This window comes from Salvia hispanica, chromosome 3, assembly GCF_023119035.1.
Source record: "Salvia hispanica cultivar TCC Black 2014 chromosome 3, UniMelb_Shisp_WGS_1.0, whole genome shotgun sequence".
NCBI classification, from domain to species: Eukaryota; Viridiplantae; Streptophyta; class Magnoliopsida; order Lamiales; family Lamiaceae; genus Salvia; species Salvia hispanica.
In genome coordinates, this window is record NC_062967.1 from 47846121 (window position 1) to 47914270 (window position 68150).

Sequence of the window (68150 nt, forward strand, 5' to 3'; positions counted from 1 at the left end):
ATTTTTATTTTATTACAACCAAAGTCAATGGTTACTCTCGGGATTTTTTTTTATTACGGATAAATCTAGTATAATCGAATATAAATTCTTTATATTATACAAACTCCAAACTATGATTTGGATTGTTAGAAAATGTCAACAGATATAAAATTACAGCAATAAAAAATATCAACCCAATGTCAACAATTGATGTTGTGTCGACATTGTGTTACATTTTTTTAAATATAATTATTATTGTGGGATGAAAAGAGTACAGGTATATCTCCCGAGTACACACTTGTAGTACTATTACTTTCTTTTTTGTCCCTATGAACTTGACACATCAAACGTTGTTTTAAGCGAAAATATCTAAAACGAGAGAAGCTGTTAATTTAGTATACATGGAATTGTTGTGACACTATTATGGTACTCCACATTATAAATTAATGTCCAACCGGTAAAATCAGTGGAAAATTAAGACATCGAATCAAATAATTGTAACTTTGTGTACATTATAAAAAAAGTATGAAAATTAGGCGCATTTTATGTGGAGTCACATGGCGTCATTTAATTTGACTATGATTTCGTCCATTGATCCCCACACTAATAAAAGTAAGTTATACTCTATTGCATTGCATTCACTAGTGTAGTGCCATTGTCAATTAATTTAGCTTCGATCATAAGCTAAGGAACTTCATAGATGGGACCTCGTTTTACTTTTCTTGATTACGCCTCTTTTTGTTCTTAAAAGGGAGAGAGAGAAAAAAAACAGTTCATATTCTCGGATATCACACATTGTAGGAGAATATATTTTAAAGTGAAAATTTTGTATACACTCAAACATAGGGTGCAAGAGTTATAATTGTACTCAAAACTAGAATATTATTGTAGATGTATTGTCAATGGTATTTGTGCTGCATTAGCATCACTTATAATACTCCTATATATCTCATATTGAAGAAAATCCGGTATAAAAATATTGGATGAAAAAAGTAAGTAAAATTTGAAGAATACAAAGACAAGAAATATGTGAATCAGCCAAACCTACTTTCAGTAATTTAGAGCACGCCAAATAAAAGCTCATTTCGTTGAAAGATGTTCGGTAAAGTAAATAAAAATGAAGTTGACTTTACAAAGCTTTTAATCCATCTTCATTTAGCTAATACTAATTCGGTATTTAATCTTTAATTTTATGTGTGTGTTCTGATATTTTTGTGATAGATGCTAGTATACGAAAATAGGGATAGCAAAGGAGTACTAGTACTATATCAAAATTCTTGTGAAAAATACTCCATCAAGATCTCAAAGGAGTAAAAAAACTAAAAATAGAAGCTAAGTAAATAAATGAGCTTGAATCAATAATGAATATATAATCTTATTTAGTTGGGCCTCGCCTCCACTAATTAACTACGAGTAATTTTACATATTGGGGTAGACTTGCAACTTTATAATGATTTACATCTAATTTACATTTAATTTATTATGAATTCACCAGAACTTTAGAAAAGATTATAAATTATATACTCAATCCGTCCCCTAAAAATATTTGCACTTTTCATTTTCGTCTGTCCCACAAAAATATGTGCATTCAATTTTCAGAAAGTTATATCAATTTAACAATGTAAGTCTAAGTACCCACTAACAATACTTTAACTACTAATTTCCTCTTTTCTCTTATTTTACCATACCATTCTTACTACTTTATCAATTTTGTCTTAATTCTCTTGCCATGTAATTTTTATGGGACGGTGGAGTAGTGTATTAGTATGTGGTGAATTAAATTTAAGCTAACCGATGGTTAATTATGAATGACCGAATTCCAGGTATGAAAAATTCAGAGAATAAATCCCAATAACAATTGTGAACCACCAAAACACAAAAACAAAAGCAGAGCATCTCTCTCTCTCTCTCTCTCTCTCTAAAACATGCAGAGGCAGTCACTGGGTTCTCCCTCGTCAAAGCTCGTGAAGGATGAATCCCAATCTTCATCATCATCTCTTGGAGAGGAATGCCAGCAACAACAAGAAGAAGAGGAGCAGCTGAAAAAGCTCAAGCCCAAAACCCCCATGCCTCAAGCCTACATTCACCTCATTCCTCTTCTCACCCTCCTCTGTTTCCTCATTCTCTACCTCTCTTCCCACAACCCCTCTCTAAATGGTACACTTCTCCCTTCCTCATTCAATCACCATCCTATTTTCCCTCATTTTCTAATTTTTTCTTTTTATTTGCTTCAGATTTGGCTGACTTCAATAGCTTCAATGCCATTTCTGACCCTACTGGTACGCATTATATCTGATTTCTTCTTCCATTCTCGATTGATTTTTCTAAAGCGCTGAAGAAATTGTTGATTTGTTTAAACAGAAAGCATTTCGGAATTGGAAGGAATGATGGAGATTGAAAAAGGAGATATCTTGGCCATACGGAGCTTGAAGAACTTGAAGCAGGAGGAGGCCAAGCACCGCCGCCTCCACCGCAAAATCCCCCATTTTTAGCCCCTTTTTTCTCCTCCTAACAAATTTACAACATTTGGTTTTCCTTCTTCTGTCGGTGGCATCTTTCAATTCTGGCCTCTTCCTCTCTCTTTTTCATTTTTCATTTTTTTTTTACTCCATTTCTAATGTGAATTTGATGGCCATTTTTAACTATTTGCACACGTGTATTTATTTATGTGCATATCTAATTCATGAATCGTGATTCTTCTATACAGGTGTATATAGTTTGAGTGCAATATTATATGAAATGAAAAAGAGAATTGTAGACGTAGGTGTTTAATAATATTCATATGTTTACATATTGGTTGGTGATTAATAATGTGATGTGTCATAGGAGTATTCATTAGGCATAAGTGTCTTTTACTCCTTTTTATTAGCTTTCTTGGGCCAAAAAGATAGCTTTTTTTTTTATTATGATTTTTCGTTTTAATATGAGGAAGCCATCTCTAATCGTGATGGCGAAGATTGGGGAATAATTTTAATGGAAAGCGTAGGCTATGATTTTGATGTTTATATGTAGGAGAGAAAATAGAGAGGGAGGCGAGGATATAATGATAAAGTAGGTTTGAAAATGGAAAACAGCTGGAATAGGACCGTTACTCAGTAGGAGAGCCTCGTAGTGCGGTTAAACTTTGCGGAATATAAACACGCACCAATATTTAGGCTAATTAACTGTTTGCACACCCTAAAACTTTTGGCCTTAATTTCTGTTTGAGCTGAATTAAACAGGAAAAAAGATAAGGTACTTAAGGACTGTAACTAATACAACATGATTGAGATTACAATGAGTTTGGATTTGACACGAATTTTAATACAAAATTAATAAAGTAAGAGAGATATAGAGAACAAAAGCAATTAAAGTATCATTAGTGAAGAATGAGACTTTACGTGCATATACTTATAGAACAGACTAAAAATGAAAGAGTGTATGTTCTTGTGGGCAGGAGGAATAATAATTATCTTTTGGGGTTCGAGATTAGTACAAGTGTGAGTTTATAGTTTATAGATGGGTAGGGCGATTGAACAGCCTCAGCATTTTGATTGATTGCTGCGTGAACCACTACAATCAAAGATATTAAATGGTTGAAGCTTCACAACTATACAATTATTTTTATAATTTCACCTATAAATGTACAAAATAAACCATCGAAAATTGACAGGTTATACACTAATTTCACATTCAACTATATTTTCCTTCACACAGTTGATGCTTCTCACAGTTAAGTCGGGTTTGTGGTAAATAAAACACATCCTCCTTTTAAGCTTGTGGAAAGTGGAAACACATATTTCTAATATCATGAACTTTAATGGAATTTTCAATTTTCAATCAAATTTAAAGTTGATAGAAAAATCTAAAATTCAAAAAAAATATTACTCCACATTCTACTAAAATGTCTCAATATGCTATTTTGGGACGTCCACAATTTAAAAGTCCACTTACTTTTTTTCATTTTAGATAATGGGTTCCATATTCTTCTAAATGCATATACCAACATTCTATTATATAAAATTAATAATTTATGGAGTATAAAAGTGACACCTATATTCCACTAATATTTTTCACCTCTTTACTTCATATTTTTTAAAACATGTGTCGAGTCATAACGAGATTATAAATCATGGATGGAAGGAGTATGTTTTTATATTATTCCCAATAAAATATACATTCGTGTTGGTTTATTCAGTAAATTGAATACTACTACTAGAATTACAAAACAAAAAAAAGCGACTGTGCCAAGATTTGGACCATTCTATAGGATAGATGAATGTACGAGCAAAGAAAATTGACACGTGATGACTCATGTACATGCTATTTCCATTGTTAAATCTCATTTCATTACCCGCTTATATCATGTAAGATGTAACTACCATCCTAATTAAGTAGATATGATCACTCGTGAATCGTGAGTCGTGGATGAAACGAAATTATATGTATTTCTCATTCAAAAATATTGTGAAGTGCTAGAACTAGAAGTCACTATTTTAGTTATCCAACACGCATTAATTTGATATTTTAATTCTAAATTATTAGGGCTCCTTTGATAACATAGTAAGGTCAAGAAATAGATATGTATCTTTATATTTCCATCCGTTTAATAGTCTATTTAGCCTACCACATCAGCCCTTGTTTTTAGGTATGGCCCATCTCGGCCCGCTGAAATAGACTAGAAATAAAATGATATGTAACTTATAATTTTGTAGAGATACAAATCTGCCTGATTTTGTGTACCCAGAAATAAAATATTACTCTTCTTCCATCTCCAACTCTTCTCCAAGCAACTCACATTTGCCAACTGTGAAAGTGAAAGGGAAATTTTCACTGCATTGCCACTGTACACTCGCATCTTTTTATTTTATTCACTGCACCTATTCCAAATTTTTCACTCTTGGATCCAAAAATGTGTACCTCCCTTTATTTCCTCATTTGTAAAGTTCGTTCCTCTGGCGAAGAAGAGGAAAGCCGGTATGATGATATTATATGTTGAAAATTTTGAAATGGAGGTATGGTCAAATGAGTTGGGTTTCTTTTGGGGGGAGATCTATAGCTCGCATCATATGAGGGTTTTCGAGCAAGTGACTTTCTGCGAAGTTTTTTGTGATTTTATTGATCTCAATGGTAATTTGTTTCACATTAGTCAAGCTAATAGCAGCGGTGTTTTAGCTATGGCTGATTTTGATCAAATTGTCCCCTTTTAGGTTTATGAAGGTGGTGAATTTATAAGGAGCCGATGGAGATATACAATTTAGAAGGACAAATTTGTAAATATATACTCCCTCCGTCCCAATAAATATGAAACATTTGGTTTCCGTTGAATTTGTTGCTGAATATCTTAATAGATTCGAGAATCGTGGTATTGAAGTTGTGTTCGGTTGGATTTTTGTTCGGATGCTTGGATCCGACCAGCGACCCGAGACTTCAGTCTTGTGAGTCTCTGAACCTTGTGATCTAGTTGATTTGCTTGGATCTAGGAAGTGTGTAATTAGAAATTGAAAGGATATCGACAAGCGAAAATCAGCTCTTCAAATGGCGCCGTTGCGGGGATGGATGGCGTGGTTTGGGTACATGTGTTTAGAGATTTGGTGTAAATAGTTTTAATCTTTTGAATTTCGCTTTTATGAGTTTATGAGCAAGGGCTGGTGAGAATCACAGGAGCAACCCATCTTGGTCAAGGAACGTGCAGTTGAAGTGGCAAGTTAAGGAATCCAACATCCAACCATAACTACCAGATCGGGGTTGTCGGCTATGAATCCATTTGCGTTTGAATCGGGAGTGAAGAAGAGTGGAATTCATCGGGAAGAGGATTCACGGTCGTCGTGGAAAGCTGAGCATTCGGAAAGGGAGGAAGAGGAGTGTAATGGCAAACTTAGTGGACCTAGACCCAGTTGGTTATTGCTTGCACATCTCAATGAGGAAATGACTCATGCCATAGTGTCAATCAACGTCGGTCTACATTGAGATCAAGGCGAATGTCTTTGGGCGGGCACCCACCTACGTTACGGAGCGGAGGAATGAGTGTCACATGAGTTTGAACGAGTTTAGTAAGCTATTATGTAGCATCCAGAAAAGGCCTAACGAAACTACAGAGGAGGACTATCGCCTGTGGCGATTCCATTACACGTGAAAGGAGAGGCATAAACACTTGGTTCTTGAGGCTTCCACATGACTCGATCACCACATGGAGGGATTTCAAATTGGAGTTTACTGGTATTGCTCAGTCGATAAGGCAAACGCTTTGAAAAAGAAATTCAAAGAGTGTAAACGAGGACTACGATGAATCTTTAAGCCTGATATTGGTCTCGGTTTAAGGCTGCTTGACGCTTGCCCGAATCACGGGATGACGGAGAGGCACAGGCTGTTTTATCTATTCTCACGAAGAGGCGAATCCTGAGTCGAGGACTTAATGAATTCACCGAGCGGGGGAATTTCCCATAAGGAAAATAAGGCAAGCGAGACGCGAGATTACAGGAGAGATTAATCGGCCCGCGAAAGAAGGGCGTATGACTACCGCGTCTTATCGTGAGAGGAGAAGCTCCGCGAACACGGTTAAGGAACGAGAAGGAGAAGAGGTTAGAGACGAGAATAGATCTATTTGGAGAAGGCTATTTGCTAAATGCCGTTGAAAAGAAAAGTACCCACAGATTGGCCGATAAGGAAAAAAACCAGTCGAAGGGTGACTTCAATTTTACAATAATCCTCACTCGATGGAGATTTCCAAGCTGAGTGAATACGATGGGGAATTGGAATCAGTAATCAAAATGCAATGGGAGCAGTGGAAGATTAAGGAGGCACCATGGAGGGACGATCACTTGTTTCGGATGGTGAAGGGAACCAACAACCACGGGATCACAACACCCAGTCGAGCGGAGACAGACGGACATGACGGCCCGAATCGGGAAGGACCACGGCATAATTCGCTGGGCGGAAGCGACGAGGGGCTGAACAGCGATTTCCGGCAACGGGGATCGGCATCGCTGGAACAACGGGAACCCGAGCAACGAATTCTTATGTGCCACCGCATCGAGGAGGACAATTCGGGAAGCCAATCAAAATTTCCAACGAGTCGCCCGAGTCCGGCAACCCGGTACAACAACCCAATAATCAAAGGAGGTCGGGGAAATTTTCGCGGAGACAGGGTGGTTGGGGCAAATCAAAATCGAGGATTTAATCCCGGTTCAATTCCAAGTTTAGACTTGTGGAATCTTAGGTCAGGACAAGCACAGTAAATTTCCAACAACATGCGGAATAACATGCGGGGCTAGCGTGACGTGGTGCACAAAATTCAAGATGCCAGCGGGAAGCGAAGTGCGCCATGGACATGTTGGCAAAGCGAATGTCCAGTTGGCCACGTCGCTGAGCGAAATGCGGAAATGAAGGGAAATTGCACATGCTTGTCAAACCACCCGGACCGAGCAAATATTAGTCAAAGTACCTTGAGATGAGGAAAGTGAAGGGTGACGAGTGATAAACGAGGAGACACACCAGCGGATGAGACGGAGAAAAGGGAATCGAAGTCTCGAGGAGATGATCTTTGGACTCGAGAAATTCCTATACGGGATGACCTCCGGGAGAGATTTAAGGATGTATGCCTCGACTAAGTGACCCGTTTTTCCTTGATCAGGAACTGAGTTGGAACTTAAAGAGGACGGGGAGAGGCAGTGCGGCCTGGCGGGGGTTCCACGAATGCGATAAAAAGCGACCAAAGAACCATTCCCGTATCGAGGAAGCCAAGAAAAAGAAAGATGATCTTGAGGACCTTGTGGAAATATTTAGTAAAGCTTGGAATTAACCTACCCTTTTCGCGGATTCCCGAAAATACCAGCGCTGACAAGTTAAATCGAAATTCCTTAAGCGGAAAAAACCAAACGATGGGAAGATTGTTATAGGAGAAAATATGGCCGTGATACAAGAGGAGGATGCCGTCAAAGTGCAGGATCGAGGGTATGTTCACTCTTCCTATTTCTATAGGTGATATTAAAATTGAGCATGCCGTGTGTGATGCAGGTGGCTTCGATAAATGTCACCTGCCCATTGTCGATATATAAAAATTGGTGGGAGTCGGTTTGGTCGATACTAAAGTAGTGATTCGGTTGACGATAGAACATGCACATCGCTGTGAGGGTATTGAGAAAATGTCATGAGTCGAGAGTGCATGATTTCTACACTTTGACTGATTTTCATGTGATAAAAATGAGGGGTAATGAATCTGTGATGCAGTGGGGTGCGGGAGACCGCTGCTGCTGCTGCGAACGTGTGATGTCTTTGATGGATATATGCCTGGACTATCATGGGAGAAATACACCTTCAACATTGAAAGCTATGAAAAAACCGCTTGATGTTGAAAACTTGCTGTGTTATAGATGTAATTAACCCCACAGTCAGAATATCTTGAGCTGAACTTAATGCGGAGCAGTTTGACAATTCGAACTGAGCGGTAGAAAGGAGGTAGCGAGGATGTAGTGTGAAACTTTTCCACAGGACAGCAGTGATCAGATCAATGAAGCGATCATGGCGTGCCACCGGCCATTATCATTCCAATCGGCCGGATGCATTCGGAGAAGAGCTAGGCAGGGAAGCAATCTGAGAGGAAATGGCGCCAAGAAGTAGGCGGAGAACCCTTTACCTCGAGGAAGCCATCACCAGAAGAAGAGTTAAAACTTTACTGAAAATTTAAAATATCTCCCATCCACACAGGAAGGAGAAACATCCGAGTGATAATTAACGGCCGCTTGTCGAAGACGAGAGAGTCTTGTGGCAGAGTAATAGGAGGAACAAGAAGGCCATAGGGTGGACACTCGACCTAGTTGGAATTAGCACGATCTTTGCATGCACCACATCGGTAGAGGAAAGGCCAGGCTCGGCGTGATCCACAAAGGAAGCTGAATCCAAACATGAGGGAGGAAGTGCCGAGGAAGTTACGAAACTCACGTCCTTGGAATCTGCATATGCTCTATTCAGTTAAGCGAGTGGGTCGGTCCGGTTCGCATGATGCCGAGGAAGAAATGCAGGTCTGGTGGTGAAGAATGACAGAGCGAGTTAGTCATCTTCCAGTGTGGATGGAGGATGTGCATCGACTATAGGAAACTAAATGAAGCCGCCAAAAGGATCATTTCCTTTTTGCTTACCATTCATTGACCAGATGCTAGAGAGGCTGGCATGAAACAGTATTTGTTTCCTCGACGGATATAGCGGTTATTTCAGTTACCGTGAACAGGGACGAGGAAAAGACCACATTTACATGCCCTTTTGGAACTTATGCCTACGAAGGATGCCATTTGGTCTATGTAATGCACCGAGAGGACATTCAGACGTTGTATGATGAGTATTTTTGGATCTACTAAGTGTGCATCGAGATATTCATGGATGATTTCAGCGCATATGGAGGCTCATTTGATACTTGTTTAGCCAGCCTTGACCTAGTGCTGCAAAGATGTCAGAGAAACATCTAGTTCTGAATTTTGAAAAATGTCACTTACCGTAGTGGCGAGGGGATTGTTTTAGATGCGTAGTGATTACGAAGAGGAATACAAGTGGACAAGGCAGGTGGAAGTGATTGCAAAGCTACGCACCTACTGAATCAAAAGGAAGTTAGAGGATTCCTCGGTCGAGGGGTTTTATCGAAGGTTTATCAAGGACTTTGCAAAAATTGCGCAACCTTTCACTCGTTCTTTGCCACCCGGCCCGATGTGGAGTTGAGTTTGATGAGGGATCTGAAAGGGCATTTCAATTGCTCAAAGGATAGACTAGTGTCAGCACCAATTATCGGGGCACCCGAATTTGGAATCACCCTTTTGAGATAATGTGCGTATGGCGATTTATTTGTGGGAGCCAAATCTGGCCGAAGATAGATGCACGTAATTTTCTATCGATAGTGCTTAAATCAAGCTCGGAAAATTACGTACTACGGAGAAGAAGGAAATGTTGGGCACAGTAGATGCACTCGTTCGAAAAATTCCGCCCTTATCTTCTTGGAGTCGAGGTTATTGTTTTTCAGCGATCATGCATGATAAAGTCTTTCTTAGTAGAAAGAATGGCAATTTGTTCTCGATGGAGTCTACTTCTGAAGTTTTGATTGGGAAGTAAGGGACAAAAGAGGAGCAGAGAATCGAGTGGCGACCACTTGAGTAGAATTCATCAAGGAGATACGGACGAGCTGATGTTTTTCCCGAAGAGCATTTATCTTATATGGACGGCAGAGACACCTAGGCCAGAATGGGCAGAATCTGTCTTAGTTTTAACCGGTCCCGGGAGAATGCGATCGAGAAGCGCGTGCGTAAGCATGACGCGCGAGAACCATGAATGCGCGGACTGGCAAGTGCTGGTCGGGAGGTGCCGAGTTCGGAGAAGCCTCACGGGGCCCAGAGGAAGATGGCAAGGCACAAAAGCGAAGCCAAATAGCCACTGCAGGATGATCGCAGCAGCTCTTTGGAGAGTGCTGTGCGGATCGGATAGTGCTCGACGTTGCATTCTGCGAATGGAACAAAGAGATGAATAACTCCACGTCATTGTCAGCTACGCTTGGCGTGTGGAGGGCGATTTCGGACGAGGAGAGCCGCGAGAAAGTTCTAGACGATTGGATTCTCTTGGCCTGCATTGAACAAGGATGCCTTTGAATGCGTAAATCTTGCGAAAGGTAATCGACGAGACGGGGGAATCTCGAGGCAGATGAGATGCCCCAGTGCCCATGGAAATCTGCGAAATTTTTCGATGTTTGGGGGATGGATTTATGGGCCCATTTCCCGTCGTCGTCACGGAAATGCTTACATATTGGTATTTGTAGACTGCGTTTCCCAGTGGATAGAGGCGAAGGCTCGCCCATGATGCAGAGGTGGCCCAGTTACGGAAGTCGAACATTTTCGGCGGATATGGAGTTCTGGCGATTATCTCGAGATCAAGGAACACACTGCAACCGCACTTATAGAAGCGCTCATGAGAAATACGGCGTGCATCATGGGTCTCTACACCATATCGCTGATCGAATGGGCTGGATTTGAAGTCTCTAATAGGGAGATAAAGAGTGGAAAAATCGGTCTTTCCTGAAGGATTGGAGTAAAAACGCCTTGACGATGCTTTGTGGGCGTATAGAAGCTTCTTTACCACAAGACACCAGATCGGGATGTCACCTTATGGGATTGGTGTTTGGGAAAATGTGTCACTTACGTGGAAGTGGAGCAAGCAAGCATCTTGGGCGAATTAAATGAATATGAAGTCTGTGGCATGTGAAGAAGAAGGAAAGGCTGGTGTTCTGAGGGCATTTGGAGGAACTTCTGGCTAGAGCGTTAGTGTGATGGTACGAAGAGGAAGAGCGAAGCTGCGGCGCAAGCGAGAACCTCCCGGTCGGAACTTCAGGTGGGCGAAAGTACCCGGCTCGGTCAGGACCGAGCTAATGCCGGGGAAGTTGAAGTCCAGTGGGTAGGTCCATATACCATCGTTGGCCTCACGTAGCACACGGGCAATCAGGGGAGATGCTCTTGCTTCGGTCCCTTTTCTTGTTAATGGCCATCGATTGAAAGTCATAGGGATAATTCGAGCTATGCGTAGTGGAGGAAATACCCTTTACGTGCGCTCTGGTTATCCTTAGCAGATGAGAATATTCTCGATGAACTCACCGGTCGAGGAAATGTTATGTTTTTACACAGCGATCCGGGGATTCGAGAATATTAGTGGTGTATAAATAGTTTAATTGCTTTAGAAGACAAAGAAAATCAAACAAAATAAAAATTCAAAATTTCAAAATATTCAGACCCAGAGCTTCGAGGATTTATGTCTCGTACTTTAACCTTGACCCGGGGAGTCGGGTCTTCATATTTTTAGGTCGCGGTCAAGGAATCAATTAGAGGAAGAGTGCATGAAGGAGCAGTTGAGGAGGGAAGTTATAACATTTGAAATTCAAAATAACGACAATTATGGAGAATACGTGTGATGTGCATTACCTTGAGAAACATTGGTGAAGATGTGGAAAGCTTGCTCAGAGGTCGTGATGTGCGACCGCCCGAGGTTTTCAGCGTAGACTACTTCTTCAACAAGGGCTTGTACACCAAACTCAAGGCAACAGAGCTTACCTTACTACAATTATTTGGGAGATAAAGCGGGGCGGAGGCCGGAGGAAGGCGAGGAGGCCGTACCCAGTGAAAGTGGAAGAGCCGGAAGGAGGTGCGGGACATGAAAAGGAAATGCAGAAAGCTGATGAAAAGGAGATGATGAAGGAACTCGGGGAATACGGAAGGAACTCAATGGGAGTCGGGAAGAAGTAAAAGTTACGAAGCGACGGCAGTAGCGAGATTTGGCCACGAAATGTGCAGAACAAAGTGAAAAGAGTGGCGGAATGTTTGTGGAGATATCTGCGCGGATGTTGAAATGGCTGCATCAGACGCTTCCCTTGACCCGGTCAGGGAAGTCGACTCCTGGGTCAAATGAGAGCACGAAGATCATCCACGACGGTCCTCGACCAAGCCATTCCGGCGGTTGACCACCCAGGCTATTCGAGAAAGTTCCAAATCAAGAGGACGAAAATGTTAATGAGGAGAACCGAGGACTCGATCAAGGCTGAAGAAAGGAAGAGGGTTTGGAGCAGCAATGAAGAAAGATGAAAACAAACCTGCCCGGTGTTCCACCCTTAGATGCGGCTCTCAGCGGGCCGGCCCAGCTGAGCAATTTCCCGGACAGTAATTTTAGTTTTGTGTTTCTTTTTACGTGTTTTTATTTCCGTAGTTCTGTGTTTATGCTATCTTCCTCCCACTTAGCCCAATGCTTGGTCTAAGTGTGAAGTTATCACTACTGGTAGTTTATTAACCTCCCCTTGTAGTTGCTCGATGCAAAAGTGTGAAGTGAAATTGTTTAATTACGCATTGAATTCTGTTTGTTTTCCCCCCTTCTGACGATGGCTTGAGGACAAGCTTGAGTGAGTGGGAGGAGGAAATGCGGTGTTGTCTCTTTGAGGAGTTGTATGGGTAGGATTGTATCGCTGAACTAGTGGATATAATACGACGAGATTCCGCAGGGAGAGTAATTGAAAATAGGAGGTATTCCAAACAGCTGATTCTTTAGTAAGCCGAACCAATGCGAATGAAGCAAGACGATAGTAGAAATGCCTTTCTTGCCTAGTTGAAGCCTGCTACAGAGGTGAGTTATAAGCTGTGATAACAGCAGAGCTAACACGTAATCGAGGTACGCCCTTGGTCGAAGGAAAAGAGAAAAGAAAAAAATAATAAAAAAAAGGGAAAGGAGAAAATATATAATCGCAAAAATTTGGAGGTATAAGCTGGACGAAGTCCAGAGGAGGAAATAAAAAAAAAAAAAAAAAAAAAAAAAAAAAAGGGAAAAAATGGAGACATAAGGCAGATGATCCCTAGGAAATCAAGGAGGTATAAGCTGGACGAAGTCCAGAAAGAAAGAAAAAAAAAAAAAAAAAAAATAAAAAAAAGGGGGATAGTTACGGAGGATAGAAGGAAAATTCTCATAACTAAATGCTTAAGAGAGAATCGGTCCTAACATCACCAGTAAGGGAATGGCTTGATCGAGTGAATCTAACAATTGGGAAATGAGGCTATCTTTGACAGTACAGCGAGGTTGGCTAGGTAGAGGAAAAAAGACCTATTTGGAGGAGTGCGGCACATTGGATTGATGTATAATCTTGTGAGACGGTTGCACACAAAAAGTTGAAACAGTTCATGCGTATGTGTTATATGTTTCATCCTATGTGATTATGTACTCTTTGTTTTAGTGTCTAGCTTTGCCTCGGTTATTGTCTAGGTGTAGGAGTTTTGTCAAGAATTACGTAGAGTGAGTCTGGGGATGGCGGCAAAGAATTAGCGCATTCTTCTTTTCTTCTTGTCTTTATACTTGGGGACAAGTATGGTTTAAGTGTGGCGGTTTGATAAGGCTAATTTTCATTGGTTGCTGTAGTGGCGCATTTACAACTGGATCTAGCAAGATTTGTTCATGGAATTGTGTAGCCCAGATCGGGAGATGTGGAGGAGGATATCTAGCGGGGAACGGAATCACGGAAAAGGATTTAGAAGGAAGCCAAAGGGTTTGAGGGCAATCAAGTCGATCAATACCTCGGCTGGGCCCATATCAAGCTTATAAATAAAGGAGTGCGTAACAAGAATGAGATCGGTTACACTCCTTCCTGATCCTTCTTAGCACACACACTAGGGATATGGGAAATTTGGGGTGGTTTCGTTTTCGAGTCTCGTATCGATTGCATCCACTTGAGTCCTTGAGGGCGAAGAAACAATTGCTTTAAAATTTGTTTGGTACTGCGATTTGATGCGGAACTTCACGTTTGGAAGTCGAGCTTGTTGTTTGTTGTAATTAGAAATTGAAAGGATACAGCAAGCAGAAAATCAACTCTTCAATTACCTAATCCATCCCTCACATACATGGATTAGGACCCCACCATCATATTTTATGTTTGTGAGAGGTGGATTAGGAAGAGTATTAGGAAAAGTATTAGGTGATCCTTTCCGGGTAGGAACACCATCAGAAAATGCGTAAGTAAATAAATAAATGTAAAACGTTCTAAAAAAGAAATTGTGTATTTAAATTTTTTCAATAAGAAGACGTATAGTAGCAAATAAATTTAAGCACGATTAAGGGTATGTTTGATAGCCCAGGAAAACCAAGAAAATGACCCATTTCCTAGGCTTTTCCATTGTTTGATACATTTTCACATTTTTTTAAGAAGCCCGCAAAAAAACGAGAGCCCGCACAGGCCCAAGAGTGTATACCAGCTTATCTCTGGAAACTTATCGCTGCTTCAGCCGAGGTTTATTTTTCAATTCATCAAGAAACAAAATTGCTTCCAAAATTAGCCCTCTTTGTCCTAATTTCAAGTCAATCTTCTCTAGTCTTCCATCTTCTCTTCTCTTCTCTTTTTCTCTTTGCTGAATTTCCATCAAATTTACAGCACCAAACCAGGATTATCTTCTCTTCCATCCTCTCTTCTCTTCTACTCTTTGATTTTTGGTCAGATTTACAACACCAAACCTTCGCCTATTCCGTTTTTCACTTTGATTTTGGGTCAGATTTGCAGCACCACTCCATCTTCTCTTCCCTTTTTCTCTCTGAAATTAGGCCAGAGATGCAGCACCACACCACGCGATTTTTAGACATCAGTTTCTTTCTCTTCCTCTTGTTATTGTGCAGCCCTATTCTCTGGAAGATTTATTCACAAAATTGGAGGTTTCTTGCATCGTTGAATAACTCAATTTTCTGTCCATTGGGGGAATTGTGGTAAATTTGTTAAAAATGGGAAAAGATAAGGGCAATTTTGTCTACACAATCCATATCTCATTCTAATCTTGTTAGAGCTAGGGCACATTTGGGGTATCAAACATGTGCTCATTTTTATAAAAAGTTGAAAATCGAGAAAGCTTACCTGAACATTTGGTTTATTTTCTGATCTTGTTTATTTTCTTGGATTTTCCAACTTGCGCTATCAAACATGCCCTAAGCAACTTATGCAAGTCACAACAATTCAAACAATCAATTAAATAAGTCCTAGATGGGGAATCCTTACAAAGAGGGTTAAATTGCACCAAAAATCAACCAACAAATAAATTCCAAGAAGAAAAAATAAACCAACAAATGAATTCAATAATCAACAACTAGTCCATCCACCAACTATTAATGTTTACAGTTTTTGGCTTGATGTATAATATAATACGTAAATCAACAAACAAGATACTGACAAAGTTTCAACATATAAAATGAAGCAACATCATCCTTCAAGGAGATCACCATTTCAACCTATTATCAGAATCAGAAACCAGGTGGTCCAAACAAGGATCTAGAAAGTGATTACGAGGCCGTAAATCAGAGAACCAAACCTTGTACTGGAGCAGGCTTGGAAGGATGCTCTGCTGAATCAGATGCTTTAGGAGACTCTGATAAATGAACCTCAGCAAAGTCATCCACCATTTTCCTTCTCTGCTCATCTTCAACAATCCCAACTTTCTCCTTTGTCTTTTGCCCAACTTCCCCGGCCGCCTTGGTGACTTTGCTGAAAGCCCCGGTTACCCATGTAGTGCCGGTGAGAACATATCTGTTCTTCATAATAGCAGATCCAGCATTGGTGACGGTTTGCTCAGCAGCTGCTAATGCTGATTTTGCTTTCTCAGAAACGTGTAGTTTCTCATCGACTTCCCGCACTTTATCATTCACAATGGAAGTTCCAATCGATATCTTCTCAGTCAGCCCAATCTTTTTGTCAATTGACGAAACTTTGGCACTTGCGGTGGAGGTCAACTGGTGCTTCTCGTCAAAAGATTTTGCTTTGTTAACAGCATCCTTACCTAAGATGAAACCCTTTGCAAGCATGCTGCTCACAACATCCTCTGCCTTTTGCAAGGCAGATTCAGCACCTCCTCCAGTCTTTTTGTCCGATTGCTCCTATTTATGGGAGGTTTAGTTATATAATGTAGTTGCAAAGTACACAGCCTGCAAATGCATTAGTCATTACCTGAGGTTGTGCGCAAGCAGGAGGAAGCTTGTAATCTGGCTCTGGATTAATTTCCACAGTCATGTCTATAATTGTTGCACCCTGATAATAAAGAAAAGATAATAAATAAAAATGGCGTGATTGTGAAAGAACCTATTGGATTAAATTGCTTGTTGCGAAGTTAGTGGTTACTGCTTAGTCTAGAATCTCTAGATAAAACATTAAGGAGACGTAGAGAAAGTACAAAGATCACGAAGAGGGAGAGGGGGGAGAGGAAATAACCGAAAGAAGGATAGCAGTCTCAGCTCCCTGCACATCCTTGAAGGTAACAAATGCAATTTGAGATCGTGCAGTATCACTACATAAGAGTAGGACATTTAAGTCGATATGAGCACTTGTCTACCACATTTGAACAGTGCATGCATAGAGGATATGAAATCACAAGATTAAATTAATGTAACCTTCGCATCTCGACATATTCAATATCGCCTGAAAATGAAAAGAACTCTTGAACATCACGCTCTGATGCTCCCAGAGAAAGATTGCTGACCTTGACGGTTTTTATCTGGGGCATTAAAAAAAGTCAACCATATTAGTGAAATTGTTTAAGAGATACGCGTGATCTTCAGACTGCAGGATAGTATTCCATAATACCCACGAGCTGACCATCCAAATATTCTTTTTATAAATATTAATCATCAATGGCTTATAAACCAGTGGCCACATGGTCTTTCGACATTGACATAAACTTATTTGAGCAGTTCATTGTGGATTATACATGAATGTGTGGTCAATAATTTTAAAAACTGTTTACCTACTCAGAGTTCATGGAATACTTTACTCCCAGTATCTTTGTGACAGGAAGCAATAGTTTTTATATACTACTACTAACCATCTTCAGCAGATGACAAACAACAGTAACAAGTAGTAATACAAAAAATAGTACTCCATATGCATTACATCTACGGAACTAACTGAAAATCCAAAAACATTTATGAGCTATTGTCAGTTTTTTTAAACTCTTGAGTGGTAAATTTTGTCCTGGGTCCCCTATAGAAGTACAGAGCATTCTTATGGCACTAGTTTGTATAAAGCAAAACCTACAGCATGGAAACATAGTTCAAAACTTTAGTGTATTTCTTTAGCATTCTTATGAATGCATTAATGTATCTTGTGCAATATATTGTTCTTAATTTTAATTCAGCTTACATGATTGTTTCTACCACATTAACATAATTGGTGCCTGTCGTGAATAGTACTCTAGTAATATAATTTTCAATGCTATTGTGAAGCAAATCTTACATTTGCACAAGTGAGCAACCCAAAATTGACACACTGGGAGATAAAATTAGAGGATATGTTCAACTGTTGGATATCAACTAAAACCAAAACTATAATTAGTCATGATTCTCAATAATCCTTCACTGCACAAGGTACGAGAAAAAATACTAGAACATATGCCTTTAGCAAGTTGTCTAAAATCTAAATGAATATTTAACCAAGGCTGGTATGGAGGCAAGACCAGAACGAGCACTAGTCTCTGAATGTAATTCAGAATCTAAACATTTCTCTGCTAGAGTATCCATCCCTGAAAAAAGTAATTGGACATTCATGTTCATCAAACCCTAAAAGGAGCATCTGACGTCCAATAAAGAGTGTTTTCCTTGCTTGTCTGCCCTATACAACTATGGCTATGTACAAATGTCAAAAAGGATATAGAAAAGGGAACCTAGCCAATAAAGGGCAATTCACCACAATAATTAGTCCATTTGAGCCAAATGACGGCCGCATCAGTTCCCTAGGGGGACGAAGTTACTATCACCAGATCCAGCCATATCAAGTTACTTAAAATGAATCTAAAATACAACCGCAATCACAGCAAATTCATCCAAATCCAATCGCAATAACATAAAATGAGTTTCACTGAACACCTCACTCATATCAGCACCTGATTTACATACCGCACCGAAACCAGAAACAACTTATTGGACAGATAAACTGATTCTACAAACAATCCAGCATAAATAACCACATACCACGAAATGCAAGCAGCTATTCAGAAACAGAAAAATAGCAAGAGAAGGCTGATGCGCGAACTCACCGACATAGTGGTAGTGGTGGTGGAAGAGAGAAATAGTAGATGAAAGGAAGAAATGAGAAGAAAAACGTGGAAGTTGAGTAGAAAAGTTTAGAGTCGACGGAAGCTGAATTGAATTGGAAATTAAAATTTGGCTGTTTCTTTCTTCTCTCTACATTTGCGTGGGGCTGCCTGCCTTTTATTATTGGTTCGAACGCCAATAGGATTATTTTAAATAAAATCTGAATATAAAAAATCGTCAAATCCGAATATATTTTTTTTAATTCGCCAAAATGTGCGTATCCATCCACATGCACGTCTTCATCTACATTGTTATGCGTTCTACATGTTTAATTGCCCCCACGGCCTTGCCTTTAATTTGTTCTCATATTTATGGGGGACTATTATTTATTCATTTGGTGTAATTGTATATAGGATTAGTTTAATTTACTTGATTTTGTATTATTTACTGCCTTAATTAGTACTCCCTCTGTCCACAAATAGGAGTTCCATTTTTTTCATTTTGGTCCGTCCACAAATAAAAGTCCCGATTCATATTTATTATAAATGGTAAATAAGCCTCATATTCCATTGACATATTATATAAATTAATATATACAAGTGAGACTCATATTCCACTAACTATCTCCTACCTAATTTTCTTAACAATTCTTAAAATCTGTGCTGAAATGAAATGAAACTTCTAATTCGTTAACGGAGGAAGTATACTAATATAAAAACATAATAGTAAGCGTAGTGTTAAAAGCAATAAGAGGAATAATTTTTCACGGGTTCAGATATGAGAGTGCGGAGTGCCAATTCGATGAAACTCGTCGATTTTAATTGCATTTGTAATGTAGTCGGCTAGTGGTGACATGATCGTATTACTTGTATACTACCCATTGCATTACTCTCTAGAGACAGATACATGCACGGGTGAGAAATATGAAGTGTGTATGAGTTGGTCAAACAATAAAGTGGTATACAAATAAAAAAATTTAGAATCGAATCAATTACAACGGAATCTTTAAATCTAGATATTTTAAATGATAAAATAAAACTAATATGGGTCACATGATTTCAAAATCCAAAGGTAATAGATCAAATTAAAAATAATGAATTTGAATAAAAATGTTAATTCTGTATTTTAACATGAGATTTTATACTTTTCTTATTTTTAGTTGTATCTATATAATATAATATAAAATGAGAGTTTTGAAGATAATAATAAAAATGCCACTATAATTTTTAATAACATAAGCAATAAAATTATTTTTTTTAGTTTTGTAATAATTAAGAGAAGTGGAAGTGACAAGGTTCTAAAAGATAAATTAAATATTCACTTCATATATTTACTGTGGGAATTGAAAAGATTTTGGAAGAGGAAAAATTTAAAGATAAATTGAATACCCACTTCATATAATTTGAGGAAAATGAAAAGATTTTATTGAATACCCAATTTCTGGACAGTGGTTGAAGGTCTCCTCTCTAACGGGCCGCTGTGTACCCTGATTGAACCCCCCCACAAACTGTCGGGCCGGGGTGTGGGGGCGGCCAGGGTGACCGCATCACCTTTTTTGCTGCAAGGAAAATGAAAAGATTTTAAAAGAGGAAAAAGTGAAAAGATTTTGCAAATAAACAAAACCTTTTAGGACTAGATATGGAGTATTTCATTTTGGTGCCAACTAAGCACTTATGGATTTACATAAGAGTGAACTACACAAATAGTCTTTGTACTATGAGTTTATTTCATTGATTTTAAAAATATCATTCTTGATCCCTGAATTTTGCTATAATCACGCTGGATGTACTTTTTCACTATTCGTGATGATTTTTGGGCGAAAATACCCTCCAAAACAATTTTATGACGGGAAGGCAATTTTGTCTATTCACACAAATGGGATATCTGGATAATTGGGTATAATATTTTTTTGTTATTTCTCTCTGATAATAGGTTTGATATTATAATTTAATTGTCTAAAATGATATTTTTTACTTCACATTTTCAATCACTTTATGTTATATCCTCTTTTGCTTTTTTTTAAAAAAAAAAAAAACTTTTAGAAAGTAAAAAATAAAATAAAATATTGAGTACTAAGTAATCATAAAAATGCTATTTTGGTAAAAAGCAACACTCTCTTTTACTTTCTTTTCTTTTATATCTCTATTACTTTATTCACCATTCACTTTATACACTATTTTTAATCTGGATATCCAAAAAAAATATTTCTATTAACAAGAAACGGAGGGCGTACAACGGAAGATTAACAAAGTTTAATAGTGAATCAGCCTCCAAGTTACCCAATTCACAAAACAAAATTCCACATAACCAAATCCAAACAATAAACAAAATGCATTGATAGAATCCAATTTGCTTACACAAAATCCAATTAGTGAAAACCAATCTTAGGCATAGAAACCCAAACCAATTTGCTAAAGTCCAGTTGGGTTCATGAATCATGACACTTTTTGCCTTTCGGGTTGGCCATCACACAACATCATCGAAAAGTCATCACCTTCATATAAAGTTTTCATTTCTCAAGGGTTAAAAAACATTTAAACATGAAACTACTATAGTTAATTAGGAGTAGTGTTTTTTTGAATTTGAAATCGAAATGTCTTTTCTCAATTATATTTATTTATCCGCGCGAGAGTGACCCGCTGCCAACTATTCTCCATGATCCACGTGTCAACCACAAAGGAAAGCCTGCGTCCCACCACATGATGCAAATTGCAAATCATTCTGTCGTTGCCTCTCTCTCTCTCTTCTTCTCCCGCAATTTCATTTGATAATTGCAAAGGAGAGCCAGCCAAACTTTCTTTTTTCTTCCTTCCGCAATCTCTTCATATTCTCCCCTAAAATCCCGCTTCTCTACGTTTCTCCAACAATTGCAGAGTTTCCCTGCCAAATTCCCCAAACCCTGCCCCTAGGGTTTTGTTTTGTTCCTCAAAAGCCCTGAATTTTGGGAAAAAGTCATCGATAATCCTCTGTTATCTAGGGCTACAGTGAGAGGATTGAGGATTCTCGTACGCGGCTTTGGTTATACTGTCCAGGAGTGACGTACAGTTTCAATTGCTGCAAGAATTATAAATAAGGGAGGGGAAAGATGAGTTTTCAAGATCTGGAAGCGGGTCGTGGAAACGGATTGCGAAGGGGGTACGCCAATGGCAAGCAGGACCCGACGCAGGCGGTCGCTTCTGGAATTTTTCAGATCAACACGGCAGTTTCCACATTCCAGCGCCTGGTTAATACCCTCGGAACCCCCAAGGACACACCGGATCTCCGTGAAAAGCTGTTCGTTTTTATTTTCTTTTTCTGTATCGAAATTCGGAGAGTTCACACAAGTTTGTATTGTGATTAGTGCTCGTATTTGAATTTCTGAGATTGAGCTGTCGTTGGTTGACTATCTATTAGAATTAGGCATATTTAGTTGCAAATCCAATCATGAAATTGGGAAAAAGTAGATTCAACATGTTTGATTGTGAGCCAATAAATTCAATTTCTAAATTCTAAGTAATGGACTATTAGAAGAGTATGCTGTAATTAGCATGATAATTAGATAGGAATCCAACACATTTCAACTGCCCCCTCAACTGGCCTGTTGCCTTGATCATTTCTTAACTGACAAGATGATTTTACCTCCAATCCAAGTAATTTCTTCTGAAGCCTCTGGGAATGTTTTGTATTGCTGGGTGCTTCTGTCAGATATTTTGGTAAATCACATTTTGGGGAATGTGATGCATGTTTGGTTATCTTTTGGTAATGATTGTAAATAATTTTGGGGAGTAGATATGCGTTAAAGAGGGAGGTGTATATATATTTTTCTTTCTTTTGAAAATGAGATGAATAAAACTTAAGACTCCCTTCATTTAGGTTAATCCTTTATCGTCTGGTCTTCCAAAAGTTAAAAGTTGTGTAAGGAAGCTATTTACCCTGAAGATACCACATGCATTATTTATCTATCCTTGCATTGTGATTCAATATTCTGTATTTTTGGGTGTTCTTATGCTTGTACTCGAATGCAGGCGCAAAACTCGTCTACATATTGGGCAGCTGGTGAAGGATACCTCAGATAAACTTAAACAAGCTAGTGAACAAGACCATCATGTTGAAGCCAGTGTAAGCTTCTTCCTTTGTCTTAACTGTCGATTTGGCAGAGTTTGGATCTTTGTATCTCATCGCTTGTGTTACTTGTCACCTTCATAATTGCCAATTTCCATTCTTCTACCCGCAGGCAAGCAAGAAAATCACGGATGCAAAACTTGCAAAAGACTTTCAAGCAGTACTGAAGGAGTTTCAGAAGGCGCAGCGGCTTGCAGCGGAGAGAGAAACTGCTTATACTCCCTTTATTTCTCAATCAGATCTTCCTTCTAGGTAATATATGATTCTTTTAATAGAACTTGGTCCTTATTTTGGCGTTGATTTTCTAAAGTTAGACATGATTTGTCGATAATTAAGCCTGTTTCTGTTGGAGATTCATTATAACTTGCCAGCCATATCGAATAAACCAAGAAAATTCTGGATAACAATTCATAAAATAACAAGCATTAAACACTACTTCTATTGCCAGGTAGCTAACTTAGCTGACCTATAACATTACTTTGGTTACATTTATCTTTGTCTAAACATATAGTACAGTACTTTGCTGTCTATATCAGGGCTAGGATTGTTGTGCTCTATTGTAGGCATTTTTCTGAAGTCAGGGTATGTCATTCCTCTGCCAGAATAAATGATTGAAGATCCTTTTTATGGAAAACACAATCAGGGATTGTGACTATGAGAAAACTTGCTCACAAAAATTAAGCACGGAAAATTTGGCTGCTTCTACAACCTCATATACGTTAATACCACTCTAAAACTAGAGCTTTATGTGAGGAATCTAATAACTAGAGTAGAGATTAATGAAATGAGGATGAGAACATTTGTCACCCATGATTTTAGACTTGAGGTCTAGGGTTTACTGCGACTCAAGGATGGCTACCTGCCAAGTGTCGGAGGAGAATATGTCGAAAGGAACAATTAAAGATGATGAGCCAAGATCTGTTTAGCAGAGAGGACACGCAAATCAAAATAAATGAGATGCGAGTTTCAGTGAGTAAGAGTCGGAAACCAACATGGGGATGAGAAAAAGGACCATGGTCCCAGTTAAGGGGAGCACGACCACACTGAGCTGATAATGAGCTACAAAAAGGAGATGTGATGCGAGGTTGTTTGAAGCATCATCTCGGTGACTTTCACGAGTAATGTTTCTGTCAGATCCTAGAGAAACGAAAGAAGCATTGAGAGACAAGACAACAGCTGAGAAGGGAAAGCACAAGACCAAGAAGAATTATCCGAACACCAAATAAAACCCAAAAGTTTTTCGATGATGGGAATCCATGTAAAAGAATATGCAAATCTACTGACATTAATAAATTGATAGTTCATTGATAGTTAGCTGACTTAGTTTTGTATAAATAGGCTTGTATATGTAAAATGTAAGTAAGGTAAAACTCGCTGTCCCTCTCTTGTAGATAATTGTCATTGTCTTTCCATTGCTTGTAACTGTAGTTTCTTTATGTTAGTAGTTCATTGTATCATAGATACTTTGTGTCTTATACACGCTGAAAGTATCATTGTGGTGTAGTAGTTAGTTCAACAGTTCTATCTGTGGCCTATCTTTTGAAATTACTATCTCCTGCAGCTACTCAGCTAGTGATATGGGCGTAGGAGCAGATAAGACAGCAGAACAACGATCTCAGCTTTTGGAATCTAGAAGGTATGCCTAAAAACTATTTTAATTATGATCACTTCTCTATGTTGATGAAAACAATATTCATAAAAAAAGGTCGATGAAAATGAAAACAATAGGACATAGTTATGTACTTATTTTTATATTATATTTATGTTATTACTTTTTAATGTTCAATGAAGACCAAACTTTTTTATATTCATTGCATGTACATCACATTTACATCTTTTTCTAGTTAGCATTTGCCTTTCAGAATGTGTGGCATGCACAAAGTTTGTAATATAGTACTACTTCTACTATTTAATGTCTCAGTCTTAATGTGATTGCTGATGAATACATTTACCTGGTGAAACAACCTGGATTCTCTTAACCAATGTTTATCTTCTATTTTAATGTTACTTTTCCCTTTATAGTCTCCTAAAAAGCATCCTCTTTTGTCAAAAGACAGCCCACTTAATATATCTGAAACCTCTGCTGAGGACACATGTATCTTGTCCACACCTCTTTTTTGTTGAGTTGACCCTCACAATCCTTTAGTCTGCTTTATTTGTCCTTTTCCTGTTTCCATCTTTCTACACTTCTAAAGTTTGTTTTACCTGCCAGAATTTTTTGCAGTGGAGATTTTGAATGTATAGCAACACTCACATCACCCCTTTTGTTGGAACTTGTGCTCAGATCCCATTTTTCATAAGTTATGTTTGCTCATTTCTTACTGGTTAACTCTCAGGCAGGAGGTTGTGCTATTGGACAATGAGATTTCGTTCAATGAGGCCATCATAGAGGAAAGAGAACAAGGAATAGAAGAAATACAACACCAAATTGGTGAAGTAAATGAGATTTTCAAAGACCTTGCGGTACTTGTTCACGAACAAGGAACTATGATAGGCAAGTAATTTGCTTGGTATTAACATTGCTTTTCTCATTTAACAGACCTAGCATAAGAATTTTTTCTATATGTAGATGATATTGGCTCCCACATTGAGGGTGCTCACGCGGCCACTGGACAAGGAAAATCCCAACTTCTCAAAGCAGCTAAGATGCAGAAATCAAATTCATCCCTGGTGAGTTTTTGTGTACAATGAAGTTTTATGTAGATCTTGAGCCTGGTATATAAATGGTAAAGATGGTACATAACTGTCACCAAAAAGTTGACTTTGAGTAACTTGTGTCCAAAAAAAACATGGAGCTTTAAAAGCACTAAAATGTTTATTTTCACCCCTTGGAATGGAATAGTCGTGGATCGAAGGGTGCACCACTTGCTCTGCCATGTACAGTTGCAGATGAATTAGAATGAAACATGCTATAGTTTTTTGTTGTTCCCAGGCTAGATTATATTTCAGTTAACATTCCACTGTTTCCATTTCCCATATTTATGTGGCAATATTTTCACCTGCTTTTAATTCTGATAGAATGGTGAGCTTTGGTTAAATTACACTGTTAGTTTAAAGGTTCCTGATAGTCTTTTGATGTTTTGTATAGGCCTTCATGTTATTCATTGCAGTGTCGAGATATTTTAAGCATTGTCTTGTCCATTTTGCAGACTTGCTTACTGCTGGTGATATTCGGCATCGTGCTTCTCATAGTGGTGATAGTACTTATGGCTTGATTGTGATCGCCTAAAATTATGAGAATCGAGAGAAATGGTTAAAGTATTGTTTGTTGATTGTTTATGTTTAAAGCATTTTTGCTATGTCTGCAAGGTGTTGTGTCTCATCTCGAGGTGGGTTTTTGACAAAGTTTACACTGGTTGAATACTGATTTGGTTGTGGTTTGCTATTGTTTTGTTTCTTGTAAATTCTTTTGGTTCTACAGTTCTATTCTGTTGGATTTGATCACAATCTTCAAATTCATTAAAGGTCAATTGTCATGCTCTAACCCGCGACATGTCAATTCTTAGTTTTTAGTATAGTATTTATTTTATATTTTTAATTAAATTGAAATATCAAATTTCATTGTAAAAATATTTAAGTTTAAGAGTGAACTACAAAATTGGTCTCTACGTATGACAAGTCGAACGCTAGAGGTACCCATGTTTAAAAAAATGCATTGTAAGCCTCTATGTATGTATAATATCATTTCATACCATTTTTTACTATTTTGAGTCTTTTATACCTTTTTCCTTTCACTTTAAATCTAAATGTAATTCCAAGGATGTTTTAGTCTTTTTCATTTTTATTACTCCCTCCGTTCCCTCATAGTTGAGGCGGAACTTTTCGGCACAGAGTTTAAGAAATGAATAGTGAATGTGTTAAATAAATAGATAAAAAAGTAAGAAAGAGAAAAAGGTGAAGAGAATAAAGTAAAAAGTGAATAAAGTAAGAGAGAGTAAAGTAAGAAAGAGAAATAAGTTACTATATATGGAAATCACTCAACTATCGGGGAACTTCCCGAAATGGAAAAATGACTCAACTATGAAGGAACGGAGGGAGTACTATGTACTATGTTTATTTTTTATTTAAATATTATTTTCATTTTATCCACAAATATGTAAATTTAAATAATTTATGTTTAACTAAATTGATAAATTTAAATATTATTTTCATTTAATCCACAAATATTGTAAATTTAATTAAATTGATAAGTTAAAATACTTATCAAACTAAGATAAAAACATAAATCATTCTTATTATAACTATTAAAAAGAAGTAAAATATTTTAGTTAAACTAAAATAAATCCTAATTTTTCAATTAGGTTAAAATTAAAATTAAATAGAAGATGTTTAACTAAAATATCAAACATAAATCCTAATATTAGGACAATCCATGTGTTTAACTAAAATAAAAAACATACATTATTTAAATTTAACAATCTAATTAAATTTATAATATTTATGGATTAAATGAAAATAATATTTTAATATAAAATAAACATAGTACATAGTACTCCTTCCGTTCCTTCATAGTTGAGGCGGAACTTTTCGGCACGAATTTTAAGAAATGAATGTTGAGTGTGTTAAATAAATAGATAAAAAGTAAGAAAGAGAAAAAGGTAGAGATAATAAAGTAAAAAGTGAATAAAGTAGGAGAGAGTAAAGTAAGAAAGAGGAAAAAGTTACTATATATGGAAATGACTCAACTATGAGGGAACTTCCTGAAATGGAAAAATGACTTAACTATGAAGGAACGGAGGGAGTAATACAAATGAAAAAGACTAAAACAGCATTGGAATTACATTTAGGGTTCGATTGGTAGGTTTTGTAGGCTTTTATTAAGTTTTCCCAAATTTGACTTTTTTTATTAGTAAACTAGATTAGCACAGCTTGATTGCTGTTTGGTAGAAATATTATGTTAGTTAATACATTGTTTGGTAGAAATTTGACTGCAATTTGCAAAAATGATATCATACACAGTGTTGCCAATTATACCCTTGGTTTTTCACCCGAAATGACTCCATAGCCCTCCTTCGTCCTTGCGTATCTTCAACATGGCGCGGAGATCTTTCTGGTTTGGTGCCATCTCCTTCCCAATTTCAGCATATAAACAGATGCTAACCAATATACAAAGAAAATCGAATTCTAACTCAAACATCAAAATGCTCCATTTGATCCTCATTTCAGCACTAAAGCTGCTTGACTAACTCTCTACATATTTAACCATTCCATTCTACACTACTTGGTGAGAATATGAGAAGGCCAAGAATCAGACGACGAAGGGTAACGTGCTCGCGGTTTGCTCACACCAGAGGGAACCTTAGGCCCATCCATACCTGGGAAGGAGTTACCGAAGCCTTGGAGTTGTGGCTCGTGATGCAATGGCACGACCAGCACAGGACCAATGACAGGGGCTGCCGCCTCTGAGGCATGCCCGATGAGTGGCATTGCAACATGGCCTTCGGGTAACTGTGCTGTCGATGGTTGAGAAACATGTGCGTTTGAACAGATAGCCCTCTCGTCTATTTCTCTCTTCAGCCCCTTCACTTGAGCATCTAAACCAGAAGCTTCCTCGACGGGGTCATTCTTCTCAGCTGTGATCTGACACCACAGTTCACACACCAAGATTGCTCAGGCAATATTCCAAGAATTGAAAGACACCAAATTTTGTGAATCAGTTTGATTAACAAAGTAGGAAACACAATTCTAAGAATGTGAATCAGTCATGTTTATTTAAGTAACAAAGAGGGAACACAAACAAATAAGGATTCATCTCAAAAATGCATCAGTCAGGATCTTACATAATTATATTCCGATAAGAGAGTTGCATTCTCCTTTTTCAGGCTGTCCATCTGAGTAACCAATTCGCCGAGGAGACGGGTCATCTCTCTCAGCATAGATGCCTTGCCGTTGTTCTGATGATCCACATCTGAATTGCATTCATAACAATAACAATCTTCAAACTAACATCACACAAACTGTGATTCAAACTGAAATTGAGGTTCATACAAACTCTGAATCCGCAGATGGAGAAGCACCAGTAAGAAAGTGAGTACATAAACAACACAGCCACTTGCAGATCATGAGAACCAACATATCAACACAGAGTTTCATACGCAACACAACCAATGAATTACCCTTTCCAAATAAAACATCGGACACCCCTACATCCAACTTCAGCAAAATAACGGCGAGTACAATATCACGTCCAAATTAAGTACAAATCAACAACTACAAGGCCAGATATCAAACTCATTTTCAAACACCACAGATTTTTAGATAGCAAGTAAATCAATTTCTACTCAGATCTGAATAATGTATTACTCCCAAAAATTTGAAATTAAAACTGGGGACAAATAAGCAATTCCGGTTAAGGCTTACCTTCGGTGGTCGGATCGCTCAAATTACAGCCGCGAAGGAGGAGCTCGTGCTGCAAAATCTGTGTTTGTTGAGATCGGAAATTAGAAGGGGTAAATTGGGGATAAAAAACAACAACATCGAATCGGTCAATCTGAGAAAACGTAATACCTCAAAATTTCTGGTATAAGGATTTGCTGGAGCCGCTGATAATTTTGCCAAAATTGGTGAGATCCGAGAAATTACTACCGGGTTCTGAGATTACAGCGTCTGCTACCAAACAGGGGAGAAGGTGAGTTGTTGACCAAGTACGTGGATTTTTATGAGCTATTACGAGATTGTAATGCCTACCAATCATACCCTTAGGTTAAAGGTGAGGGGAAAAGGGTATAAAAGATTCAAAATAGTGAAAAAGGGTCTTAAATGTTATTATACTCATACGTAGAGGTTTACAATACATTTTTTTAAACATGGGTACCTAGAGCATTCGACTTGTCATACGTAGATGCCAATTTTGTAGTTCACTCTAAATTTAATTACGAAATAGTTATAGGAGTAATTCAAACCTTAAGATATTACTACATCATTGAAAATTGAAACTTACAGGCAAAAAACCCTTAAAATTATGAAAAATACATTATGAAAAGTTGCGACATTGAATATAAAAATTAAATTCATTTGTGAACCGAATTCATTGAAGTGAATATATATGAAAATTGGCTAAAATAAGTAGTGGGTTTTAACAACCTTCGGCTTCCCGAAAAACAAAGACCACTGAGCTATATTTCTCCATTTGAATCAGTTTGGAGCACAAATTAAACAAAGATTAGGCTAAGAAACAAAAATTCTTATCTTATAAACAGTGCTTAAACCTTAAAAAGTAGGGAAAATTGTGTTCAATAGTCATTTTGAGCATTTGTTTTCAATTTTTAGGGTCTCTAAATTCATATTAGGGTTATACTATTAATACTTTTATTGTAGTAACTTAATAACCAAAAATTGATACTTTCTCCATTCAAAATTAACGGTTTCCTTTTCAATTTTAAATTATTAACAATTACTCCATTAATTCTTTTATATTTTTAATAATATAACTCACAATTTATTCTTACTCTGCTCCACAATTAATTTGAAAATAGAGAGAATTTGGGGAAAGTGAAAACATGAGTTTGTCGGCGGCAGGGGCGACGGCAGCATTCTCATCAACGACGGATGATGGTCATCCTTTACATCATGAATTGGCGTTGGCGGTGGCCGACGATACTGCAATCTCCATTCAAGATCGCAAGGACCAGACCCTTCTTGGTCAGTTTTTTTTTTTCTCTTAAATACTTACTTGTAATTCTCTCTATAACTTGAATGGTTGTCAAAATTGAGTAAATATGTGTGGTGGCAGTGTTGAAGGGAAATTGAAATTGTTAAAGAATTAAGTCATGTAAACAATATTAGGTTGCTTGATTGGATAAACTTTTTTAAAGGTAAAATTGATTATAAATGAAACTAATTTAAACATAACGCATACTAATTGATTAAATTTCGTTAGCCACTTCTCTGATTGATGTATCCTTCAAGTGGTGACTAAGATATGGAGTTGTTTTAGAATTTTGGCTTTATGCAAACATGTTGAACTAAGATATTGAGTTGGTTATTCGGATTCATAAGTTAAATCAGTGGATTTGAATTTCTATCTATTGAATTAAAGTTGATTGCTTTAAGTATGGAGGTTCTAAGTATAAAGTTGATTGTTCAAAAGCTGAAATTTAGTTTTCTGCTGGTAATACAACTATAACATGTTATTACTAATAACAGCTCCATTATGTGTTTAGCTATTATTATGACAAAAAAGAAGAAATCATTAATGAATAAGATGATGGTTTTTTTTTTTTTCCCTGGCCAGGCATCTGAGTTCCTAATTATAGACTGTAAGCCCCTCCCAGCTTTGCCACCGACGGTCTTACCCTGATTCTAAGGATATGCCATTCTAGAGTGTTGCTTGATAGATATATCTTTTGCTGTCATAAAAATGTCATGGAAGAAGCTACAAATATAATTGGTTGAATGCCTTCATCCTTTTCCTTGGAATTATTAGATATTAAAAAGTGCATAATATGGACCTATATTCAGGCAAGAGTAATGTTTGTCCTGTTAAATAAAACTGTGCAAGTTTTTGCCTAATCAAATTCTCATATCAGAAAACAGATATATATTGTAATGCTTCAATTTTATTGCATGCCTCTGACCTTAAACCAAAAAGGCTAGTATGAAAATTTACCTCTTTTCTGCAGCACTCAAGACTGAGTTGATGGGGAAACTCGATAAAGAGGTTAAATCTCTAGATGATGATAGCTGGATGTTCGACGGACCTCGATCACGTATTAATTTGATTTCCCGACCAGGTAAATCACTAAATTGGCACATTTACAAAATATGGCTCTTGATGAAACACACATGCATATGCATTTGTTGGTACATTTTTGTCAGGAACCCGAAAAAAATTAGAAAATTGATATGTCTATTGCTTGATTTAAGAGAATGAGAATAGCTCTGCTACATCAGTTTTATTTAAGAATATAGTATGTTATAACTTTGACTAAGTCCAATTTTATAGTGAAAAATGCATCTACAAGGATGAGGGATAGGAGAATGAGAACTATGCAATTCTCATGTTTATGATTCTTGCTACTTTATTGTATGATTATGATGCTAAGTTAACCTTATTTATTAAAGCAATACATACTAGTCCTAAGTAAAACTCCCTAAATATACTGAACTTATTATCATATGTATAACTTATGCAATTTTATATGGATATCTATTGCCCTACTTTTCTATTGAAGTACACTTTATAAACTACTCAAGCTCTGAGCTAAAACCTCTTATATTGATTTCATATAAGCCTATGCTACACAAATCTTCATATTTCATCAACTGTTATTCTATAAATATTAAAAACGAATTACAGGTGTTCTTCGCCACGGGCACAAAAAATTGTCAGCAAGTCATGACATAGCTCCACTAAAATGATGAAGATACCCTCAAAGCTTCTACTTAAGTTGCTGATATCTTTTCGACTGGGAAGTGAGCCACACCAAGACTATGACATGTTATTCTTTCTGTTCATCTGAGCTGATTCTCCATGCGACTGAAGATATTTTGAAAGAAAAGCATATACCTTAGGAAAACCAGTGTAATACTCCACTATGGTATATGTAATATGTTTGTGATTCAAGATCATGATTAAGGGCTTATGATTCATGATTCAGTTTCCCAGTTGTATACTTTGTGAGAACATGTAAGTTTATGTAACATGAATTGAGGTCTTATGATTTACTACTACTCCTAGTTAGTGTTATGCAATATGGTAATTTCTAATTGTAATGAGAAATTCGAAATTAAAAAAAAAACAATATTAATACTACAACTTTCACGAGTGGAGGATGATGATGCACGCCAAATCATGTGAACCTTTTTTAAGAAAATAAATTTCTGGTACATTGTTTACGTACGTTGTTCCTTTTTCAGATCACGACCTGAATCTATATCCTCCATATATTGATTTACAGTTTGCATATTGCCCACCATCGAGGATGACCATCATGAACACCACCACCATTCTGGAGAATCAAAAAAATTCAGATGGCAGATTCCCACATGAACTTTATGACGCTTCGTGTGCTTTGCAAAATTCTCAAACTATATCATTTCGTAGAAATTTTCTACATAGTGACAAGAGCTTGCAACTCTCACCACTCCACCAAGTTTCCATGTTAAAACTTCTAGACTATGACCCAATTCAAAAGTTTGATTGATGGCGAGGAAAACCCAATGAGAAGAAGAGAATAAAAGAAGAAAATTATCCAGCTGTTAAAATCGTATATAAGAATTGAGTGGAGAAAATCAAAGGAGAAGAAAATCGTCCACCTCTATGTAACAATGCACTGTTGCGCATGGGATGATCAATAATAGTTTCCCTAGCCTTACGAGACTCTTACCAAACAAGTGAGACTCAAAAATGGGACAAATATTTTTTTCAGACATGATTCAAGATATATATACAGGCAAAAGAGTCAAAAATTGAGAAAGCAAACTTCTCCCAATAGCGAAGTCAGAAGATAGTAAAGTGAGAGTGGTAGTAGTTATGAAGTTCACTTCAGATAAATTGTAAAAAGACAACGAGATGAAAAAATACAGTTTACAGAACCAAAAGGATATTAACTCTATAAAAGCCAAGTTAATAGGCGATGGCAATGACAATGACAACACTATTGGATTTATGTGAGACAGGAGACGTACATTAGTTAGAGAAATTATGCTTTCTTGGCATCTTGTGTGAGATTTTCCATCTTCTCTGTTAGTTGAGCCATGTGCTGAGATTTGTCCCACCCATTCTCTGGTGGCTTTGTTTCATTTCCTTCGAGAAGATCCTCTGTTAGGGTCGAGTGCATCTCCGTATCAACTGGAGGTGGGCTCTGGAGGAATTTTTCCCAGAAAGGTTCGATAACTGAAGAAAGTTCTGGTATCTCCCATTCTGATTCAGGTGAAAATCCACCTATCTCAAATGGGAGTCCACCACTCCCTGATAATGACGTGGGATCAGTGAAAATGCCACCCCCTGTTTCAGATCCCATTATATCGACATTGCTATCATCAACCATTTGAGAAAAGTCAGTTATTATATCATCTGCTGGTGGAAGGGTTGGAGGCACTACTTCGGTTCCAATCGCTGGACTTTGACATGCAAATTGAATATTTGCAGCTTCTGTACAAGCTCCAGCCATCTGAACCTCTGAAGTTGCTGCAGGTGAAGAACCCATAATAGAAGAGCCAGATGGAACAAATCCAGGCCCAGATGTCGGAGGTACTTCCTGAAGAGTCACTCCTGAAACATGATTGGAAGAACTGCCGCACTCCAATGCATCAGACGATGAAGAACCATTCCCAATCAAGAAACTATCAGGAGCATTTCCAAACTTCTCTAGCCTAGGAGAAGAATCCAGTTTCATAATCTGCCTAAGCATTGCTTTTGCAGCTTCATTATTCAAAGGTTGGTACTTAATAATCTGACCGTCAGAAGGGCTGACAGAATCATCAGTCACACCATCTTGTTTAAGTCTCCGCTTCTTGTTGCCTTCGCTTATTCGCCGGCTGCTATCCGTAGGTTGTTGCATAAATTGAGCAAGAAATCCAGGGCTGTTCATGGCCTTTGCAAGGAAGGACATCATCTGCTGTTGACGTTGTTCCATACCCTGAAGACGCTGAACCATCGCTTGTAACTGACCATCAGTAGTTTGTTGCTGCTGCCTCAGTCTGACAAGCTCCTGCATCAGCACGTTCTTGTCCCTTTTAAGTCTCTCAACTTCCTCCTCCAGCCCAAATTTCCCAACCTCAACACAAGCTCCAACGGTAGGAGTCTGACCATTCGGCTGCTGTTGTTGCTGAGGATGTCCATGAGCAGGTTTTCGACGAATGATACTCTTCAGCAGATGCTTTTGTCCTCTTAAGAAACCCTCGTTTGCAAACTCCCAGCGGTCTGGGTCAACCTTTCTAAAGCCCTGTGCCGGACAAAGCCCCACAAAGGAGATAAAATAGAAGTATAGAACACTCAATCATTGTGCTGCAATACATTGTACAACAGACAAGAGATACACAAAGAAAAGATTATGAGGAGTTCATCTCTGCATTCTCTTACAAAGCTAATAATGAACTAGGTATCTTATATGGAAGGATGAAAGTACCTGATGTGACCTTAAACAAATTACAACAGCAATATCTAAGATAATCGTCTTGAAATTTAGTTCTAGCTATATGTTTCCATATTAAGTGGCTACCAGATTTATATGGAACACCAAGATCTGGTGCCAGAAACAGAAATCTTTTGCCATATAACATAACTACAATATTTGACCACATAATCAGGGAAAACCAGCAACCAGCATTTAACACAAATAATAGCAAAAAAAAGCAAGTGTCACAAGTTGATGTCAGCTAATTGCTCTTCTTGAGTTGATTCATTTCATAAGAAAATGCCGTCAATCAATCTCTTTAACAAATAGATTAAATTACAAGTTACACCTATGGGAATGGAACGCCATACTCTGAAACATACGACTACAATGGAGCATGTGCCAATAATCAACATCTAAACAAAAGCGTAAAGGATGTGAGGCTCTAATCTTAAATAATAAAATGAAGGGTGCAGAACTCGATGACAAAGGATATCCTCCTATGCAATATATATAATAAGGTCATGATGACTGGTTGTTTGACATATATAAAGACCTTGTCTTTCCACAACATAATGTATTTTGTGCCCAGAGCAGATCCAATCCTTCTATGCTTGAGATTAACTTTACAAGTAGCTGTCCTAAGATTTGTTACAAATTACAATCTTGAAATGTTACTTTCTGTTTCAGTGGATTGCAAAGAATGTATTTGAAACACATACACACAGACACACACACACACACACACATATACATGAACAAGGGACTTGCAGTTGATTGTTAAATTGCATTTAAGAACATCAGATTTTAGGAGTAAAACATAGCCAATGCAGTATATGTTAACACATGTAACTGATCCCTGGATGTATTGCTTACAGTTCTGTATTGTAATCCAAATGCAAAGGGTGATCAGATTACTAGGTTTCAATAACAGATAGCAGGATTCACCTAGGTAAGCATGGAACCCACTTCACCCGCTGAAAGTAATGCAGTAAGTGAATTTAGAGTATCATGGTTAGTTTCAGTAATGACTTTATCGAGCTTTATTTTCTTAATTTATATAGGGATTTTAAGGGAAAATAAACCTTGGAAGCCAGTGCAGGACTTCCTTTCTTCAACAAAACTGGAAAAGGAAAGGCAAAAGCAGTTCAGTCCCATAGTAGGCAAATCATAATTTAAAAAATTTGTATCTGAAAAATTTTAGTACTATAATTTTTTAGTTTGTACTTCGATGGTGACAAGGACACAGCAAACAGACAGTTCTCCTATCCTCCAGAACTGCCTCTTCCTTATTAGTGAAGGTACTATAACTTAAAGGAAAGGTAGTAGATAAAAAGGTTCCCAAGCATAGATTTCACAAAATTTCAAGCATTGTACTGTAAAGGATAATTCTACGAGTTTAAAATGTTATATACAAAATGGCATCTCAGATTCGGAAAAGTTGAGAGACAGCTATTGAAATTCCATTCCAAAAAGAAGAAAAGGAAAGACAACACAAAAGGATCATGACATTCATATTCTCTAATACATTGCACAATATGTTGAAGTGGCTCAGCAGCAATATTACTAATCTGTTACTGCCCAAACATAAAAAGTAATTTTAAGACACTGAAGTTCATATCTTACTCACATTGTATAAAATCAGGGCTAGAAATCTGTAAATTTATCAAACTCAATGAGCATATTTTTCACTGTCAAACTATCGGGATGTCCAAATGGCTGCTAAAGCCTTCTCATCATAGATGCACAAGTATTCCAGATATTTCTCAAACAAAATTTTCTAAACCTTCTCATACAACCCTTTCTCAGCAAAATACTCAACCTCATACATGATTTCACGAACAAAGATTTGCACAAAGGGGAATTATAACTGAAACCAAAAATGCACTTAATCTCCGGAAATTTCCCGAACACCAAAAGTTCAATAACTCCTTCCTAAATCAGATCTATCCCTATATAGTCCATCCTGATTGGTCACATCCAACTTGAACACAGAGAAAACTGTCTCAGCACGACCTTCTTAGATTCTATTATGGTCCAGAATGAACTGAATTTAAAGTTAAAACAAGCATTATTCCAAAAAAAATAAACTGAAACAGGCACAACTCACAAATCGACACCCAACCAAAACTCAAAAGAAAATGACATTATCCTACAAACCAAATATAACACCAATTCAAAGAATCGACAGATAATCATATAATCCAAACAATCATCACAACATGGAAATGAGAAATATAGGAGTAAAGAACATACGTAAGTATTGAGCTGGCGCACAAAGCTGGAGAAGTTATTGTGCTTGAAGTACTTAGGCAACAAGTCTCTAGCGAACTCGGCCGAGTCCCAAACGATGAAGCTGTTATTGGTAGGGCTCCACGACACTACCTTGTCGGTGGCGGGGTCATCCACCATGTCATAAGTCTTCACCAGAAACGGTGGCGGCGCGTTGGGCGCCGGCATGGGAGCAGGCGGAGGAGCACTGTCTCCCCCGCCGGCGGTAGTACTAGAAGAAGTAGGCGCGGCATCCATATCATACAACAACACTACATGAAATTAGAGAAAACACAGTAGATCACTGAGTGATTCCATCGCAGAGTGCAGCAAAATAAAAAAAAAAAATCGGGGAAATGAAATCCAGTAGCGTTGAATTAGGGTTGTATTTGAGTTTGAAAAGAGGGGAAATCAAAACCCTAGTAATTGGGCGTAAAAATTGGGATATATTTGATGGTGAAAGTATAGAAAGAGGAAATAGCAGTATCGATTTTGTAAGAGTATTACTCCAAAAAAAGAGAGCTGGGAGGTTGTACGGTCACGGGGAAATGGAGTAGAACTTGGATTTTAAACACACGCATCACAGAGAGTGAGCGGCGCACTGTGTTTCGCGAAATTCACAATATAAATATATTAATATTATTTTCTAAAAGGGAGAAACCGTAATATATGGAGTATACTATAATCTTTCAATTTATTAGTATTTCTAAATTTACTAATTTTATTATATTCTTCACTGAAGGAAATTGCAATATCTTGAAAATAAAATATGGTGATAAAATTTGTTTTGGAGAGTTCAGAAAAATTAATTTTAACCACATCCTTTTATATTTACTACTACTACTACTATAATTTTTTTTTTTTTAAGCTGAAACTTCAGTCCGAATGCCAATTAATTTAGAATTTGAAAAAATTGTTGAAAGAGAAATTGAAAATAGATAAATAGCTATAGTATCACTACTAGTGATTAGAAATTGAAAATCACCTCCACAACCTAACATCAATAATCAGTAATCAGTATCTATCGCAATTTTGCTGGAAACGAACGACCATCGTTGGCCACGAAAGTTAGTCATGGTCGATGTTAGGAATTCTCAGAGTCAAAATTCTTGGCATGTTTAGCTCTAATTTGAAATGTTTTCAATATTAGTCATTAAATATGACGTGACTGATGAAAATTATACTCCATGATTTTGATTATGAATATTTTTAAAAAATCTTAAATTTGATGAAATTTAGGTAAAATTCATGTTGAGGTTTGCAGGAGTGTCTGCTTCTCACCAAGTTTGTTCAATTCTTCTTCTGCTTGATGAGAGCTTGTGAATGTGTTCATCATTCATGGCTGGAAAGTTGAGTAGTAATGATCATAATTCATACGTAGCCTTGGTGCTTTCAAGATATTCAGTAGTCCTTCTTGTGTTTATGATCTTTTAGGAGGAATCGATGAAAGGACATCAATTCCAATCTTGGATTTTCGAATTGCTAGAAATATTGAGAGAGATCAATATTCGGTTGCTCACAACTTGTCATTCAGTCCAAGGTTGCTCTATATCATGTTTACTACTTTACCTATATTATTTTTATATTTTATTTTTAATAAAAATTAATTTCATTGAGATTTTTGTATGTTTTATTTATTTTAAAGGTCCTAAATGAATTGTCATGTGTATAAATATCTTATTCTTATCGTGTATTTTGATGAATTTTCTGAATATAATTTTGTCGGTTAGTGTTAACTAAATTGTAATTCAGTTGTACTATTGCGGGCAACAAACACTAGTGCTACTTGAATATTAATATATTATTTATGTTATTATTAAAAAATAGTATATTAAATTGTATTCATTTTTAAATATTTAATTTTGGCCCCTTCATTTTTGGGTCTAGATCACTACTGATTTCTTCTTAGAGCCACCTTTCTTTTCAATGAAGTTGTCTAATATACTCCACTTGACAAGCAATATTTAGCTAAGAGATCTTCTAAACTATCCCACATTTCTTTAGTAGTTTTATAAATAGTATTAGTACTACATTATTTTCACTACATGGGATCGAGATATATGAACAAAAGAATGTAGTATGACAATATTCTTGTGTGGTTACATGCATGGGTTCGTATTAAACTTCTCTTCCACAAACATAGAATTTACGATTTGATCCATTAACTTGTGATTACAACTTGCTTACACATATAAGCAACCTAACATAGAGTTAACTTTATTGTGTTAATTATGACTCGATTTAATTAAACCGATTTTCTTCTTGCTTTAAGCAGCAATAACCATGCAACTTCTAGGCTTATTCTTCAACGCAAATTTTACAGGTTTTGGTTGATTTTTCAACTATCTATAATTGTTCTAATGAAAATTTGCCCAGAAGACTAAAGAGAATGTTTAACAGATTTCTCGAGATATACTAGAAATTATAATTATCCTCTTCGAAAATGGTTTTTAGCCTTTTAACTGTTGGCTTTTAGAGCTTGAGCGATGTAACTTTTAATGTCTAGCGTTTGGTAACTTCATATATTAAGAGTCATCGGGCATTTATAAACGAGATTCAAATAATGGCATTGGAAGAAGCCCTAATCAAATTCTTCCATTTTGCCGTTTCAAATATGACTATTTAAACTTCTGCAGATCTTCTATGACGAGTGTAAAACACTCCATAGTCCATAGCATATTGACCATGTGTTTCAAGGAAATACTACCATTTATTTCAAACTATCTTTTTCGGTACTTACATATATACAAATCTTTAGAAACTCTATTCTTCAACTTCACTCCTATGTGCAGTCGCTTAGTATTTTTTTTCATATATACTAAACAACAACGCTTGCACATGTAACAATCGAGTGAAACTATATCAACATGACATGTTAATCATCAGGAATTTTAGTGTCCAATCAGAATTTTATAGTTATTCAACAAATTTTTTTCTAATAGTCCAACAAAATATACATCATTTTATCTAAAAAGCTTCCAACCCTTGGGAACTAACTCCATGTAAGAAATGCACAATATCACTCTCTCTGAGTTTGACTAGATAGAAATAAAAGGCTCAATTATAGTCGTAGTAGTATTAGATGCGGCCGACATTACTAGCTTTGTTGTGCCTATAGTGGTACTACATGCTAACTTTTCCTTCGGCTAGATACATGTATAATACACCCATGCTTAGGATTCCAGATTGCCAAGAGAGATGAGAGAGACGTGAGATAACTTTTTATTTTCCATTAAAAGTTTTCATAATAAAATGATCGATGTTAGTATTTTAAGAACAATGTTAGTAGGCTCCTGAGTGAAGTTTAATTTTGAAGTATACTAAAATCATCATAAAATTACATGATAATCTAAGTTCTTGTAGTATATTTCACACCTTTCAAAGTTCGTATACGAAATGAAAGAAACAGTCAAATTGATGTATTTAAACGTCAATTATATCTTATCTAAATTCTAAAGTATTCCCAAATTCTCAATTGTGTAGTGGTATTATAGTCTAACTTTGATTAGATATTCATTGAAAAACCATTAATTCTTGTTGGGTTGGCAAAATCATTCCACTCACTATCTCATATGATCCCACGTTTATTTATTTATTAAAATCAAAATGAATTTCATAAAAAAAAGCTTGAATATTTGAATATGAATTAATTGTGCTCAAACATATCAATATTAAATTTATTTAGTTTATGAATTATGGTCAATTTAATTCGTATATATTATCAAAATTCAAGCCCAAATTTGTTTTTAAAAATTTCACGTGTAATGTCATATGGAACAATATCTTCAAGTCATAAAAAATTAATGATTTTGTCACTTAATATTTGACGGGGGTTAGGTAATAGTACAAAAAACTTGGGTATTTTTCTGATATATATTTATTTACACCATTTTAGAAGACAATTTAGGATACACTCGAATAGTTTGAGGTATTTTAAATATTTTTTCCTAAATTATAAACCTATCCTCAAGAGATAAAATAACTAAACACATTATAGCCAGGCACATCAAATGTTATAAAAATACATATCTCAATCTTTTGAAGAAAAGAATATGTATTTCTATATTAGTGTAACAGATAAAAGGGAATCGTGTACTAAACTGAATAATTAATTTAGCGTGGGAGATTAAATTGGGGCCTAACTAACTATTTACTAGATGTTGGTTCTTTTAACTACACCAGGGGAAAAAAGTGGAGATGATTATTGTTTAATTGATTTCGAATAACAGCTGCTTTAACACTCTTCATCTCCTCATTGGCTGATAGGCCCATCATTATTACTTCTTTGATGCAAACGCTTGATATTTTTTTTCAATTCCCAATTGATATAAATATTTGATATGACATATGAGCATAAAATATGAATAATATATATTTTTTATAGTATAAAGAAATATTAAGGAATTATTTGTAATAAAAGGAAAGGGCAGTGGTCCCATAGTTTGGTAGATTATAAATTGGGTTTGTTTTAGTTAAGAGTTAAGTGGCATTAATTAAACCATGGTTAAACACTATGTGACAAAAAACAATATTTGCAGCTCACTGTTTTTCCTTCTTGCTTTCATCACAGGCACATTTGCACCATTTCCAGACCTATTCTCCTCCTGCCTTTTTAGTGTGAGAGAGAGAATAGGGGAATCTTTACCGACACCATTACTTTGAGGGCCGTTTTGTGATTTTAGCTCACTAACGAAATTAGCATTTGCAGAAAAAGTAGATGACGAAAAATGTTTTCTTGATGGTATTGTAGTGAGTGGTAGAAGATGGGAATCTGATCTGAGCTGCTTTCAGTGGGAATCTTGGATGATTTTTTAAGGCCACTTTCTTGCGAGGTAATCGCTCACTGTTCAACTTTCTCATTGGCTATTATTATCTTCCAACACTTCACTTTTCTTGTGTGAGTTGCTTTTGAGTTGTTTTTTTTACTTTTTATTTTTATTCAATTTGTTTCCCACTTTCTGCAATGCTACTGTGGTAATTTTTCTCTGTAAATTGATAGTTTTTCTAGTGTAGAAACTGTCTTTGATGGTGGAAGATGGATTGAATAAGCTTGTCAGAGACATACCTGATTTATTTTATGAGCTTGACCACATTTATAAGGGTTGTTGTGTGGTGTGGTCATTCTTTAAGTACTAATAGTATTCACTAGTAACTTTGATGATCATGAGATTTTCCTTTATCATTTCCATTCTTAGGTAATTTATGTATGATAGATAATAACTGTTTGCTTGTAAGGTGAAAAGGGCTTATTTGTGGAGTTTTTGTTGGTTACAGATATGAGTATCAGTTTTTTAAGTTTATATGTTCATTTAATCAATCTATAGCATGATTTTCTGCTTGATTTGCAGAGCTTGATTTCTTCATCAGTTACAAAGAGTTCTGTGTTTGCCGAGATACAATTCTTTAAATAATGGTTTCGAGGTCTTATTCCAACTTATTGGATCTTACTTCTGGTGGATCATCACCTACCTTTAGCCGTGGGTTCAAGAAGCTATCTCGTGTTGCAACTGTAGCTGGGGTGTTATCTGAGCTAGACGATGAAAGTAGAAGTAATGGTGGGTCTGATGCTCCCTCCTCTATTGCACAAGAGCGTATGATTATTGTTGGGAATCAGCTCCCACTTCGTGCTCAAAGGAACGAGTCAGATGGTAAGAAAGGGTGGAGCTTCAGTTGGGATGAGGATTCTCTTCTCTTACAACTGAAAGATGGACTTGGTGAAGATGTGGAGGTAATATATGTTGGTTCTCTTAAAGAGGAAATCGGATTAAGTGAACAAGATGATGTAGCCCAAACGTTGCTCGAGAACTTCAACTGTGTCCCTGCTTTCATTCAGCCAGAGCTCTTCAGTAAATTCTACCATGGCTTTTGTAAACAGTACTTGTGGCCTTTGTTTCACTATATGCTTCCTCTATCTCCGGATCTTGGTGGCAGGTTTGATCGTACACTGTGGCAAGCTTATCTCTCTGTAAACAAAATATTTGCTGATAAAGTGATGGAAGTGATCACTCCCGATGATGACTTTGTGTGGGTTCATGATTACCATTTGATGGTGTTACCAACATTTTTGAGAAAGAGATTTAACAGGGTGAAACTTGGGTTTTTCCTGCATAGTCCATTTCCATCATCAGAGATATATCGAACTCTACCTGTAAGGACTGAACTCCTACGGGCACTCTTGAACTCGGACCTTATTGGCTTCCATACGTTTGATTATGCAAGACATTTTCTGTCTTGTTGTAGCAGAATGCTGGGGGTTTCGTATCAATCTAAGCGTGGTTATATAGGGCTTGAGTACTACGGTCGTACTGTCAGCATTAAAATCCTTCCAGTTGGTATTCACATGGGCCAGCTTTGCTCCGTGCTGGATCTTCCAGAAACAGAGCTTAAGGTGGCACAGTTACGGGATAAGTTTCAGGGTCAGACTGTCTTGCTTGGGGTGGATGACATGGATATTTTCAAAGGCATAAGCTTAAAGCTTCTAGCCTTTGAGCAGTTGCTTACTCACCATTCTGATAAACGAGGTAAAGTTGTTATGGTTCAGATAGCTAATCCTGCTAGAGGCCGGGGGAAAGATGTTCAGGAGGTTCGCTCAGAAACTAACACCATTGTTGCAAGAATCAACCGCACCTTTGGAAAACCAGGATATGAGCCAGTAGTCTTGGTTGATACCTATCTTCACTTCTATGAGCGTATTGCATACTATATAATTGCTGAGTGTTGTCTAGTCACTGCTGTAAGAGACGGGATGAATTTGATACCTTATGAGTACATTGTGTGCAGGCAAGGAACGGATAAGTTGGACAAAACATTGAACTTGAATCCGTCATCACCAAAGAAGAGTATGTTAGTGGTTTCTGAATTCATTGGGTGCTCACCATCTCTTAGTGGTGCAATTAGGGTTAACCCTTGGAACATTGATTCTGTTGAGGAAGCTATGGATTCAGCTCTCATTGTTCCGGAGCCAGAGAAGCAAATGCGGCATGATAAGCACTACAAGTATGTAAGTACCCATGATGTTGCCTATTGGGCTCACAGCTTTTTTCAAGATCTCGAAAGAGCATGTAGGGATCACATAAGGAGAAGATGCTGGGGTATTGGTTTTGGGTTAGGATTTCGTGTTATTGCCTTGGATCCGAGTTTCAGGAAGCTGTCAGTCGAGCACCTTGTGTCTGCATACAAAAGGACTAAGAACCGCGCTATTCTTTTGGACTATGATGGCACAATGACATCACAGGGTACTCCTGACGCAGCTCCAGATGCTGAGGCTATTGAAATTCTGAATAAACTCTGCAGAGATGCCAAGAACACAGTCTTTGTGGTAAGTGGGAAAAATAAAGAGATCTTAACACGATGGTTTACTTCCTGTGAAAACCTAGGAATTGGAGCAGAGCATGGGTATTTTGTGAGGTAAGGCACTCTTGCATTTGATTAATGAATTAGTCCATTCTCTTGTAGCAAAAAGTGCTTATATATGCTTCTTCAAATCACCCAAGGCTATCGGATATATAATTACTTACTTTTGCATTGCAAGCATGCCTTTAGTCGTAAGTACATCAACCACGTCAAGTTAGGATAAGTGCAACCTATTAGAGTCAATCAGACATCAGCCTGTTTCCAAGGTTGCAGTTTGCTTCAGTTTTCATTATGCTTCTGTGAAATCTATGCTGATTATCATACGTTCCTAATCAATATCAGCAATTTATTATGGTGTGGATCTCGAAGAACCAAATTTTACTGATGATGGTGAAGTGATGCTATGGTATACTAAAGAAAAGAAGGCATATGTTTAGATGTGTCACAGAAGATAACTTAATTGTTCCAGAAACTGTATTTGGCATTTGGTAATACATTTAGTGTATTGCAGTCACATGGCACGTATTGCAGTCACATGCTACGTGCCATACACGAGCTTCTAGCCTCTCAGCCACTTTTTCAGGGTTTATTTTGTTTAGCTTTGTATTATATAGTTAACCAGGCATTCGACTTTTTCCCCTAAACTTTACCCGCCGGACAGGACTTAAACAAGAAACCTTCACTCGGTTTCTGCATCCATGCTGAGTTTAAAATAAGGTCTTTGTTTAAATTATCTTTATCCCTTATTGACAATTATATTACTATAACATTTTGTTTGCAGGGCACAAAACCAGCCGAACTGGGAAACTTGTTTTCCTGCACAAGATTTTTACTGGAAGCAGATTGCCGAACCTGTAATGCAGCTATACACAGAAACAACAGATGGTTCTTTCATAGAAGCAAAAGAGAGTGCACTCGTCTGGAATTACCAGCTTGCAGATCCAGATTTTGGCTCATGTCAGGCTAAGGAACTTCATGATCACCTCGAGAGTGTTCTGGCAAACGAACCTGTTTCTGTCAAGAGTGGCCAGCACATTGTTGAAGTAAAGCCCCAGGTTAGCCTACAAGACTGTATCTAGTTTTCTGCTATTCTTTAAATGCTCATTGTCTCATCTAGGAGACATGAACATTATTGAAATGAAATATGTTAAGTGGTACAGATTTAAAGAAGCTAAATATTGTGAAAATGCTGTTAAAGTTAGTGTTGTCAAAATTGGATGCTTTCTAGCATTCTTGAATTCTCAAAATTTCCACCACATCTACTTGTGCGACTGAAAAATGGCGCAGATAGGCAGACTCCTGACTGATATCTTGTTTAACACATTCCTGAACGTGTTTTGTGTCCACTAGGGGGTCAACAAAGGCGTTGTAGCTGAGAGGATTCTAGCAATGACACGCAAAAAGGAAGTGCTTCCCGATTTTGTGCTGTGCATAGGTGATGACCGGTCTGATGAGGACATGTTTGAGGTGATCATGAGTGCCAAGGACGATGGTTCCCTCTCTCCGGTGGCTGAAGTGTTTGCATGCACAGTTGGGCAGAAGCCGAGCAAGGCCAAGTACTACTTAGAGGATACCACGGAGATCTTGAGAATGTTCGAGAACCTTGCAGATGCATCTGAGCAGACCTCTAAAACTGTTTCCTTTTCTCCACAACAGCTAGTCATCAATCAAGTATGAAGTAGAACAGCATTTATTTGCTTGTGTTGGCTTACTGCAAAAAGTTCCATATGATGGATGTTTCTCATAACTAGCTTTAATAGTTTTATGTAAATTACTTTCGATTCCTCCGGATTATAGAATTAGAGTTGTAGTCAAGTAACGTATTGAAGCATGATATGGATACTATTCCACCTCATCTAATTTTATTCATGAATCTAGAATACTTTATTTGAATTTTTCTTTATATTTGTTTTCACAGATGATTAGGATTTGATTTAAGTTACTTCTCTAGCATCTCTCTCCTGTCTTCACAACTCACGCCTTCTTCCCCCTTGGAATACGAGTTCTTGTTTTGCATGTTCTATTACGTATTAGTCTCTAATAAATATGTATATCAATTGGTATTCTCATCGAGAACGCATGGTTTGATCGCCTCTCTCGCCCAACCCGTCGAGTTGCAAGCTGCAATCAACAGTTACCACAGGCAAGTTTATGCTTATAAATTGGAGCAAATTAATATTGATTAAACAAACTAGGATATAAAAGACTTAGAGTTCGTTCTATTTGAAATATTTTCATGATTGAATATGTGTCAATGTGTCATGTTTGGTTTATGATATTATATCTCACAATTTATATCTAAATGAATAATTATATAATAGTAATAAATTATAATTACTATTTTAAACTAAAATAATTGCACAATTTAAAATTCGAGTATAACAACTGAACCGCACTTTAGTGGACCAATTTGGACCTCAATTTTGTGTTAAATTTTTGGTTTATGCTTAAAAAATGTGTAGTTGTATAAAAATGATTTACATCATGTGTAAAGTGTAAGCGAGTTGAATATTTAAAGTAAGAACAATGGAAACCTAGCTAGAGTAACATATTTCAATCGCAGTCCTAAATATCTTTTCAATCTACACCTCGAATTGACGCTTCCTACTTGCCATGACAAAGAAACAGAAGAATCCTCTGAAAAATGGGGATGCAAACAACGTTTCCGAATCTAACGATGCTTCTAATTCGTCCACAGTTTTCAAGACTTTGTTCGGCGAAGTTCCAGCTGCAAATTCTCTCTTCTCCGATGACAATCCGTTCCACCGGAAATTTCTGAAAACGCCGCTGCCAATTGAAGATTCGAGACTAGGGTTTGCAGGGAAAGAAAAGATAGACGCCGAATACGAGGCCAATTTCGCGGAGGCGAAGAAGCAAAAGAAAAGGAAGAAAGCAAAAGCTGAGGGTGAAAGTTCCGGTTTTGATGGTGAAGTGGTTGGGGAGAAGAGCAATAAGGGTAAGAGAGAGAAACTGAAGGAGGGCGGTGATAATGGTGAGAAAAACAATTTAGGCTCTGAATCAGAAGAAACTGCGAGGAAAGATTGTGAGGGAAATGGTGAGAAAAGTGAAAAGAAGAAAAGGAAGAAGGTTAAGAGAGATAAAGTTGAGGCGGAGTACGAGGCGAAGCGATACGGTGTAAGTGGTGAGGTTGATGAAAGTGATGTGGTGGGAGAGAAGAAGAAAATGGAAAATCCGGAGGATATGGTGGTGGCAAAGGAAGGTTTTGATGATGAAGGTAAGCTGTTGAGGACTATATTCGTTGGGAACTTGCCGCTAAAGTTGAAGAAGAAGGAGATAGCCAAGGAGTTTAGCCAGTTTGGTGAAGTGGAGTCTGTGAGGATTCGATCTGTTCCCATTGTTGATGTGAGTCTGATCTGCTGCCTTGGCGTTCTTGTGCTCTGTTTATGGGATTGTTTTGTGTGTAAGAGTGATGGTGGTCTTCTTTTGTTTGCAGGGAAAAATGCCGAGGAAGGGTGCTGTAATTTTGAAGAAAATCAATGAGAATGGAAACAGGTTCGCTTCTAAATTGAACATGTCCGTTCATTTATTGGATTTCATTGGTTGTATGTTTAAAGGAGACATTGTGGTAGTAGTTTCATGGTATGAAATAAGACTTAGCTCGAATATTTTCAATGTGGATTCTGATAGCATTAGTTCTTGCTTCGGCCTTTTGTGTCTACCAAATCCGTCTCACGTATATTTGTTATCTTAGTTGACATTGTAGAAACAAGATGCCAGACTCTGTATGACTTCACCTGTTTAAATTGGTGTATCGTTAATTCTTTACGTCCATCAGTCCAGCTGAAATTGGTGTTTTTGGAATGCGACTTTAATCCTCACTGTTACGTTGTAGTTCAAGTGCTGATTTGAACAAACAAACATAAATTGGCTACAACTTTTTTGCAGTGTCAATGCTTACGTTGTTTTTAAAACTGAGGAGTCTGCTCAATCATCATTGGCCCATAATATGGCTGTGGTATGTTCATTTTCCCACCATTTACATTCTTTCTACTTGATTTTAAGACAGAAGTACATACTCAATTTATACAACATAGTGGGCATCTGTAGTTAATTTGCATTTGTTCAGGTTGGTGGAAATCATATCCGCATTGATAAGGCATGCCCACCACGCAAGACATTGAAGGGTGATAATCCTCTATTGTACGAAAACAAAAGGACAGTCTTCTTGGGAAATCTTCCTTTTGATGTCAAGGCAAGATGTTCATATTTAATATAGAATGCCGACCACACGATATACTATCGTTGTAACATTGTTATGCATTTCTGCCTTTTCCAGGATGAGGAGATCTATCAGTTATTCTCTAATATAAAAAATCTTGAAACAAGTGTTGAAGCTGTACGGGTTATCAGGGATCCTGGATCGAGCTTGGGGAAAGGCATTGCATATGTGTTATTTAAAACTGTGGTAAGAGCAGTATGTTTAACCAATGATGCATTTTCTTCGAAGAGGATGAACACTTCTGAACCACAGAGCGATAGTGCTAAGAAGTTCAGAACTCCAGATGGTGGTTATAAGGCACCAGCAAAGGCAAACGTCTCTTACCAGGGCTTGCACGCAAGCAAATCCGGCGGACAGAAGAAGGTCCGTACAAAGGTAAATACCATTTCTGCCAAATCAAAGCCTCAACCTGCTAGAGAGAAGAGTTCTGGGACGAAGAAACGGCCAGCAGTGGCTGCAAGGAAGGAAAAGGCCCTGCGGGCTGCTAATGCTTCAAACGTAGCTGGAACGAAGCGGAAGGCAGGTAATCCAGGCGCCCGTAGTGGTGGACAAAAGAAGAAAGCAAGAGCATCCAGGTAAAAGAATAATATAGGAGATGTTCTTATGCAACCACAGAATTAGGAGAATCTGTTGATCTGATTTCAACACAAGGCATGCTATGCCCTTTTTTATTCTCCTTTTTTCTTAGTATTTGATGAGCTTGTCTTTATGACTATCCCTCTCAATTTGAAGGTTTCTTCGAGGTGACTTTTTGCTAACTTTGTACGCCGATGCTATTAACCATGTTTTAATCTTTTTCCTGTTGATGTTATTATGATCTGTCGCTACAGCAAAAACTTATTATAATAACATGCAAAAATACTTAAACTGTTAAATGAATTGAGTGGGTAAAGAGCTAAAATCGATGTGGAAATAGTTGAGCAAATTAATACATTGAGATTTATTTCTAGCATAGTCGAGAGACTTTTTAACATCAATTAAAACTCATTTCCGCATGAAAGTGTTTTGAGTGTAATACCTTATTAAAGAACCAATTTGTTTTTTCTCTTCACTTCACCGTTGAAGAAAGAAAACCTCTATTTTTAACTATCTAAGTACAATACTTCACTAACGAGAAAGTAGATTAAAGATTGATAGTAATCTGTAATCTGCAGATTAATAATATCATAAATGGGTAAATAATAGTACAACAATAATGAAGGATCTATATGGCATCTCAAGACATGACCCAGAGACCTTGTTAAGAATTTACAATTCACTCCCACTGGAGTGAGCTTGAAGAGCTTAGGCATCGGATCAGTTGATATGCAAACTGTCTCTGTGATGGAGCCAAAGGCGATCGGGATCAGAGACGGTGCCATAGGTTTATATATTACATCAGAGCCATGGATAGTAGCACTGCATTATCATTTGCTTTTGTTGCCTAGGAATGTGGGTGTAACAGAAACGATGCCTATCAGAAACAGAGTGGCCAAAGACTGGAAGTCATACAGGTCACCCATTGACTGTAAGTCGCCAAGAGCTATTCCAGCCTGCAACAAACCGTACATTAGAAAACTCGCTCTCCAGGTTCATCTCTTCAGTAAATGTATCGACACTTGCTACTGTGAATATATGCTAAATACTACCATTACAATCAAGCTGCAAGACATTTTGTTGTACTAGTGATTAATTGGTAAATTCGCCTATTAGTTATGAGCCTACGGCACACAAGTATTTTTTTTTTTGCAGTTTGGTAAAGTAATGCTCTAGGATAACACCTTTTCATTGACATATCCCTAGAAATTAATCAGAACACTCCAACCTATTCATTTGCCCCCATTCTCTAAGCATAGAAAATTCTCAGGCCAGACTTGTTATTCAAATATTCCATGACTAGCATATAAAATAGACAAAAAGTATTTAAATAAGTATAACATAGGAGGAGATACCCTGACAGTCACGAAAGCAGCAGGAATGATCCCAATGAAGGTCGCCAGGAAGAATATATGGTAAGGAACATCTACAATTGGTGAAGCAACATTTATGAATGTATTTGGCAGTGTTGGAGTCACCCTTAGGAACAACATGTAGTTTAGCAGCCCTTCACGTCTTTTAGCCACCTAGAAAAGTATGAGAGATAATAGCATGAGAAGGTGAAGTGATAGTAAATGAACTTGTATCGGGTGATGATCACCTGGGCCTGAAAGAAAGTCAATTTGTCAGGCCACAGAGAGAAGACGAGTGGTCGGCCAATTAATTTGGATAAGAAGAAGCAGGAAGATGCTCCCGCAGTAGCAGTGAACACAACAAGAGCTACACCTTTGAACACCCCGAAAAGCGCTCCAGCAAGTAATGACATGAATACAGTTCCTGGTATCATAAAAGTCTGCATAAAAACGTAGACCAGACAATATCCCACAAGAACCTGTACAGTGTAGTCACTTGTATAGCTCTCCAGGTTATCCCTGCAAATGGGAAGAAAAATTATAATCTGAATCAGTGTGTATATCTTTAAACAGTAATTTGGGAACTAAGCACAAAAACAGTGCAAACAACAAGTGAAACCCACAGAAAAATAAAATTGAGAAGAAAATTGAGAAACGACGGGAGCAGATCAAAGTACTATAGAAAGCAGAAGCCCGACAGCCCAGACCACAAGGAACAACATCTAGAATGGATACAGTGCAGCAGGAGACTAAAAACAAGATATGGGAGTGAAAAAATATTAAGTCCTAGTGATGGTAATCAGATTCAGCCCACTGGCAACATTGTAGCATCATTTGCATATGTCTACGAGAGTTGTATTAATTCAGGGTTCTTATCTTGTCAGGGAGTGGTCACAAGTTGTTACATGAGTCTAATCCCAGTAGCAAAAACATTTGAACAATACCACCTATCCTTGAAAGTCTCAGAACAGTGTTTGGTGAATTTCATTTACATGCATAGTTTAATAGTACATTCCAAATAAAATTAATTATAAGTTCAGCTTCAGCTTTAGGAAAGTAGATTGTTTTGAAAGAGAGAACTCTACTTCCAAGGTTTTAGTTGAGCTATGGAGTGCGGAGAAATTTTATAGCAGTCTTTTTTCACTACAAGACCACATTCCAAGGTTTTGACCTTACAAATATCACAAAAACGTTAAATTTATCCCACCAACCCACAGCCAAACACATAAGGAATAGGTCTTACATGTGGAGATGAAACTTATGTATGCAAAAAAATTGAAAAAGCATGACAATGTTACTGTACACAAAGGAATTAAAGAGTCGAACATCTTATTGCTATATTTTATGTGCTCAAACGAAAATTTTCATCCAATGAAATGATCAAGTAGTCATTAATTCAATTTTCAACTAAACCTCAACAGAACTGCACACTTTTGCAGCTCAAACAAATTTAAGATTTCCCAAGGATTCATTATTTCCAAGTTTACAGCTAACAGCCCAGTGTCTACAATCACTGAAATTGAAAAATAGAGGATTACATGTGGCTCGTATAACAATCAGTTGATAGGGCACAAAGCTGAACTAGTAGGCATATAGGAGTATAAAACATTTAATGCTAATGAGAACATGTTAGACTGCTGGACCATCTGGTAAAGCTTTTTCCATGCATATACTTGGACCAACTATATATTTATCAAGGTACCAGTAGCTGAAGCATTTAATTGCTGAAACCAGTAATCAGGCCTGTAGAGAAATCGGAAAGCCATGATGAAGGAACTATGTCTTCCACAACCTATCAATTTTCCATTTTTAGCTCGATCTCAGAACTTAGAATAGACTTATTTATGGCATTAGACGCAGAAGGCCTTTCTCCTCTCAAGAAGTAAAATGACCAATCCAAAATCGAATTTTCAGGTTTAGTCACTAAGCTGCTTATTAGATGTGGAAACAGAGCATCTCAAAACCTAATGAAATCCGATCTCTTGATTTCTTATAATTGCCTCTCTTTCTCTCTGCAATTTATTGGAAGAACCTAACAGTTGAAGCTATGTTCTCCGAATAATGAAAGCACAATCAATCCAACCATAAAATCATCCGAAACCGAAATAAAAAACAGCCGAAAGTAAAAAGTACCTGAGAATTTGGAGATCTTCCAGAGAGCGTGGAAGCTTGAGGAAGCTGTAATCAGAGACAGGCATGGTGAGATACAACCCTACCAGCCCAACGAGGAAGCTCAAAACGACGCCGCTGGCCGTCGCCATCTCCCACGCCGTCAAAGGAAACCTCCCCGACCCCGATTCCGCCGTGCTCTTCACTCCGCCTTTCACCACACACTTGGCGTCCATCTTCTCAGCCAAAAATGTTCCAATCTGTCAACGACAGCAAATAATGAGCTTCAATTTGTTCTTATCCCGATTTTACCGGATTATTTATAACTTTCTGATAATGATTTCCGCAAACATACGGTATAGTATTATATAAATAACGTACAGTGTTAATTATGTGAATAGCTTAAGGTGTCGGCGATTTCACGGCGGAGAAGGAGGGGCTGGGAGGATTTCCACTCTTCTTTCTTCTTCGCTTCAGGGCTACTCCTCTCTCTCTCTCTCTCTCCTCTCTCGATTTCTATTTGGATAAATTTTGAGCAAAAGAGACAAATTCAAGGATTGTTATATGGAGATGTGACTCTACGAATATTCTTTCATTCTATGAAAAGATACACCAAAATTGCATTTTCACCCTTCAACTTATGCAAAACTAGGGGTGGGAATTCGGTCGGTTCGGTTCCGACCGAATCGATTAATCGGTTAACCGACTCCCATTTTTTCCGAAATTCAGAATCGAAACCGAACCCTTTGTCGATTTCTCAAGGAACCGATCGATTCAGTCTTCGATTCCAACTAAGGAACCGAACTCAAGTGCAATATAATACATTAAGTAACAAGTCGTGAAATCAAAATAACAAAAACCATGATTCCATTCCATCATAAAAAACCAAAATTCCAACAAAGTTTACAAAACTAAGTCCAAAACAATATAAACCAACATCATTCATCAAACTAATTTTTACTTTTCTAAAACAATAATAATAAAACTAAAATAAATATATAAAAATTAAATATTTAAAAAATGACGGTTATTCAGTTTTAACCTTTCAGTTCTCGGTTAGAACCAGAACCGAGATTAGCTTAAACTTAATAACCGGAACCGAACCTTAACCTTAAGGTTCGGTTCTCGATTAACCAAGAATCGAGAACCATTTCCCCAGGCCTATGCAAAACGATTAATTTAACACCTTGACAAAACATAAATTACGCTATACTTCTATCAACATATAATAATATTTTTAAAAAATTACTAATTACTCCCTCCGTCCGCCATTAGGATTCTCATTTATGGGCAGCACGAATTTTAAGAAATGTTAAGAAAAGTTGGTGAAAAAAAGTTAGTGGAATAGAGGTCCCACTTGTATATATTAGTTTTAAATGAAATGTGAGTGAAATGAATTAGTGGAAGGTGGTACCCTATACCATTTATGGTAAAAGAGAACCGGGATTCCTATTCGCGGACGACCTAAAATGGAAAAACGCCTATTCACGGACGGAGGGAGTATACTGTAAAAATTTATGATGTGCAGTAAATATACTACTCCCTCTGTCATCAATACAACAACGTATTTGTTCGCACTGGCGGATCTGGGGGGTAGGAAGGGGCGATCGCCCCCTCCATGCGACTAATTTCCTCTTACCCGGACATAAAATTACCATGTCTGCCTCCTCCGTTTGCCCCGACGTCGCCCTGAAAATCGAAGAAAATTATCATTTTCGCCCTTAACCAACCTACTAATGTATATTTCACCCCCTCCGTTTATGAATCTTGGATCCGTCACTGTTTGTTAGGGCATGTATTTTAAAAAATGTAGTTAATGAGTTGAAAATGTTAGTGGAAGATGGGTCTTATTATAGCAAAATTAGTGGAATATAGGGTCTATTGTAAAAAATGGTAAAAAAGTACTATCTCTTCCTGAAAATTTGTCCCACTTTTCTATTCTCGTCCGTCCCCCAAAATTTGTCCCATTTCACTTTTAGTACCATTTTTGGTAGTAGACTTCATATTCCACTAACTCATTCCTACTCACATTTTATTATAAAATTAATATATATAAGTAGGACCCACATTCCTCTAACTTTTTCAACTCACTTTTCATTATACTCCCTCCGTCTGCTATTTGGAGTCCCGATCACTTTTGCACACTCGTTTTATAAAAATGAGAATAAATAGTTAAAGTAGAGCAATAGTAAAATTAAGAAGACTCTTTTCAATATTATTCTTTCGCTAAATCTTACAGTTTTACTCTGTCCTTTTGGTTTGAAGCAGACCAAAAGCTGAATACTTTCAACATGGTTGAATTCAATAAATATAATACCCAAAAAGGCGAAAAAGATAAATTATTGCCATTTGCAAGTTATGTGAGTGAACTTTTGAAATTAATTACTGCCCAGATTCATTTCATAGTCTAAACGGAATCCATTTTTATGAAATATACTACTCCACATAGTTTCAATGGCCTGGTATTATTGAGATTAAATTACTGTTATTAGTTTAATTTGATAGGAAATTCTTATTGATGCCGATAGTATAGGTCATTTCAATTTCCATGATATAGTTTATAGGCTATTTGGCTCCATTTTTTCCTAACAAAATGCGGTATTTGTTTCGCACAGTAAGTCAATCCAAATAGTTCGCTTGTAAATATTAGCAATTACTCCTACTCTATATTTAGGTCATTTATTTGAAGCTATTAAAGTGTCTTGATTGTAATATGAAACTTATCATGTAAACTGTAAATGATATTCAACCACGCATTAGCCAATATGTTTTGGGTCGGTGATATGTTAATTTTTGTGTCACAGGCACCCGCACATCCAAGTCCATAAAAGAACAAAAATAGAAAACGTGAGTTTAATTTTACAAATAGATACTGAAATTAGGGAATAATGGGTAGAATATTACAAATAGAGACAGATAGACCACGTGTTGCACGTCACCGGCCACCTATTCAAAATTGTGAATTGCAGCCAATGATTGGCGGCTATCAAATTCAATGCACATGCCCGGTCCCACCACTGCCTCAAGACCCGAAACCGAGGTACCTACCTTTTTATTTAACCTCATGCTCAAATCTCTCTGAATCTACAATTGTTTAAGGGCCGCATGGCTGACTCGATGCTCGCCACGATGGTTGACACTTCAAAAATGAATCCTCGCCAATTTGAAGGCCATATGGACGGAATTGAGCATCTGAAAGCTCAACTTGGTATTCGGGATTGATTGGGTGCACCGCCGACTTCAAAGGATGATTCGCCGACGGAGTAGTTTTTATAGTTTACTTTAGAGTATTTTAATTATGTACTTTTTTATTTTTTAGGATTTTAAATTATGTATTTTTTTATTTTTTAGATTTTTAAATTGTAATTTTTATTTTATTTAATGAAGTGTGTTTTTATTAAATGAATTTGTTGGAATTAAAAATAAAAAATGAAATTGAATGAATATTTAAGAGATGGTTAAGAGATGAAGGGATGCAGGTGCTGTCTCTTAGTTAAAAGATGAGCTGAAAAGTACAGTGAGGCACGTGAATAGTTAAGAGATGAGACGGTTAAGAGACGGATAAGATTACTAAGTATTTAATGCTAAATTACTTATTAAATGAATGGTTTCTAAAACGTAATTAAGCTATACAGTCAAGTCCATCTGTATATGTGAAAACCAAATCTATCTAAAATTTACAATTGTTTAGGAGTGTTTTCAGACTTTGTGTGCCTATCGATATTATTTTTTAATGCTAATCTGATTAATTACTGTGTCAGATAATGAATGATTCCTATCACGTAATAAGTTATACAGTTAAGTCTATCTTTTTAATGCGAAAATTTATATTGATAGTTCCCTTAGATTTAAAATAAAAATAAAAATACCCCCTCTTAACCCTAAAAATATGAACATTTTCCTTTTCGGTCCGTTAATAAAAAAATAATCTTATTTTATTTATGAAAAGTTATCCAAACTCATTACTTATACACATCAATTTATTTATAATTTATATTACCCGATGATGTTCGGTTTGCAAGATAAAATAATATCAAGATATAATCTAAGATTAAGTTGTGTGATTGTTTTAGTTGAATGAAGTTGGCTATGACTAATTATCACATGATTATCCATCTTAGATTGAGTTTTGTGATGCAATCTCATGAGCCAAACATACTCTATATTTAATATCGAGATACAATCTTGCAAACAGAACAACCCCCTAGATCTAGAACCCACCATTTAACACTAATAATAATGCGTGTCTCATTATCCACTAATACTATTTTAATTACCTTTCCTTTTTCCTCGCTTGCTTTATCAATTGTGCATTATTTCCTGTGCCATCCCAATATCTCTATTTTGGTGAGATGAAGGGAGTATATCTTATAATTAAAAATATGTATTATTATGTTTGATTTATGAGATTGAATCTATAATTTAATCTCAGATAGATAAATATGTAATAATAAATCATAACTTAATTATTCTCTTCAACTAAAATAATTTTACAATTTAATTTAAAATGAATAGTCATATCATAATAAATTATAAAGTTATAGTCGAACGAAACCCCAAATGAATAGTGGATTCTATATCATCTATTTGCTCAGTATACAGATATTCGACTGCAATTTTTCTAATAAATAAATGGGATAACGCTTACTCGATGTCCTATTCCCGGGACATGTTAAAGTAGAAATATGACATATCCACTCTCGACTGACAGATGCCCAAATGTTGCTTACAAATAAACAAAATTTTCAATTTCTTTTGGCATTCTTCTAACTATTTAAAATAAAATTCAAATGAATTAATGAGAAAATTTTTCAAAAGAGAGCGTTTCAAAACAAAATAAAGTAAGCCCACTAAAACGCTCGCGTTCTGAGGCCCAAAAGATAGCCTACTATTAATCCGACTTAGGCTGGGTACGATCAGCCCATATCGATCCATTTTCCTCCCCGCCCTTGATCAAATTGACAACCATGATAAAATTAATATTAACCAACCTTTAATGAATAGTAGTAATACACAGTTCCTGACATTTAGAACTATCTTTGCTAGTCCAGAATAATCATGCATAAATATTGGCACACTCTTGTACACTAGAAAAAAAACTTAGTAGTAATACATTTAGAACTATCTTTGCTAGTCTAGAATAATCATGCATATAAATTAGCACCCTCTTGTACACTAGAAAAAAACTTAGTAGTAATGTTTAAGGATACAAAAATCGAGGCACAATTATTTGCATTGGAAATTTTTTTAAAATAACAACAATTTAGGATGCATTCCTAAATTAAGTACATGTTAACTTAATCTTTTGTTCTTTCAATCACTTCCATTTGCGTCCTCTAATTTTAGTTGGGACAATAATAATAAAGACACTTTTTAAAGCGTTGGTGGTATATAAGAAACACAAATTAGCGCTCTTAATTGTATTAAAAAATGTCGTTAAAGAATTTTTTTTGTTGTAGTGGTAGTCCAATAAGTTCAATTACAAATGAGTCTAGGGCCATCCATGTATAACGGTTCAATACTGAAGCCCAACCAAAGGGCATCCGCAATGCGCAATGCGGATGGGGATTCTGTCCTAGGGGATGAGACAAGAGCAGGACGTGTTGCAAGTAGAGGTGCCCACGGTTCCGGAACCGGCGGTTACGGTTCGAAACCGCCGGTTTTGGTTTTGAAAATTGCCTGACCGGAACCGAACCGCGAGGGTGTTTCGCGGTTACGGTTCCAGTTTCAAAACCGCCGGTTTCGGTTTCGGTTCCGAACCGGCGGTTTTTCGGTGGTTTTTTTACGGTGTTTCACGGTTCAGAACCGCCGATTTTTTTGAGGTTCCGGCTTGATTTCATGGTTTTTCGCGGTTCCGGCACGGTTTCGGTTATAAAATTTTTGAACCTGAACCGAACCACGGTTCAAAAATTGACGGTTTCGGTTCGAGTAAATTCTCACGGTTTTGGTTCGGAACCGTAACCGTAACCAACGGCTACGATTTTGGTTTTAACCGCCGGTTTGGTAAACCTTGGGCAGGTCTAGTTGCAAGTGTCGCTTCCCTTCGCCTGTTGTTTGGTAGGGAGGCGGGCGCATGGAGGGACGGCCTTACCCAATCACAGAGTGGTGGACTTCCTAATTTTAGTTTTCTTTTAAAACAAATAATATTTTAATTCAATATTTGACCAATTATTCAAAGTATATTTGTTACTCAACGAATGTCTACTCATATTTTTGTTTTTTCATTTTTTTAGGCTCCAATTTCATAGAACATGGGATCGAGTATCCTCACGATAGCATATGCATGGTCTACTGAGGGAAGTGGCTCTAATTTCAGTATTTCTCTCTAAATTGCTTCATACATATCGTCAAGAGCAATGCGAAATTGGTAGAGTCGTTGAGTCTAAATTATTCTCTCATCTGATTCAGACATGTTTTATGCAGGTTTTGGTTCGAAGGGTTGAGAAAACAAAGACGACGATAATGTTGTTTCTAAGTTCTAACCTGCTCTAGTACCATCTTGAGTGGTACATGCAACATATTGAAAGAGAAATAAAAGTTTTATACTTATTTTTGTGTATTGAATCTGATAATGTTTTCATAAGATGTCGCCCTTTAAAATAGGGATTAGGAATTATGCCTTATTCAGTACAAGAAAGGGTTTTTAGCTATTTTACAAAATCTCTAATCAAATCTCTCGATTCCTGGAATTAATTTTTTCCCTCATTTCCCAAATATTTTCTTTCTGAATAATGAATTCGATATAGAGTGACTGTATTGAGAATATGGATGTAATGTTTGATTTTTTTATTTGGAGCTTCTTTAGCCACTTTTTGGAAGAGTCTTCTTCCCTGGCTTCTCTTCTTCAAAAACCGGTTAAATTATTGCCGGTTTAATATAGAAATTGACCAATTTTTAAGATTTGGAATGGTTCAAAGTACAAGCTATTTTTTTTGGAATTCGAACCGTACATTGCGTCAGTTCATGGCCAAACTGGTTGAACCGGCCGGTTGGTCCTGTTTTTAAAACACCGATTAGAATTGATTTTTATGTAGCATAATGTTTTTTTTATGATAATGTACTATGTGGAGTATATGATTAGGCTACTTATGACAATCATAGACAAAATTTTGTTTCTTTTTAATAACACTGATATTGATAATAACCTACCATAAATATGTATAAACAATTTCTACAAGTTGCTAATAACAGCGAAACATGTTTGGATGAGAAAATGAAGTTTATATATATGGGTTGCTAAATGCAATGGACAAATATGAAAGGAAGGACGATATTGTTTCAAAGGAAAAATCATGGATTAAAGTTGGGTGTAGGGCATATAATGGGAATCAAATTCACTAGGGAACAACATTTCAAATCAATTTGCATGATGAGATATGTGGGGGATTAAAACATAATAATATCACGAGAATCATCTTTTTTTTTACTCATAATTATCACCATGAAAATTGAAAAAGAACTCATCCGTTCATTCACCTTCTGATCTGGCTTTTACTGTCCGTGGGACTGTTGTGGAATATCTGACCAATCATATACTTAAATTCCTTCAATATTTTATGTTTTTAGAAAAAGTTCATCTTTTCTTTAATCATTGTTCAAATTCTATTCACACCTCATGTAATTTAGCATTCATTATAGTTTATTCTCATCGAATTTTAGAAAGTGACTATTGAATATTATGTTCGTGCATATCCCATCTAGTGGAATGTTTTGTTTCTTCTGTTACTTTTTTGTAATGCATCCCTGGAGATTCTCTCTTGGTATTTCATTGTATTTTTTTTATTGTACTAACATTTATATTATTAAATAATTGATTAGGGTTCATTGACGCAAATATGATTTATGATTTTCCTGACCTTATTTTAAAAAAATAATTAAGAAGTAATTATTGAAGGTAAATCAAACGACATAAATTAGTAAAAGACCTAATAATTCAAATAATCAATCATTTTAGACCAAAATCTTAACAACCCGCAACAATTGTCATGTAATTAGACACTTTCACGTGACAATAATGTTAATGAATAGCTTACATGATGTACTACTGATTTGTGATTGATTAAAATAATTAAAATAAGGATAGTAACCCCTATAACTTTATGTACAATTAAAGATTTGGACAAAATTTGATCTTTGCCACATATTAATTTATACTAATATACTTCACATGCGAAATAATCCTTTGCAACCTGGTGTACAGTGCACATATGTCACAGTGGGATTTCAATAGATTCGCTTTTATGTATAATAATTTCCATTACGTATATACGTTTCTAAATGGTGTATTAAATGGAGTATAACATTTTAGTGTTTTTCATAAAATGAAATGTAGTGTTATACAACATATCGCAAACTTTTAAAACAATCTAGAAAATGTTGTCAAATTTTAGCATATTATTCTAGCTGGAAGGTCTCTATAACTATCATCTTTTAATTAAAATAATTAAAATTTCATTGTTTTCAGTGCTAATTTAAATCGCCAAAGGCTAAGATAATATTATTGCGGAAAACTTTCATTGAACAAAATTTGGTAATTGGACACGATTTGGATAATTTGGTAATTGGACACAATTTTTGATAGATCTTATCTTCAATTCTGTATAAGCTGGTTGTCCCCAATCTTTTTTCAGTATCGACAAGGAACCTAATTATGTGAAACCTACTTGTAATGGCATGAAGAAATTGGAGATGAAGAGTATATCTATATAAAAATAATGGATATTTTTAAGTTTCTGTTATAAAAATTAGGTACTTACTTTTGAATATCAAATAATTACATAAATACATAATTTTGTGTCAGTTAATTTACACCGATTTTAGTTTTCATCGTTCACATACTCCTTCAAATGGTTTAACCGTTCTAGGTAAATCTAGGAGGGGCTGGATTTCTTTTTTATTAATTGGATCACTGGCCCAAATTATAAAGCTCAGATATATTGTGGTGGCAATCAATTTTTTGTTTGTTGTTGTTTTGGTTTAGTCAGTTAATTTTAGCCCATAGTTGTTGACCTACTTTAATATCATGATAAACATCCGTTAATTCCATTCTAAAATCAATTGATGATAAGAAGAGAGATTCATAGATTTATATAGTAGTTTGACGTTTCAGTTCTCTCTATTGCCAGTATTACGAAATACAAAGTCCTTTAAAAAAGATACTTATAATCTTAAAATCGAAGCTTATATATTAATTAGAGGAAACATTTTTTTTTGATCCACGAACTTTTCAATGTATCAATTTCGATCCGTAACATTTCAAAATATCTTCTGAGATCCATTAACTGCGATGTGATATCATTTGAGCTACAGTTTTAATGCTTCGAACTTTTTTGGTAGAAAACACTCTCAACACAATGAGGACATTTCTATCTATTTACTCTCTCCATTAAAATATTTTTTTATCTCTCTAATTCTTTCGCCTTTCTTTCTATTTTTTTCTCTCTTTCTTTCCCATTTTTGCATTCTCTCCTTCTCCATTATCTCTTTCTCACTTCTTCTCTTCTTCTTTAAGTAACAATATAAATAGAAATGAATGAATAAGTAATTAATTTAAATAGTCTTCTAAGATGTCTGATAATTGAGGGTATTTGCAAAAAAAGTTCAAAACAGTGTAAACATAGTTGAAATGATATTACAACGAAGTTAATGGACCTCAAAAGATATTTTCAAATGTTATGGACTAAAATTGATACTTTGACAAAGTTTGCAGACAAAAAAAAATATTCCCTCTATTAATAAAGAGATAAATATTTATTTGGATGCTTCAGAACGTATTAAATTTAAGTATACTGTAGTAAGTACCTCCGTCCCATAATAGGAGTTATATTTGATGCAGGTCTAGGTTTTAAGAAATATAAAGAAAAGTGAGTTGAATAAGTCAGTAGACTATGAGTCTCACTTATATATATTTATTTTTTTAATAAAATGTGAGTGAAATAAGTTGGTGGTTGGTGTAATATGTGACATACTTACCATTTATAATAAAAGTAAAATGAGACTCTTATTGTGAACGAATTGAAATGACAAAATATATCTCTTATTGTAGGACGGATGTAGTAACAACGTAAAAATCATAGTGTAACAAAATAAACATTGAAAAATATGAGTACTCTAAGAGCATCCACAGTGGGACGCCCTAAGCGACGCCCTAAGTGATGCCGTATGCACCGCCACGTCAGCATTTTTATCCTCCTCCCATTCCACCTGCAGTGGGGCGGACTATAGCCCGCCCTAAGCATTTTATCTATTATTTGAATATTTAAATACTTCAAAATTTAGAAAAAAAACTTCATTTCATTAAAATTAAAACATTACACTACGAATGTAAAAAAACTACAAATTCTCAACGGCGGCGGTTGCGGTTCCAAACTTCTTCAATCATGTCGGTCATGAGTTGAGTATGGTCTTGTTGGTTGCGCATTGAGGCCTGTCGCTGTAGAAACTCACCGAAGCCCATCGGTAATCCTTGAGTGACAGGCGAGGTCGCCGTGCTAGAGCTAGATCCGGCTTCATCATCCACCCAATCGGTGACATATCCAACTTCTTGTTCGACTATCATGTTATGCATGATGATGCACGCATACACCGAAGTAGGCATGCCAGATCCGAGGCGGTGGTCGGCGACGGCTCCCAGGATCATCGTAGGGTGGCTGCCCTTGTACCACTTGGTAAATTGGTCTCTCCACGCCGTCGGGCAGTTCTTCTTACTGCCAGTGCATACAGATCGATGCTCCCTAGCATCCCAAGGAAGCCGTGCACCGTCTCGTGCATCCGCATCAGACTCTGGCAATCATCAGCAGTCGGGCGTCGCAAATATGTGTCGCCAAAAGCCTCCACAACTAACTTACAAAAAGTCTTGAGACATTCACGGCCAGTTGTCTCCCCGACGTGAAGGTATTTGTCGAACATATCCGTTGTTGTGCCGTAGGCCAACTGGCGGATCGCAATCGTGCACTTTTGCAACGGCGTAAGTCCGGGTCTGCCGATCCCGTCTTCCCGATACTAGAAGTACTCATCACGTCCCTCCGACGTGTGCACAATGCGCAGAAAAAGATCTCGGCTCATTCTAAAAGGTCGGTGAAAACATTCGGGCCCCACCTTGGATTCTCGGCAAAATAATCTGCGAACAGACGTTCGTGCGCTACGTCGTGCTCGCGCGGGACATACGTCCGACGTCGTATCGGGCGAGGGACCCGCGCCACCGCCGCCTTCTCCGCCACTGCCTGCTCCCGCTGCATTTGTGCCAAGCATTCCGCCGCGGCTTCATTAACGGCATCGAACAATGCTCGAGTCAAGACCCGTCTGCAGCCATCCGATGTATTCAAATCGTAGTCGCCGGGATTCAATTTTGAGACGACGAGAGAGAATAATTGAAGAGAAATTGAAGAGATGTGAAATTGGAGTGTGTGAAATGGTAGAGAATTGTAGTGGTTAAATAAGAAAAAAATTTGAAAAAAAAAACAAAACAAAACGCGTGAGCATCGTCCGTCGCATCGTCCGCGATGCCATAGTAGCGGACGATGCGACGGGCAATGAACATCGTTCGCGCTTCGTCCGCGGACGATGTATCGGGCACGGACGATGATTAACCCATCGTCCGCGATGCTGCAGTCGTCCGTCCCACTGCGAATGCCCTAAAGCAAATGTTTTTTATGGATAAGAAAATGGAGTATATCATCAAGTATCCTGTCTAGAAAAATTCATGGCAAGATACATTATTTAACTTGGTAATTTATGAAAACTATAAACAGAGCATGACCAGAGACAAGAGATACAACATTACCAACTGTTGTGGAAATTGAGATTTTTGGGGTTTCTGGTGCATGGGAAGAAGAGACATTGGTACATAGGGGTAAATACGTCAATTTGTGAATTATGAGTACAGTCATGTGGAGCAATAGTAGTTATCCAAAAAAAACTCATTATTACTTCCTTTGTCCCATGAAAGATGATCCACTTTCCTTTTCGGTTTGTTCCAACTAAGATGATCCATTACTTAAAATGAAAACATCTTTATCTCTACTTTATTCCCTCTCTCTTACTTTACTCTCTCGTCTTAATATACAAAATATAACTGTATAAAATCTCGTGCCGCTCAAAAAAGGGGTCATCTTCCTTGGGACAGAGGGAGTACAAATTTACAATACTAGTATATGTAAATAAATATGCATACTATTTTATACTATATTTACTATAGTATACTAGTGCAATATATCTTGCCCGAAACCCATGTCAATGGGTTTTTTCAACTGCAATAAGACTTCGCAAATATGATTAAAAAAATCATGTTTACATTTACTTAAGGAAAGGCCTTATAATAGAAATTGTCTTTAAAAATACATGTTTTCCTTAAAAACACTCTGCAAAATTGACATGATACCGTTAATTTTTAATCCTACTAAGGATAGTTCAATTAAGATACACCAAACTTTTCTATTTTATATTTTTATATGTTCAGTTAAAGGTTAAAATTTAAATCTAGGTCAAGTGTCGCTTTTTAATGTTTAATCCTACTAAGGATAATTCTGCTTTTGCTATTAAAAAATGTAATCATTTTACATGTAATCCTACTCAGGTTTATGCGTGTTAGAATTTTATTATAGAATTCGAGTTTCAGTTAAGTTCAAAGCTAAATATTAAGTAAAATAGTTTATGTATTTTCTATTTATTACTAATATCCTATAGTATATTAATATAAAAATATATATTTTTAAAAAGATACCACATGCGTTTTAAATTAATCGATATGTATATCTTTTTAAGACATCCCAAGTTAAATAAGTTACTGATATTTTAGCCTTAAAAATCAACTATTTTTACCCCAATTACTTTATTCTCTTACATAGTAATTTATTTTCTTTTAACTTGTATACTTTAATTTCTTCTTATCTTATCATATCTCCACATAACTCACGAAAATCAGTTTTTAAATCATATGTCCAAAAGAATCATCTCGATTTATTTGGGATGGAGGGAACACGACAATTTACATAATTGATTTTTGATAATCCGTTACAACATAAGACAGAACACCACGCAATAGTCGCACATGGGGCTAACCTATTAGATTCGAGTTGGTATTCTCGAATCAGTGCATAATTTTATTGGCCTAGAAATTTTCCAATTCTAATCCTTCAACAAATTTATTTAGTTATTCAAATCGGTCTATAAATTTCGGGTATACTGAAATCTCTACATCCCACACTAATTAAAAAAATTAGAATAAGGTTTAAGATATCATGCACGTGAGATGACACTATAGATGTTGTGCCTTTCTGCATCAAAAAGTTGGTGAAAAAGGAAAGAAACCCTTCTCTCTCTTTCTCTCCCTCTCTCTCTCTCAAAAGTTGAAGAAGAGTAGAAGACAATAAAATGATTGAAGCCTTTATAAATATAACAAGAGTCAATAGTATTGGGGCTCTCAAATCTCTGGTATAAAGATGAAAGCAACACCTCAAATATTACTAGCAAATTAAGAGAAAGTGAGTGTGTGTGTTTGTGTGTGTGTGTGTGAGAGAGAGAGAGAAAATGGCTCTTGAAGCACTCTCTTCAAATGAGCTTCTCAACTTCATCATGTATGACACAACCCCATTCAATGAAGCCAGCCCTCCCGAGCTTGGCAGCTGCTCCTCCATGCCGCCGCCGCCGCAGCCGGCGGAGACGGCGGCGCAGGGGCGGAAGAAGCGGCGGAGGAGGCCCAAGGTTTGCAAGAACAAAGAGGAAGCTGAATCTCAGAGAATGACTCACATTGCCGTTGAAAGAAACCGCCGCAAGCAAATGAATGAGCATCTCGCCGTCTTGCGCTCTCTCATGCCGGAATCTTATGTTCAACGAGTAAGAATTTTATTTTACATTTTTTATCTTTTTTATTGAAATTAATTATTTCAGGGAAGAACCCAAATTCCTTTTTAATTACTTCGTGATAATAATGTGATTTTGATTTTCACTGTTTAATTTTCTACCAAAAAGAAAAAGGGAAAAAAAAAAAAAACTCACAAGATTTGAATTTGAGGAAGGTACAATTTGATTCTAAAATAGTTCTTGCACTCATCTTCTTCATCCACCTCACCTCTGTCTGTTTTGGATATATGTTGCTGTCTTTGTTCTCCTCGGGGCATAAGCCAAGCAGATGTGACAAATTATTTCTTCACCTATATATATGTAATTGAAAAATTAGGCACCTATATGAGATGCAGGTGTTGTAGCAAAGCAATGCATCTGTTGAAAATAATTTAGTTATGTGATGCATTTAATTTTGCTCTTCTTGCTGATGTTCTGAAACAACAGAATATAGTGACGTAACGCCCTCAACCTCCCCCATGTCCTCTTATTGTCTCTGTCCTACTAATATCCCATTCTCATCTCATCAACTTTTAATAATTCAAGTACAATTAGTACTATTCCACCACCATTAATTTGAATGGATTTGTTTTTGATATGGATATATGCAGGGTGACCAAGCCTCAATTGTTGGTGGTGCAATTGAATTTGTGAAGGAGCTAGAGCACATTGTGCAGTCACTAGAAGCCAAGAAGTATGCATTATTGGATAAGAAGAAGAATGCCACAAATGATGAAAATGAAACCCAAAGCAATAGCCCCTTTGGACAATTCTTTTCCTACCCACAATTCAGCCAACTAAGCAACAAATACACATCCCAAACCACCGCTGCCATTGCGGACATAGAAGTAACCTTAATCGAGACGCACGCCAACATTCGGGTTTTATCGCGGCGGCGTCTCCGGCAGCTCTCCAAATTGGTGGCCTCATTCCAATCAGTCTTCCTCACAATCCTCCACCTCAACATCACCACACTCGAATCCCTCGTGCTATACTCCATCAGCGCAAAGGTATGATAATTATAATTATAATTTATAATGTGTGGATACATTTTATTTGTCTCTACCATCCTACAAAATAATGTTCTTGTCTCGATTCATTAATTAGGCCATCATGCCCCTCACACACCACGCCAATTATTCAAAACTAATTTGGTCCCTAACTTATCACCAATTTTGTTGTTATGCATTACAATTGCATTAACAAAATTGGGACTGTCCAAAATGACCTCACCATGCAAAGGAATCTACTTTTTTTCTGTGCACTGTTCAAAAGATTCTACTGCCAGTAAATACTGCTTTTCCATGAGGGTGTTTTGGGAATTGATGATTTGAAATGTCCATGTGCTGTGATAGCAGAAAACGGAATTTTTTCCTTATTACTTTAATGGGTGTTTTTCTATATATGAGTATATTGTTGTTGTCTTTACACTTAAAATTGGTGTAACTTTATTTGGGGTGAATAAATGAAAATGATAATGAAATATTGTTTTGGTTGTTTGTTTATAGGTGGAAGAGGGATGCCAACTCAATTCAGCAGACGACATAGCCGGGGCAGTGCACCACATGCTGAGAATAATTGAGGAGGAAGCCATCCTAGGTTGTCACAACTAGGCTCCTCTATATATGTATATCACTAAATGTTATTGAACCTTGTCACATCGATTGTGTGTAATTTAGGATTTCATTTCAAAATAATCATCCACTTTTGCTCATTTTACCAATTTCATTATTTTAT

At 36.8% G+C, this 68150-nt stretch overlaps 10 protein-coding genes across 15 annotated transcripts; 6 read left to right on the forward strand and 4 right to left on the reverse strand.

Moving 5' to 3' along the window:
• Window positions 1–1800: 1800 nt before the first annotated feature.
• Window positions 1801–2681, forward strand: LOC125216007. Its single transcript, XM_048117604.1, has 3 exons — window positions 1801–2136; window positions 2214–2258; window positions 2341–2681. Exons 1-3 carry the CDS (start codon window positions 1905–1907, stop codon window positions 2469–2471), a joined length of 408 nt encoding a protein of 135 aa, XP_047973561.1. The 5' UTR covers window positions 1801–1904; the 3' UTR covers window positions 2472–2681.
• Window positions 2682–15550: 12869 nt separating this feature from the next.
• Window positions 15551–18673, reverse strand: LOC125216772 (binding partner of ACD11 1-like). The gene is made up of 5 exons (XM_048118536.1): window positions 18516–18673; window positions 16876–16979; window positions 16697–16772; window positions 16436–16516; window positions 15551–16365 (listed from the first exon to the last, which is right to left on the reverse strand). The coding sequence occupies exons 1-5, from the start codon at window positions 18519–18521 to the stop codon at window positions 15790–15792; spliced, it is 843 nt and encodes a 280-aa protein (XP_047974493.1). The 5' UTR covers window positions 18522–18673; the 3' UTR covers window positions 15551–15789.
• A 2565-nt stretch (window positions 18674–21238) lies between these two features.
• On the forward strand, window positions 21239–26098 carry LOC125214185 (syntaxin-22-like). The gene is made up of 7 exons (XM_048115092.1): window positions 21239–21786; window positions 22518–22611; window positions 22727–22866; window positions 24176–24250; window positions 24951–25108; window positions 25184–25284; window positions 25764–26098. The coding sequence occupies exons 1-7, from the start codon at window positions 21599–21601 to the stop codon at window positions 25827–25829; spliced, it is 822 nt and encodes a 273-aa protein (XP_047971049.1). The 5' UTR covers window positions 21239–21598; the 3' UTR covers window positions 25830–26098.
• A 1622-nt stretch (window positions 26099–27720) lies between these two features.
• LOC125214117 (transcription factor bHLH47-like) lies at window positions 27721–29225 on the reverse strand. 2 transcript variants are annotated; one of them, XM_048115007.1, is made up of 4 exons: window positions 29122–29225; window positions 28975–29032; window positions 28395–28522; window positions 27721–28194 (listed from the first exon to the last, which is right to left on the reverse strand). In XM_048115007.1, the coding sequence occupies exons 3-4, from the start codon at window positions 28488–28490 to the stop codon at window positions 27832–27834; spliced, it is 459 nt and encodes a 152-aa protein (XP_047970964.1). In that variant the 5' UTR covers window positions 28491–28522; window positions 28975–29032; window positions 29122–29225; the 3' UTR covers window positions 27721–27831. The 2 variants fall into 2 exon arrangements, with proteins under 2 accessions (XP_047970964.1, XP_047970963.1); XM_048115006.1 differs by lacking the exons at window positions 28975–29032; window positions 29122–29225 and adding an exon at window positions 28603–28937.
• Window positions 29226–30059: 834 nt separating this feature from the next.
• Window positions 30060–32286, forward strand: LOC125214118. The gene is made up of 3 exons (XM_048115008.1): window positions 30060–30255; window positions 31236–31346; window positions 31913–32286. The coding sequence occupies exons 1-3, from the start codon at window positions 30114–30116 to the stop codon at window positions 31972–31974; spliced, it is 315 nt and encodes a 104-aa protein (XP_047970965.1). The 5' UTR covers window positions 30060–30113; the 3' UTR covers window positions 31975–32286.
• Window positions 32287–32394: 108 nt separating this feature from the next.
• LOC125214115 (heat shock factor protein HSF8) lies at window positions 32395–37554 on the reverse strand. Of its 4 annotated transcripts, none has more exons than XM_048115003.1 (4): window positions 37452–37540; window positions 36930–37216; window positions 33244–34502; window positions 32395–32564 (listed from the first exon to the last, which is right to left on the reverse strand). In XM_048115003.1, coding segments are annotated over exons 1-3 (1533 nt in total). In that variant the 5' UTR covers window positions 37453–37540; the 3' UTR covers window positions 32395–32564; window positions 33244–33257. The 4 variants fall into 4 exon arrangements, with proteins under 4 accessions (XP_047970960.1, XP_047970959.1, XP_047970961.1 ...); XM_048115005.1 differs by lacking the exon at window positions 32395–32564 and having other exon boundaries at window positions 33300–33562; window positions 33660–34502; window positions 37452–37554; XM_048115002.1 differs by lacking the exon at window positions 32395–32564 and having other exon boundaries at window positions 33084–34502; window positions 37452–37538.
• Window positions 37555–41442: 3888 nt separating this feature from the next.
• LOC125214114 (alpha,alpha-trehalose-phosphate synthase [UDP-forming] 5) lies at window positions 41443–46200 on the forward strand. 2 transcript variants are annotated; one of them, XM_048115000.1, is made up of 4 exons: window positions 41443–41776; window positions 42293–44351; window positions 45079–45352; window positions 45648–46200. In XM_048115000.1, the coding sequence occupies exons 2-4, from the start codon at window positions 42355–42357 to the stop codon at window positions 45972–45974; spliced, it is 2598 nt and encodes an 865-aa protein (XP_047970957.1). In that variant the 5' UTR covers window positions 41443–41776; window positions 42293–42354; the 3' UTR covers window positions 45975–46200. The 2 variants fall into 2 exon arrangements, with proteins under 2 accessions (XP_047970957.1, XP_047970958.1); XM_048115001.1 differs by lacking the exon at window positions 41443–41776 and adding an exon at window positions 41853–41918.
• A 627-nt stretch (window positions 46201–46827) lies between these two features.
• On the forward strand, window positions 46828–49295 carry LOC125213212 (RNA-binding protein 34-like). Its single transcript, XM_048113626.1, has 5 exons — window positions 46828–47660; window positions 47752–47810; window positions 48204–48273; window positions 48385–48510; window positions 48595–49295. The coding sequence occupies exons 1-5, from the start codon at window positions 46911–46913 to the stop codon at window positions 49114–49116; spliced, it is 1527 nt and encodes a 508-aa protein (XP_047969583.1). The 5' UTR covers window positions 46828–46910; the 3' UTR covers window positions 49117–49295.
• Window positions 49296–49660: 365 nt separating this feature from the next.
• Window positions 49661–53112, reverse strand: LOC125213213 (uncharacterized membrane protein At4g09580). Its single transcript, XM_048113627.1, has 5 exons — window positions 52956–53112; window positions 52599–52834; window positions 50714–50984; window positions 50469–50639; window positions 49661–50069 (listed from the first exon to the last, which is right to left on the reverse strand). The coding sequence occupies exons 2-5, from the start codon at window positions 52808–52810 to the stop codon at window positions 49944–49946; spliced, it is 780 nt and encodes a 259-aa protein (XP_047969584.1). The 5' UTR covers window positions 52811–52834; window positions 52956–53112; the 3' UTR covers window positions 49661–49943.
• Window positions 53113–65875: 12763 nt separating this feature from the next.
• LOC125211130 (transcription factor bHLH71-like) lies at window positions 65876–68132 on the forward strand. The gene is made up of 3 exons (XM_048110833.1): window positions 65876–66407; window positions 67025–67423; window positions 67922–68132. The coding sequence occupies exons 1-3, from the start codon at window positions 66102–66104 to the stop codon at window positions 68024–68026; spliced, it is 810 nt and encodes a 269-aa protein (XP_047966790.1). The 5' UTR covers window positions 65876–66101; the 3' UTR covers window positions 68027–68132.
• Window positions 68133–68150: the final 18 nt, after the last annotated feature.

What these genes read in the sequence shown, in the direction of transcription:
- LOC125216007 (XM_048117604.1), top strand. Translation starts at nt 1,905, where the DNA reads ATGCAGAGGCAGTCACTGGGTTCTCCCTCGTCAAAGCTCGTGAAGGAT. An exon ending in CCACAACCCCTCTCTAAATG is followed by an intron (nt 2,137 to 2,213) that starts GTACACTTCTCC and finishes TATTTGCTTCAG; the next exon opens with ATTTGGCTGACTTCAATAGC. An exon ending in TGCCATTTCTGACCCTACTG is followed by an intron (nt 2,259 to 2,340) that starts GTACGCATTATA and finishes TTGTTTAAACAG; the next exon opens with AAAGCATTTCGGAATTGGAA.
- LOC125216772 (XM_048118536.1), bottom strand. An exon ending in GAATATGTCGAGATGCGAAG is followed by an intron (nt 16,773 to 16,875) that starts GTTACATTAATT and finishes ACTCTTATGTAG; the next exon opens with TGATACTGCACGATCTCAAA. An exon ending in CTGCTTGCGCACAACCTCAG is followed by an intron (nt 16,366 to 16,435) that starts GTAATGACTAAT and finishes TCCCATAAATAG; the next exon opens with GAGCAATCGGACAAAAAGAC.
- LOC125214185 (XM_048115092.1), top strand. Translation starts at nt 21,599, where the DNA reads ATGAGTTTTCAAGATCTGGAAGCGGGTCGTGGAAACGGATTGCGAAGG. An exon ending in ACCATCATGTTGAAGCCAGT is followed by an intron (nt 22,612 to 22,726) that starts GTAAGCTTCTTC and finishes TTCTACCCGCAG; the next exon opens with GCAAGCAAGAAAATCACGGA. An exon ending in CAGCTTTTGGAATCTAGAAG is followed by an intron (nt 24,251 to 24,950) that starts GTATGCCTAAAA and finishes GTTAACTCTCAG; the next exon opens with GCAGGAGGTTGTGCTATTGG.
- LOC125214117 (XM_048115006.1), bottom strand. Translation starts at nt 28,651, where the DNA reads ATGTACTCACTTTCTTACTGGTGCTTCTCCATCTGCGGATTCAGAGTT. An exon ending in CATCTGCGGATTCAGAGTTT is followed by an intron (nt 28,523 to 28,602) that starts GTATGAACCTCA and finishes AATGCAATTCAG; the next exon opens with ATGTGGATCATCAGAACAAC. An exon ending in TCTTATCGGAATATAATTAT is followed by an intron (nt 28,195 to 28,394) that starts GTAAGATCCTGA and finishes CTGTGGTGTCAG; the next exon opens with ATCACAGCTGAGAAGAATGA.
- LOC125214118 (XM_048115008.1), top strand. Translation starts at nt 30,114, where the DNA reads ATGAGTTTGTCGGCGGCAGGGGCGACGGCAGCATTCTCATCAACGACG. An exon ending in CAAGGACCAGACCCTTCTTG is followed by an intron (nt 30,256 to 31,235) that starts GTCAGTTTTTTT and finishes TCTTTTCTGCAG; the next exon opens with CACTCAAGACTGAGTTGATG. An exon ending in TAATTTGATTTCCCGACCAG is followed by an intron (nt 31,347 to 31,912) that starts GTAAATCACTAA and finishes AACGAATTACAG; the next exon opens with GTGTTCTTCGCCACGGGCAC.
- LOC125214115 (XM_048115003.1), bottom strand. An exon ending in TGCGCCAGCTCAATACTTAC is followed by an intron (nt 34,503 to 36,929) that starts GTATGTTCTTTA and finishes TGTCCGGCACAG; the next exon opens with GGCTTTAGAAAGGTTGACCC.
- LOC125214114 (XM_048115000.1), top strand. Translation starts at nt 42,355, where the DNA reads ATGGTTTCGAGGTCTTATTCCAACTTATTGGATCTTACTTCTGGTGGA. An exon ending in GAGCATGGGTATTTTGTGAG is followed by an intron (nt 44,352 to 45,078) that starts GTAAGGCACTCT and finishes TTTTGTTTGCAG; the next exon opens with GGCACAAAACCAGCCGAACT. An exon ending in TTGTTGAAGTAAAGCCCCAG is followed by an intron (nt 45,353 to 45,647) that starts GTTAGCCTACAA and finishes TGTGTCCACTAG; the next exon opens with GGGGTCAACAAAGGCGTTGT.
- LOC125213212 (XM_048113626.1), top strand. Translation starts at nt 46,911, where the DNA reads ATGACAAAGAAACAGAAGAATCCTCTGAAAAATGGGGATGCAAACAAC. An exon ending in TGGCCCATAATATGGCTGTG is followed by an intron (nt 48,274 to 48,384) that starts GTATGTTCATTT and finishes GCATTTGTTCAG; the next exon opens with GTTGGTGGAAATCATATCCG. An exon ending in ATCTTCCTTTTGATGTCAAG is followed by an intron (nt 48,511 to 48,594) that starts GCAAGATGTTCA and finishes TGCCTTTTCCAG; the next exon opens with GATGAGGAGATCTATCAGTT.
- LOC125213213 (XM_048113627.1), bottom strand. Translation starts at nt 52,810, where the DNA reads ATGGACGCCAAGTGTGTGGTGAAAGGCGGAGTGAAGAGCACGGCGGAA. An exon ending in GAAGATCTCCAAATTCTCAG is followed by an intron (nt 50,985 to 52,598) that starts GTACTTTTTACT and finishes TCCCATTTGCAG; the next exon opens with GGATAACCTGGAGAGCTATA. An exon ending in TGACTTTCTTTCAGGCCCAG is followed by an intron (nt 50,640 to 50,713) that starts GTGATCATCACC and finishes ATACTTTTCTAG; the next exon opens with GTGGCTAAAAGACGTGAAGG.
- LOC125211130 (XM_048110833.1), top strand. Translation starts at nt 66,102, where the DNA reads ATGGCTCTTGAAGCACTCTCTTCAAATGAGCTTCTCAACTTCATCATG. An exon ending in CGGAATCTTATGTTCAACGA is followed by an intron (nt 66,408 to 67,024) that starts GTAAGAATTTTA and finishes GGATATATGCAG; the next exon opens with GGTGACCAAGCCTCAATTGT. An exon ending in TATACTCCATCAGCGCAAAG is followed by an intron (nt 67,424 to 67,921) that starts GTATGATAATTA and finishes GTTTGTTTATAG; the next exon opens with GTGGAAGAGGGATGCCAACT.